The sequence below is a fragment of the Micropterus salmoides genome, unplaced genomic scaffold (assembly GCF_014851395.1).
Source record: "Micropterus salmoides isolate LMB-PRFRI ecotype aquatic unplaced genomic scaffold, ASM1485139v1 Ms_hic_scaffold_2, whole genome shotgun sequence".
NCBI lineage: Eukaryota > Metazoa > Chordata > Actinopteri > Centrarchiformes > Centrarchidae > Micropterus > Micropterus salmoides.
The window spans coordinates 13,850,706-13,922,794 of NW_024041150.1; the positions used below are offsets into that span (position 1 = coordinate 13,850,706).

Genomic DNA, 72,089 nt, shown 5'->3' on the forward strand with positions numbered 1-72,089 from the left:
AATTCTGTATGGTAAATTCAGTTTTAACGGAGCAGAGCGAGCTGACAGGCAGAGTTAGAGACTCTTTCTGTCCGTTTCTCTCTTTACAAAGACGCATGTTGCAGTCAGAGTCTTCTCTGAGATGCGAGCACGACATACAACACAATTTATCAAATAACACATCGGATATACAGTATGAAAATAAGATTGATTGGATTATACTCACAGGAAGTATAAAACCTGTTACATGCGTCTATTAAAAGTAAAGTAACACAAAAATGTCAGGGAAATTACTTTACTTAGATTTAAGTACTGCAGTTGTACATTTGAAATACCTTCCTACCTTTCTGATAGGAAGCCTTCTTGAGGTGGTATAAAACATTTCTTCTTATATTCTGATTTGAGTTGTGGACAACTATGACCACATGAATTAAAAAAACATTTCACTGCCCAAGTCAGCTATAACACAAGTCTTGTTCATCAGACTACATGCTGTACAGTATTTGTGGACAGATTTTGTCCCAGGATTTATTATGCATTTCTTCTTTTCGTTGCATGATTTAGAATAATAAGGTGAGAAATGGGTCTATTCTGAGTTCATCCTGCACTGCAGCAGCTAATAAAGTCCATTTAATCCCAAAAACGCTTTTCTTTTAGGCAGGCTGGAGCAGAAAACAACTCACCTTTCTCAAGTTGTACAGTAATGTCACATGTGTATGAAGGTGGATCAAACAAGCTAATCTTAAATGTCAAAGTAGAGAGGATCCTAGTAGGCCTATTTATTTTCATTCATTACACAATATGAATAAGCTATGCAGACAGTTGTAAAGAAAGAACATCTTTTTCTTCTGTTCTCTACTTGTTATAGTTACACAGTATTAGGGGTGTGGGCTGTATTAAAAGTATCCACTGTTCTCCCATGCTCTAACACACAGTAACGATGAAATGTGTGCTGTTCTCACATTCTTCCTCTGTATGTACACATAAACAACAAGGCAGGGAAATATAAAAGGAATTTATTTTATTATTTGGGTACATTATTGTTCAGTGTACATGCTCACATCTGAAACAAACTTTACGTGCTTGATAACTCTCCCACCCCACAGACATCTACACGCCAATACCGATTTATATTCATAGCGGCAAGTGCTATGTAGCTCCACATAGGGGACACAGGAAGTGACATATAACACCTTCATGCGGCGTCGGAACCGCGTAGGAAATTCACAGCCGCACCGGCAGAGCTCCAGAAAATGCAACTCGGCCGGCTCACGCGCGGACGCGCTACAAGTGCGAGGGCCCGCCCAACGCTGCTTGCAGCTTTAATTTCATTTGATTCTTATAGTTTTTGTCTCATCATTCTACATTTATAAATGTTGTAGACATTTACATTTGTTAATTAGCTAATTTTATTTAATGTCTGCCATTGGTTGCAAACAGCCTGTACATATAAAACCAATCAGTCCTTTCCCTCTCAAATTCATATTTTGTGTGGGAGAATGTGTCTTCAGTGATTTGCTAGATATGATCATCGACAAGGTTCCTACCACTTCACCTCTTACTAGACAATTTGACAATTGAAACTCATCAACAGTCTGGTGTAAACGGCGAGTAAAGCCACACAGTAACATTTGTTGTGTTGCTATTCATACACCTGAAATGAAATAGTGGCACTATTGCTGTGTTTGTGTACTTTTTTACCTTTATTGGTTAATTTATATATTTATTTATATCTATATTTATGATTGGTGCTGCTCTCTTAGGTTACGTTGTATGTTTGGAGATGTGTTCAACCAGTTTTTTTTATTATGTGTACTCGCATGACTTAAAGCCAACCAGCTGACCCTGAGCAGCAGTTAGACAGTTCTGTCTCAGTGAGGATTTTGGATATTTGAGTCTTTTTATCTTGAGGCTTCATGTGATGTGAGGTAGTTCAATCATGACAATTTCAGTGTGTGTTCTGCAGCCTTTTTAAAGTACTACTGCCATAATGATCAATGGCTGTGATGCTGCTAGGTGGTTTAATAAAGGCTGGACTTGTTAGTACGTGCGTGCATTAGCAGGGTGGCCGTGCTGGAGTATACTGTGTGAACCGTTCTGATGGGCTGGTCTGGTCCAGGTCCAGGGCCATTTTTTACTCCCAGTCCATCTCTGCAGCACATATCAGAACCGCAAAAAAACGAGTGGATACATTACAATTTCAAATTGTGATACGGAAGAAGCTGTTTTCAACACACTGAGAAAAGCACACTGAGCTGCAGCACACAGTGACAAGATGTCTGCCTGCTGCCTCCTCTCTCCCTTCCAAACATTAGAGACAGTACACAGTTAAAACTATATGGATGAAAGATACATTTGTTACAAATTAATAACTCACCACACAGAAAGTCTTGCTCCAGTCCATGTTGCTAAGCTGGTAAGGGGAACAAGTACAGCTGAACTGAAGCCGTTTTTTCCGGCTTTTCAGAGCCCGCTCTACTCTGCTATTGATTGGCTAGTGGTCCTCAACAAGGTACTTGCATGTGCAACTCCCAACACAGATCTTTTAGAAGTAAAATGCATCACTCCATAGCTAAAACAAAGCGTTCAACACACAGGGTGAAAAGAGGTGCCGCAGCAATGTGTAGTGTGATAAAAAAAAATGGTGTTTTTTGAAAATGAAACCATGTGTTCTGGTCCAACCCCTAAATAGGATTTTGAACCTGAAAATGAGCATAATACCATCTCTTTAATAAAAAAATTATGTCCTAATTCATGTGTGATTCAAGTGAATAAATTCAAAAATATATTGCATTTTTATTGAACATTTGTTATATTGTTATTGAAAAAAATTATATTGCAATAAGGACCACTATATAAAGCATTTTTCTTTCAGCATAATTTAATGAAGACAACAGCAGTAGCTATTCACTTTGGCATATCAGACTTGCATGGGCCCATTTCAAGTACTGACTGTGACTCTGATTAAGGATATACACACATTGACACACACACAGACTTTGTTTTTTTGTTAGACCTAAAGATGTACTTTTTTTTCATTAAGTACATTGTTGTAGTATTTATATGCTGTTAAGTTTGTTCTAGTAGACCAACACAGTCTGTTACAGAGAGATTGAAACATTGTTCTTTTATTTCACTACAACTGTTTTTGAAGTATATCATATGCTGTTTTTGCTTCTTTGGTCTTATTGTTACAACTTACCCCATCATGTGTTCGCACATACCCTGGTAGTGGGGTAGGTTGTAACCATAGACTGTATGTAAGAAATGGACGTAGTCATCGGGACATCAGCTGTTGGTTTGTGGACTGCCGTTCTGAAGCCTTGAGTTTGGCCGATAGGGCGCCGCTATGTTGAGTTTTTGCAACCAGCGGCACCGGATGTGACCATATTTGGACGAGACTGTTGAGTTAACGGCCATGTGCGGAGCTAGCTAGCTTGATTAGCTAGCTTGCTTAGCTAGGTGCATCTATAATTCACCTTAAAGTGACTATGTGTAATTTTTTTTCAGTGAAATTAATCCAATTTTCATTGCCTTACTGTCAGTGCGTTCAAAACTCACTTAGAAATGAAGCACTCGACTGTTATCTCCGTGTCTTGCATCAGCCAATATTCTGCTTTTAATGTGAGGACTCCATTTCGGATTCAGCCCTGTGCGCGCTCCCGAGCCTCTCTCATACTACAGCAACAACACGGCAGCTAACGACATGCAGCCCACTAACACCAGAAAAACAACCGGCTCACAGCAAAACACAGGCTCCAATTAAGGATTCAAAACAACAATAAAGGTTTATGTGCTGAAGCCCATCAGACCAAACAGGTTCAGATGATGTCGAGTAAGAACAAAGTGAGCATTAGTAAGGTGGTGGAACACATTAGGTGGAGAAACACAGAGAAAGTGACGTTAGCTCGCCAGCTAACACCGAGCAGTTGCTTATGTTATCCGGTGCAAAGTTATGTAATGTTAGCTTTCCACATTACTTCACCAGCTAATGCAACCCATGTTACTATCCTGTGTACCACTGTTGATTTAGCCTGCAAGAAAGGATGTAATGGTAAAAACAAATGTGGAGTGATTTGTTTACTAACGTTAGCCTACAGTGATGCAGCCAGGAGCAGCCAGCTAACGCTATAGTAGCTCGGACCTGCCGCTGTTTGCTTCGTAACATTCAGTTTATGTTTATTGTGGTTTTTATATACAGTCTATGGGTTTTACCAACAACGTTACTCAGGTAAACAGCTTCTCCACCTCAGCCACTGTAACTAACGTGACCCACATGAGAAAACCGCCACAACAACCCAAAGGAAGAGCCATCCACTATCACTAGTAAAGTTACTTGCGGTCTTACTGTTATAAACTGTGACACAATCACATTATAATATTGAGTCCAGCTTACTAACCATTTCATGACAGATTCAGATTCATAGACAGTAAAGATAGTTACTGAAAACCAGCAGGCGAGCTAACGATGTAGCACGTCGGCTAAATGCAGTAAATGTAACATTATCATGTAACGAGCATGGATTAGTTCTGCATGCAGCTGATAAAACTATTACTGTAACGTTGCAGTGGGAGTTTACCTGAGTTTCCAGCTCCGTCTATTCTCCCTGTCTGTCTATAGCCGCTGTCACTGCCTTTTTTCGGGAGTATTGTGCCAATATGCGGCTCGCTCCACTGAATGAAATGTATGGCACTGGTGTTCATCTGCCTTTGAGACGGGAATGTTGAAGTAACAGAGCCTGAACATGTCTGTGTGAAAAGCCACAGGCTACATGCTGGTGTTCCTGCATTTATTGTGGTATTTCTGTATGAAAGTGGTTGTGTTTCGGATTATGCTCGCTCATGAGTTCAAGCGAGCATGCGTACGAGCACACACCTGGTTGAAATCTTAGAACCACACCGCTAGTGGCCGCTGAAAACTACATAATGCCCCTTTAACTGTCATTTTAACAGGGCTGATAACTTTGTCTAGCGAACAACAAGTGAACAGCCAACTCCTAATAAGCTTTTTCAACCACTCTGGTTAAATTTACACAGTGCCGTGTGTACGAGTCGAGCTTGATTGACAGGTCGCCATGGTAACAACTTGTCAATCATAGATAATCCATCCATCCATCATTTTGTATTGAAGAAGACATGAAACCTGCGACTGAGACCATAAACTCATCAGGAAAGTGTTTACTGAGGTAATTATTCAGCTGGTATATATATATATATATATATATATATATAGGGTCATTTTACCATTATTTCTAATGGAGTCGGACTTCTTTTTGCAACCAGAAGAGTCGCCCCCTGCTGGCCTGCATTCTATTGAACAGTCCTGCTGGCCGTTCAATAGAATGGAGGTTTAAGAGACTTCCGCGTTCGCATCAGATTGCTGCTTCCCGCTTGATTGTAACAAAGGTACACCATGAATTATGTATGATGCACTCACTAAATCTGTGATGTTCTTGTAGAGCATTGCATTGGTGTCATTTATAGTAAATAAATGTGGGTACTTGGTATTAAAGTTTGAGCACTCTAGCTAAAAAAATCAGCAAGTCATAGTTACTAAAGCAAAAAGTGTTACAACCACACCAACCGGTCTTTTGGCTTTTGTCTAATTAGCTGTAAACTCGAGTCAGTGGAAGCCTAGTCTTTTGTTCATCACCACTCACCTCCACACAAGCCAAGAAAAACCCAACAGGGATAGGAGCTGGGAGGGGCTGCTGCCTGCCTGTCAGCATGTCTGTGTGTCTGATGTGCCGACAACCCTGCTGTGCTGAGACACTGAGGGAGAGAGAGAGGGAGAGAGGAAGGGAGGGCTTCGAAACTCAACAAAGTCTCATCTCCCAAACTGATATTTAGATTTTTTATTAAATAAATAGATTTAACAGGGAAGATGTGTGCAAACAAGAATATATATATTAATTTTCTTTAAAAGCACCACAGAAAAAACTTTTGAGAAGAGATGTCTATGTGTCCACGCGCCTGGCCATTAACGTTTCTTTACACTCATACTCTGACATTCTCATTGTGCACTCCTCTGGGGAAGATTTGGAGCAGTCAACGTTTGTCAAACCTGATTTACCTTGATGACACAGAGTTAAATCTGACTAGATTAAATCCCCTTCGTCATACAGGCCTCTGTCAGTCACTGGTGCAATGTAATGCAAACTTATTTGATAAAAAGTCTACAAACATTCAAAAGGATGACCAAATACTGTTTACCTTTTGTCTTTATTAAATGATCATGATGTAAGTGTGATACAAGAGGGAACGGGTTTAATACCACTCAGCTTACCAGTTAGAATCAGGACAATTGATATGATCCATCTGCAACCCAAACAATACAGTGACTTACTCGCAAAAAGAAAGAACGTTGAGATAACCTTTTGCACTACAGTTGCTAGCTACTATAACCAATCAATGTACAAAAAAGACATACAAACTCATGGTTTGATGTAAATAACAACTACAATACAGTATGTGTCCCCCTCATAATTATCCTGACACCATATATATTTTATACATATACTACTATATACTATACTATCAACAATGTTGAGAAAATAAAATTTTACTCCTTTGAAATGCACCTATGTTTTAGGTATATGCAAGAATGACACATCATTTATAAAGAAATAGAAATGCAATAATACAACAATACATGTAAAAAAAAGTTTATAGTTTATAATAAGTATATAATGTACTTGAACCGAAATGAAATATATACATCTACCTGCATCATTTGTTTGTTTGTTTGTTTTTAAACTATGTTAGAGTTTTTCAGTTCTGTCTAGTTCATATGTGATGTTAAGCTGTCACCTCATGTGACAGTCAAAATCTATTAAGGCCTTTACACTGGAATGGAATAAAGGCTAATTACATGACTCATACACTATAAATACTTCAGAAATGAAACATGGCCAAAAATAAAACTAAAAGAAATGGATAGAGAATTTCTAATCTAAAGTCATGACATTTTTTGGCTCGGTATTATGACACACACCCTTCTGTTGTCCTGTGAAAGAAGTTCCTGGTGCATTCCACCTAAGTGGAATGTTGAAAGAAGTTTGTGACAAGTTATGACAATGAAATAAATAGTCAGATAGAGTGAGGACTGGTGCTGAGGTGAAGCTGTCCTTCAGCCTCTGGAAAGCCAGTTCTGCCTGCAGTCTACTGAAACTTGACATGAGGGAGGTTAAGGCATGCAAATGTTTGGCAATAGCACTGAAGTTCCTGATAAAACATCTAAAAAAGCATTTCACCAGTTTACCATATCAAGATACTCGTAATGACCACTTAAATACAGTTTACCACTCATCCCCCTCTCTAATCCACAGATGGTGAAGATACTAGCATCCTTCAGGGGTGTACCCATTCTCCAAATCCACAGTTCATACCTTGTTATTTCTTGTTTTTTGTTTTTTAGGGGGAACATGATTATTATTATTATTATTATTATTATTAGTGGTAGTAGTAGTGGTAGTAGTAGTAGTAGTATTTATCATCCATCTTGGTTTAATTCAACTAGTCTACCTTGCAGGCATGATTATTCACACTGAAAAGAATCATAGACCCATTTAGTCATGTCAACTTACTTCTTCTTTTTAACTGAAATAGCTCTGACAAGTTTTGGATTTTGAACTCAACTGTATGAGTTTTAGAAAGTTAAACTTGCATTAATTCATTGTGTTGACTATTTGACACTTTTGTCGTGTGGATTGAACTTACGTATGTAAGTTATCAGTTGAAAAAAAAGGTAAGAGTACGAGGATAGCCTAGGTGCTGCGTCTTTTCAGTTTGAGAAAAACATATATATAATCAACTAATTATTAGGGTTTAGCAAGTACTCGGTTAAAACGAGTATCCGGTACAGATACTTTCTATCAGTATCATCAGAGTAAAATGTGTCAATATCTGTTTTGTTATAAACTATAAATATATGAATATAAAAAAATAAATTACTATTCTCTGAAGCTCTATTCTGAGGATGTTCTGTAAATGGTTTTCTAATAAATCTAGTAAGTTCTGATAGAAATTTCAGGCTTAAATAACTTCCAGTTAATACCACCCACTTATAGATTAAGCACCGGCCATTCTGAGTACAGATACAGAAAATTTGGTGTTCTTGCTCACCCCTGCTAATTATACACTGCAGATAAGTCATATATTCAAATTCCAACCAAAATATAGATACTTCTGTGGTAAACAAGACTAGTGCCACTGGTGGAAAGGGTTCCCGATAACGGCCTTAAGGCCCTTTCAGAAAGGAGGTGACATCTGCTGCTATTTTGAACTTTGACTGTGGCGTGCACAGGCGCACCAACAAGCTACCCTGCCCCGTCACAAGTCATTGAAGATAATAGCACAGCGGTGCTGTTGTAGCCTGTCTTCAAGGCCCTTTATAGATGTAAACTGAAACAAATTTGGAATTTTAATCCCTTAACTTGAAATGGAAAGTAGTATTAATTTGGTTAAGTTGCTTTAACTTGAAACTATGAGTTTCAACTCAAACTTGTTCATTTAACTAACATTGGGACAACTAGAACACTGTAGTTATATCCACTTTATGAACTTAAATTTATGAGTTGACACAAAGGCAATCTTCAAGTTGAGTTATCTGAACTTTCAGCCAGATGTTTATGAGAAGGCGTTTCTGGACATCTCTATTAGAAACATTAGTCTCAGGTCAACTGATAAAGTCAGATAATTTTGATTATCTTTGTTCAGATAATGTAGGAGGAAGTGAAATTATAAGGAAGTCATTCTACATTTGTACAAAATACCACCTGATATTGATAGACCACGCCTGTGAGTTAGTGACCACAGCAAAAATATATCTCTATCTGAAATATTATCTTTTAAAGTCAGGTTTTTCTGAAAAATGGTACTTTCGCCCCTGCTCTCCCCTACATCACATCTTTTTCAGTACTTTCTAGCCGTTCAGAATAATAAATTTCAGTCCTGTGAGGCCCCTCTGTACATGTCTTTTGGATGATTGGAACTGATGAGTTTCAGAAGAAAGTTCTTTGTTTCTTGCCATTTTGAGCCTGTAATGGAAACCCACAATTGCTGATTCTTCAGATACTTAACTAATCTAAAGAAGGACAGTTTTATTGCTTATTCAATCAGTGTAACAGTTTTTAGCTGTGGTACCATGATTGCAAAAGGTTTTTTAGTGATCAATTAGCCATTTAAAATGATAAACTTGGATTAGCAAATACAACGTGCCATTAGAAAACAGGGCTAATGGTTGCTGATAATGGGCCTCTGTACGCCTATGCAGATATTCCATTACAAATCTGCCGTTTGCAGCAACAAGTCATTTACAACATTAACAATGTCTACACTGTAATGGACCAAAAATGGTAGTGTAGATCTGCGTATCATCAGCACAACAATGGTACTGGATCTTGTGATTGTGTATGAACACCACGGGTTAGAGGGGCCACAGAAGAGCAGGCATTTATCATAGCTACGGAGAAAGATGTGTTTAATAAATAGGATTTTAGCCAATCTAGGGCCATGTCCTTGATGCCAACCCACTTTTCAAGGCGATTCAGTAAAATAGAATGATCAACAGTGTCAAATGTTGAGCTTAAATCAATGATTAAAATTGAGCAATCACCAGCATCTGCAGTAAGTAAGGGGCATTAGTAACTTTTATGAGTGCAGTTTCAGTACTGTGACCTGCACAGAGTGAAATTTAGATGTCATAATTCCTAAAAGAATGGTAGTTAAGAAAGAGGTCTAAAATCTTTAAAATAAGTAGGGTCAAAGTTAGATTTCTATTGCAGCGGATACACTACTGCATGCATCAGGCTGAAGGGAACACATCCAGAGGACAGAGAAGTATTTACAATAGATAAGATTGTGGGATCAACACTGTTAAAAACCTCTTTAAGAAATCTCACAGGGAGACTGAGAGACATCTGTCATATTGAAGCTGGTCTTTCAAAAGCCTCACACTGGTCTCACTGTCGTGCCATAAAAGACCTACAAAAGACTTTCCCCCATCTGTGTGTGAATAACAAATGTGTACAGTGACTGCAACACGTTAAAAACTTCTCAACCTCTGGGCTACTGCCATCTAAGGTGTTAGCACCAGCTAAGTGTAGTGAATGCACTGCGCAGGGCACATACTCTATCAGAGGGTTTATTTGTTTCAGGTGGGCCTGTAGCCCATTGTATTTTTCTAACATGTTGCTTACATTGTCATATGATACCTCTACAGTTTGAGAGGTCCACCATCAAAGTCACACACACTTCTAAACACTAAACTAAGGTGGAGAATGAAGTAGAATTAAAATATTAAATATCGAAATACAAACATGCTGTACACCATTGTCTTGTTAAAGTTAACGATTGCATTTGTGGCTCTCAATTGGCTCAAAGCCCAGGAATTGCTCTACCACAGCGTCAGCTGCTGTTAACAAACCAGAATATGAACATCAGCTGATCCAAATGTGACAGGTCTGCGGTGGAGTCAACAATTATTAAAAAATATTTGGCATCCTGAATCTCATCTGCTACTGTTTGATGAGTTTCTCTGAATCATTAGCTCAGTGAATTCTTCACATATTGTTGATGTCAAATAGGACACTGTGACTGTTCCTTTTCTGCCAAACTTTCTGATATCTTCAGTTAAGAATGGGTGACATTGTGATCGTAATTCTATGATGCCAAGGAAATTCCCATTATGGGTTGACCCAAACCGTTCATCATCTGCCCTAAATGCTCTTTCACCCAAGAACTTGATCCCTGCTACAACTCTTTTCAAAATGTCCCTCCAGTATTTACGTTCCCAATCAAGTTGCTGCATGAGATCTGCATCTATAGCACTGCCCTTTGTCCACTGTTGCAATGCAAGCATTCCTGATCTGTGTTCTGCATTACTTTCATGTTCCTTTAGTCTTTCTGTGCTTCCATTCACTAAACCCCTGACTAAAGCCACCAAGCTTGCTGGAGAACAGTTTGCATGCAAAGCCTGTTGAGGCAGGGCTCTACGTTAACCTTTTTCCCAAGGAGCACATGTGCTCCTAAGTGAAAAAATTTATGAGCACAGCGAAAAATGTAACGGTGTTTAACAAACTATATATATTATACACATTTATACTTAGTGTTTGCTCCTTCTCCTTGTGTTCAACTATGGTGTGAAACCATTGGAGGACTGGAAGTGAAGACCCTTGTATCTGTACACCTCAGCATTGGCCTCAATATTTTGTTAAAGCTTTTTAAAATATTGAAATAGATGTTTTGTAAATTTGAGATATTGAAAACAGCTTTTAAACACTGATCAGTCATCACAAAAAACTTTACTGTACTTACTTTACTTTACTTATTGGTGCTTGTGTAGTTTTTGAACCAGAGACGGATTCACCAGCAGCACCCACACAACCCACACCTAATGTAAACAAGACTACTGAACAGTTATTACAGTAACTTTAGTAAAACAGAACAAGGGGAACGTGTTGTTCTCAGGAGGAGGCTAGAAGGAGCACATACTGGCACACTGGCATCCTCTGCAGCGGAAATATGCATCTTTCCACCGCAGAAGCTCTTTCTACAAACTGGAGGAGAAACTAGTTTAGTGTATTAGTATAATATTATAACATTACATAAAAAGTTCTATTTTAATCTAATAGTATACTGTTAGTATGTTAATATATAAATTATTTAATTTCACTATGTAGGCTATTGTCATTTTATCTAATAGTATAATAGTTATAAAGTCTCAAAAACAAATGAACCTATAATGAAATACATCCATACAGTAGCTCAGTTGTACAGAGGCACTGTACTCCTTGAGAGGCTCTCGTTTGAAGTATGCAATGTATGTACCGAGGGGCCCAGATGCTACACTCGATGTACGCACTAAGGGCCCCAGGTGCCTTGGTCATAAAACCTGTAAAGTTTGGTGCTCATTTAAGCATAAGTTAAGCACAACTTCCTGTTTCATAGTGAGTCATCAATTTTCGACGCCATGCCACAGACACGCCATTTGATGTTACATATGATGTTATTGGACAAATAAGCATTTTTAATAGTATTTTATTAAATAAAAGTTATTAATTACAGCTGTTTAACATATTCAATGTATTTAATATTTATTAATACACTGAACAAAATTACAAACTCAACACTTTTGTTTTTGCCCCCATTCATCATGAGCTGAACTCAAAGATCTAAAACTTTCTCTATGTATCTGTCAAAATCTGTGTTAGTGATCACTTCTTCTTTCCTGAGATAATCCATCTATCTCACAGGTGTGGCATATCAAAATGCTAATCAGACAGCATGGGTATTGCACAGGTGTGCCTTAGGCCACAATAAAAGGCCACTCAAAAATGTGCAGTTCCATCACACAGCACAATGCCACACATGTCGCAAGTTTTGTGGAATCGTGCAATTGACATGCTGACTGCAGAAATGTCCACCAGAGCTGTTGCCCGTGAATTGAATGTTCAATTCTCTACCATAAGCCGTCTCCAAAGGCTTTTCAGAGAATTTGGCAGTACATCCAACTGGCCTCACAACCACAGACCACATGTAACCACACCAGCCCAGGACCTCCACATCCAGCATCTTCACCTCCAAGATTGTCTGAGACCAACCACCAGGAACAGCTGCTGCAACAATCAGTTTGTGTAACCAAAGAATTTCTTCACAAACTGTCAGGAACCGTCTCAGGGAAGCTCATCTGCATGCTCATTGTCCTCATCGGGGTCTTGTAACTGACTTGAGTGGGCAAATGCTCACATTCGATGGTGTCTGGCACTTTGGAGAGGTGTTCTCTTCACGGATGAATCCTGCTTTTCACTGTACAGGGCAGATGGCAGACAGCGACACCAGATACTGACTGGTTTCCGGACCCACCTAATACAGTGAAAGTGCACATTTTCGAGTTGCCTTTTATTGTGGCCAGCCTAAGGCACATCTGTGCAACATCCATCCTGTCTGATCAGCATCTTGATATGCTACACCTGTGAGGTGTATTGATTATCTCGGCAAAGGAAAAGTGCTTTTACTAACACAGATTTTGACAGATTTGTGAACAATATTTTAGGGAAATAGGCCTTTTTTGTACATAGAGAAAGTCTTAGATTTTTGAGTTCAGCTCATGATGAAATTTCACAGCTGCCTTCTAATTCTCTATGCCCTGATGTGTCCATAGAAACATAATTGTACCTTAACTGTATTGTATGATCCATTTACAGATTTATTCTGTTTTTCTTTTCTTGAATTCTTTCTGCTGACATGTCCTGTCATGTCTCCTAAGTTATGTAGTTATAATTATGTCTTCAGTTTCAGACCACATCACTTTCTGTCCTTGTGTTAGTTCGGATTCTCATCCTTCTGCGGTACCGGCTGGCTCTGAGTGTCCGGACCTGTCCAATGTTCCCTCCTGTTATCTGCATCTCAAGGAGGTGTTTAACAAAACCTGGGCCAACTCTCTGCCTCCTCATCAACCATATGATTTTGGAAAAGACTTCCTGCAGTGTGGAAAAGGATTTTGGAGGGTGGTAAATACAACCCATACAAATGATTCAATTTTACTGAAAGTAAATTAGCCTGCAAGGGAAATCTATAATATGGGTAAACAGGGAATGGGTAACAGTTGTCATTGCAACATAAAAACAATAAAATCGACTTAAAGTGATAAGTCCTGACCCTAGGGATAGAATTAGGACTGTTTTTGATGTGGAAAGCGGGCAGTTGTCAAGTTTGAAATTGTCTGACTATTAAGTGACTTTGTGTTTGAAAAGAACAAAGTGTACAGCAAATTGAGAAGAGCAAACATTTTGGTGTTAGTGAAATTTGAGTAAATGTAGAGTTATATCTACTCTGATACTATCAGATCCATTACATTTGACTCTCAGTTGATGAGGAACTTGTGTAAAAAAAAAAGTTTCACTGAGTCAAACCTGTAAGTGTAATTGTATAAATATTAACTCTGAACATCTTACTCTTAACTCTGATCCTGGCTTTTACAATTGTAACAACAAGCAAGTGTTAATGTCACCCGGCCCTGCCACGTAGGCCTACACACCAATTTGTTGAAGACAGGAGAGTCTTCCTGAAAGTACCCCACTGACTGCTGGGAAACTGTGACTGTGCTTTTGACCTGGGTCTAAACTTAAAGATTGTTTGATAAGTAAATGAAGTAGTATCTGTCAATGTAATATTTAGGGTTCATCGTAGCGGTATACACTTTTTGTATCAACAAAATATCAAATTGTATCATTGCAACCAGGCTGGCTGGTGGTGCAGTTACTTATTGATCAGTCTATGGAGCTGCACCTCCTATTCAGATAGTGGGTTCGAATCCTGCAGCTGATACCAGTGTTAACTGGTTTCAACTTTAAACACCTGTAACCTATTGTGTTTGAACTTAATAACAAACTAAATATGGTGACCACAAATTCCTCAGGTCGTAATGTTAGTACATTATAGCTTTAAACTTTGCACAGCTGTTTGTTGTTGGAACTTAATGATGCTAATTTATTCCTTTTATTATCTTTCTCTGTAATTGTGGTGAAGACCCATGCTTTATATTTTCATGCTCAGCTGTAGTGATGGGAAAAGTCACTCTTTAGACAGACTCGAGTCACCAAATCTCGTTCATTAAAATGTACTAATCTTTTTTTGTGTCATTTCGTTCATTTTATCTAGGCTGGTTATTGCGGCACTGCAGCCCTCTAGTGGGCGATTTAAAAAAAAACAGCGCAGTTCTCAAACACCTGCCTGGCTTGCTCTAATTGACGTATAATGCACAAATTCACCTCTTGATCTTTCTCTATCATGGTTCTATAAAGTAAAAAAAAAAAAAATTCTAACCATGGAAAAAACACAAAAATATGTTGTCAATATTCAATTAAGCCACTACTTCGGCTAAATCCGTCCATTTTCACAATCTTTCCTGAGTATACAACAAGACCAGCCATATATATAATTATAATTACCATCACTAGATCTCTAAAGTGTTCATTCATACAGTAGCCTAACGCCTATCCATGAGTAAAATCTATATATTAACATCAGATTTACAGGGAATATATTGAAGTAATAAGCTTGACACACAAGATGAATAAAACACACTTATTAAAATTTAACAAATTTAATAATATCTCAAACACTGCAGGTTGTTCACCAGTCAGCTGTGAAACAAAAAAAGTAAAAGTTACGTTGCATTCTCTGGTGGACCGAGATCAGCTGTTAGCTGTAAACAAACCACAGGGCTAACATTAAGGTTGCTATGTGGCTGTGTTTTAATGAGCCGGTCCGTTTGTTTTGGAGAGGAGACGACCTCTGTGGTAATTCAGCTCCCGGTAGAACCCTGTCAGGGCTCTGAAGTGGACCCAGAACAATTCTCATCAGCTGTTAGCTGTAAACACTAGCAGGTCTTACGTTATAGTGCAGCTGTATTAAAACTATAACACAGCACTGCTAATAGATTTATTAAATGTCACAAAATTATCAATACAGATACTAAAGACATGTCGGTCCAGTGACTGTTACCTGACAACAGACTTGCCTCTCATTCCCCGGTGCTGGCAGTAAGTCAGCCTGCCGAGTGAAGACAGACTCCGAGGAGGACCCATGTGAGCGCTGAACCACAGTTGAGAGTCGTGAACTAATCAATTCTGTTTCCTGCGCTGACGGAGACCATGCAGCTGCAGTGTAACGAGTGAACCTAAGAATCCAAGACTATTCACGCATGCGTGAAAATTAACAAATTACTCACTGAGACAACCCGTTCCTCCTGAGTCACATACAAGATTAGGTCAGATGAATGAAACGTTCTTTGAACGACACAACACTACTCAGCTGCTCAAGCTGTAACTCAAATAGCCCAAATGACTGCTGAAAAGCTTAATTTTTTAAGGCAAACGTATTCTACCAATTAACAATACCTCAAAAAGCCATGTGTAGTGGTAAAGAGACAGTCCTCAGAGTACCACTTCATGCATCAGACATTGATTTGTTTCACAATATTAAAATATTATAGCTTGTGAATTTACACAGCTGTTTCTGTTTGAGCTTGATGCTGACAAAATGTGGAGTCCTTACTGACTTTCAGTTGTTACTTTCAAAATTCTACATTGTTAGTCTTTCTAAATGCAATCAATGTTCACATGACATTAAGTCTTTCAAAGCATAACTCTTTGGCTGTTCATTTTATTCTTTAACAGTGTTCTCATCAAATAAAAGGCACTTCACTCCTGGTTTCAATAGTAAACCACCACAAGAATGACAATTACCAACAAAAACCCACTGTTTTCTAAGCAGATATGTTTAACAAAAACATAATAAATAACATTTGTATTTCAAACAAATTTTAACAAAACTTTATTCAACACCATGCATCATGGGAATTTTGAGGGATGGGGTGATATAGAGCAGCCTACATCCAACCCTCTAAATTCCCATGATGCATGGCGGTGAAGAAAGTTTTTTCAAATTTGCTAATAAGTCTCCTATTTGTTTGAAACACAAAAGTTACTTTGTGATTTATATTTTGCTAAACGTGTTTGCTTAGAATATTGTGTTTTATTTTGTTATTGCTCTGCTGGCACCTGGTCGTTTTGCAATGGCGAGCTACCATAACGTAAACTCATGTCACCACATTGTCAGTACCCACCCTAATAGACTGTTTGGATAAGAAGCAACTTGCACTGCATCATCAGTGTCCCTTTTGTGACCTTTTTTTAAGTAGTTAGTTATATTGTGAAAAAAAAGCTAAATCATGACAATTAAGTATTAGTATTACATATTTCAAGTAAAAGTTGTATAATATATATATCAAATTTTTTTGTATGTCATAGTTATTACATTTAGGTATCCTACACTCAAAATGTGTGGTGTTATCTACCCAAACAATTATGGTGCAAATTGTTACCTCATGTTTATTGAGTAAATTCTATAGGTTGTTTGTTACAGTGCAGTATGTCCTGTCCCAGAGGTTAGCCTTACTCGTTGTCTGCTCCTGAGAAAGACGCCGTGCAAGAAGAACATATACTCACCGGCCACTTTATTAGGTACACCTCGCTAGTTGGACCCTATTTTGCCTTCAGAACTACCTTAATTCTTCGTGGCATACATTAAACAAGGTGTTTGAAACATTGGTCTATATTGACCTGATAGCATCATGCAGTTGCTGCAGATTTGTCGGCAGTGCATCCATAATCTCGTTCCACCACATCCTAAAGATGCTCTATTGGATTGAGATCTGGTGACTGCGGAGGCCAGTGGAGTACAGTGGACTCATTGTCATGTTCAAGAAACCAGATTGAGAGTATTTGAGGATTTGATGGGTACACTGAGGTCATAAAGAGATTTTTCCAATCTTCTATTCTTCTAGCAGTTCTAGCAATAGTAGCCTCAGTTTCCTGTTGTTAGCTGACAGGAGTGGTCTTCTGCTACTGTAGTCCATCTGCTTCAAAGTTCAACATGTTGTGCGTTCAGACTTGGTATTCTGCATACCTTGATTGTAACGACTGGTTATTTGAGTTACTGTTGCCTTTCTGTCATCTTGAACCAGTCTGCCCATTCTCCTCTGACCTCTGACCTCAACAAGGCATTTTGGTCCTAACAACTGCTGCTCACTTTATATTTTCTCTTTTTTGGACCATTTTCTGTAAACCCTACAGATGGTTGTGTGAGAAAATCCCAGTAGATCATCAGTTTCTGAAATACTCAGACCAGCACGTCTGGCACCAACAACCATGCCATGTTCAAAGTCACTCAAATCCCCTTTCTGCCCCATTCTGATGCTCGAGCTGAACTTCAGCAAGTTGTCTTGACCACGTCTACATGCCTTAATGCATAGAGTTGCTGCCATGTGATTGGCTGATTAGCTATTTGTCTTAACATGAAATTGAACAGGTGTACCTTGTAAAGCGGCCAGTGAGCGTAGACCATCAACCCCGCTGGTTCTTCTTTGTGGACAAAAAGGATAAGATTCTCTGCCCCTGTATTAATTACTGTGACTTGAATGACATCACCATGAAGAACACAGATACCCCCTCCCTTTTGTCTCCTCTGCTTAAAAACTTTTGAAGGACTAGTGCAGTACCTGTTTACAGGGGCCGATGTGACGGCTCCTTGCACTTTATGCATCTCACATTGGTGTCACCTACAGCAGTGGTAAATCAATCGTCAATCACCGGGACGCACACACTCAAGCTCATGCTTTATTGTTAGCATGTGAAATGGTCTCTTCATAGTTAATTATTTGAATAGGGAAAAATATGTTCATGCAAGGGGTGACCACACAACTATCCAGTTTAAAGGCCTGTGCACTACTGACTGAGCTAACCGGACATGTAATCTTAGTTGCTGACCCCTAACCTATAGCATTAATAACACAGCATTAATAAAACTGAAGCAACACGACAATTGTGGAGATACTGCTAGATAATCAGCGCTTCCTTAGAACTTCATAAAACTCTTACAATTCTGTTTCACCACATTCGTTTCTAACGCATATCAAACCAGTGAGATGATGATAACTCCATTATCAATTTACTACCAACGCAACACTGCAACAGACCTGCCAGATTTGAAATCGATAGGATGAACGGTTCCTGGCATAATCTAATTACAGACAGACAGACACACACATATTTCCCGTGTTCAGGCTTTACATTCTTCTTGCAATACCATTTTAAACACCCCTAAAAAGGACCGTACCATTTCCTAACCTTGATGTTATTTGAACGTCTTGTCTGCCTGCATCACTCCCAGCTGCTCCAGTCCAGTGCATCACACGCGAATGGAGACACTGTAGTAGTAGTTTAAAGTAGCTTCTTTAAAACACATTCCATTAACTTAAAATGAGCCATCTAATCTTACCTAGCTGATAGCCCACCCTGTCCTATTTTTTATGCAATTGATCCTTTGCTAAGCCACACACCCCTTACACACACACTGTCTGTAACTGCACTCCCTGGAGAAATATTGTCTAAGTTTTGGAAAAATGAAAAAAGCGATCACAGATAGGAGCAAGAAAAGTTTGCATTATGCATTTGAAGGTTGTATTCTGGCTGTCAAACTGACATGAAACAAATAAAGACAGAAGCTAAAGCCTACCAATCACAGAGTAAAAGTGAACCACCGCATCACCTGACGATTGAGACAAAGGACAACGATATTAAGAATACACACTGTTCCTGTAAAGCTTGGTAGGTCTCTATTCATTATTGCAATCATTAAAAAGCAAATTACATCATTGCACTAGGAAAAATCCACAGCCTACTTTTTTCTGGATTTGTTGTAGGTTTTGAAAAGGGAAATCGTACTTCATACGAATCGTACAAGTGCCCCAGGAACAGCGTTTGAACATCTTCATAATATCAAGGAGATATTTGCTAAAAAAAAAAAAGAGTAAATTGAAACTTAGTTCACTGAAGCACACGCCTGCGCTGTACTGGGTTTCCTTATGACCTGGAAAATAAGTTGACTCGTTCACACCATGAGGAAACTCGTGTCCAACTCAAATATGTGAGTTTATTTCTCTAGTGTCTCTTCCCTGGGTTTTGTTTTCTCCGCCGACCACATCCTGATGTACCCTGCTGAAGACAGTGCTGTGGCAGAGTGGTCCACCAGTTGTAAATTGGTTAAATGACTTCTGGGGTTTGAAAACTTTTTAAGACGTTTAATCAGGAACTTCAGTGCTATTGCCACACATTTGCAAGCATTAACCTCCCTCATGTCAAGTTTCGGCAGTCTCTGCAGGCTGAAGGACAGCTTCACCTCAGCACCACTCCTCACTCTATCAAACTATTTATTTCATTGTCAGAGCTTGTCACGCTGGTAAAACTTCTTTCAACATTCCATTTTGGTGGAATACAGCAGTTCCTTCTTTGACAGGACAAAAGAAGGGCGTGTGTAATAATATGGAGCCAAAAACAATAACTTGAGTTTAGATTAGAAATTCTCTATCTTGTGTGTTTGTCACACATCAACATTTCTGAAGTATTTATAGTGTATGAGTCACATGGTTAGCCTCCATTCCAATATAAAGGCCTTAATAGATGTTGACTGTCACATGAGGTGACAGCTTTACAGTATCACCTATGAACTAGACAGAAGTGGAAGACACCAACATAGTTTTAAAACAAACAACTGAGAAACTACAGATAGAGAAAGGGATATTATAACTTTTCATTTTGGGTAAGTACATTTTTAAGAATATACACTTTTTTTCATTTTTACATGTATTCATTGTATATTGTATGTATGCATTTCTATTTCTTTGTAAATTATGTGTAATTCATGTATATTACCACATACCTAAAGTGATAATAAGTGATTGCCACATGAAGTCATTAGTATATTTTCAAAATATTATATATGTAAAAATACTGTATTTTTATATAATGCTTTAACAGTTAGATTTTATGATACTAGAGGTTCTCTGATAATGTAGTTTATTCCCCAATTACAAGTTCTACTTCAGTATTTTCCCATGTCTATTATCATGACACATCCGCCTTTGTTTTTATAGCTTGGTGGAATAAAGCACTGGTTTAGGTACAAACAAACCAAAATTCTATAATTAAATTCAGATGAACAAAAGTATAATAATTTATGAAATATCAATATGTGATGTGAGTGTTTAGGTTTGTTAAAGATCAAAGTTTCCTCACTCAGCCCACCTGCACGTTCAAGTACTCTGCTTTTTGAGGTAGTACATGTTGACATGTGTATTTTATCAGTTCTAGCTAATTTGATGCAGAATTGGAATCTAAAGACTCAAGAAATTGAAGATGAAATATGGGAAGCAAAATATTTGACAGCAAGATAGACACAGGTGGAATTTGTCAGAAAGGTTTCAGTTTAAGCACTAAATTCTGACAACTTTACATCGTTTCTTTTTGTTTTTGTATTGCATTGGCTTTAGGAGACTGAAATTAGGTGTTGTGTTGGGAATTTTTTTCAACAAATACATAATTGCCACTCTACCCATTTACTAGAATTTGAAACATTGCTGGTAATCTTTTGGTCCATAGTACAGCCAAGATTTATCAGTGTGGTTATTTTATTATGGTATTTTTTCAGAACTTGACATTAATGAAAATGTAATGTATACAATGTAATAAAACATAGATGAGTTTCAAAGGAGTAAAAGTAGCATTTTATCAACGCTGTTTAAAAGTGTAAAATATATTTGATGTCAGGGTAATTGTGAAGGAGACACATACTGTATTGTAGTCACTTATTTTGTATTTGTATACTTTTTTAACATTGAGTTGTAAAGGATCAAAATATAATGAATTCAGTCATTTGCACTGAAAGTAAGTTGTATACTGGTAGAAATTGCATTTTCTTTTAAATAATCTACTTCATTTAAAATACAAATGGACAGAGATACAGAGAACAAACAAAATCATATAAATGTTTGCATATTGTAAATATTATCCACTTGACATTTTTTAATACTCTGTATTCTCACAGAAATTCCAGCATTATTATTATAGCGAAAGCAATGGTTATAGTAGCTAGCAACTGTAGTCCAAAAGGTTATCACATGCTCTTTCTTTGTCTGAGTAAGTTGTGTAACTGTATTGTTTGATTTGATAGATACAAGTGAAGACAAGATGGGCACCAGATGGATCATATCAGTTGTCCTGATTCTAATGGGTAAGCTGAGTGATTTTAAACCCTTTCTCTCTTTTTACAAAATATTAGAAAAGGTGTGGGTGTAATGATAGCCAGCTAGGCAGTGAGTAAACCTCACTCCCTGACGCCATAAGAGATGTATTAACATGATGCATGCAGAAGTGGATCCTGTGGGCTGGGGGCAGAGAGCGGACAGATTGATGAAATCAGGGCTCCAAAACTCAGTAAAGGACTGGCAAGCAGCGTCTTCGCAATTGGGCTGAGATCTGAGTACAAGCAAAAAAACACAGGCAGCCAGTACAGTCAAAAAGCTGGATCAAAAAACTCCTACAATCTAGAAAATAGATTGGTACCACTGTGGGTTAAATTGACGATCTGGTGCTGACGGGAAGTTGAGCCGTAGCTTTATTGAAGAGGTTGATAAAAGGGATGAGCTTCAGGTGTTGAACGCTACAGAAGCTCAGCTGGAGCGCCCTGCCTATGACCACACAAACTCTCACACACACATTAGACCGACGATGACTGACAGGAACGATAAGGAAAGGGACAGAGGAAACACAAGGACTGAGGAGGTGCCAGATCACGGCACTGCTACCTGAAAAGAGTGTCCTGCCTTAAACAGTAACTTCATAATTTTGATCGTATGCTCCTCATCTAATAACTATCCATTCTATTAGTTTGTTGTATGCTGATAGATCTTTACATGATACAGACAGCCCTCCCTCAAATGTGAACTGATAATTCTGTAGAAATCTGTAGAGTATGAAACTGCGTGAGTGTAATGTTTTAATATATGTAACGTTTTGTTAAACGTTTTTTAGTAATCAATTGAGAGGACACTTTTTTCACTTGAACCCCTCTCCCACAAAATGTTTGTGCACATCTCTGTCAACGGCCAAATCTTGTTGGTAGCGTATTGACTGCATTTGTAAGTAACTTTAAAGTGTCATTGTTGTATTTCTCTATTTAGTCTATTGGACTCTTCTATTATTTGTAAAAGGATTGAGAGGTAAAGGTGCAACTGCAGATTGGGGCTGGGGAAGAGAGGTAATAATCCAAGACAAAAAATAGTTTTACATTTATGGGGGAAACAAATAACAAATCTCTTCGACACTGTAGTTATAGATTTTATAAAAATTTTAAAATGTGTTTTTTGTCAAGGAAGCACTTCACTTGACTAGGTTAGATGATATGATGTGGTGTGATATAATGTTTATTGTGCACAACAGCAGCAACAACGGCACCTGCTACGGCAGAAATAACTGCACCTGCTTCGACATCAACCACTGTGTCAACACAGAAACCTGCTACTTCAACAAAGACACCTGCTCCAACAAGTGCAAAAGCAACAACACGTGCTGCAACAACAACTTCTCCAAAAACAACTGTAGTAACAACAGTGTCAAAAACAACGACGCATGCTCCGACAACAACTCCAAAAACAACAACCCGTGCTCGGACAACAACTCCAAAACCAACAACCCGTGCTCGGACAACTCCAAAACCAACAACCCGTGCTCGGAAAACTCCAAAACCAACAACCCGTGCTCGGAAAACTCCAAAACCAACAACCCGTGCTCGGAAAACTCCAAAACCAACAACCCGTGCTCCGACAACTCCAAAACCAACAACCCGTGCTCCGACAACTCCAAAACCAACAACCCGTGCTCCGACAACTCCAAAACCAACAACCCGTGTTCCCACAACTCCAAAACCAACAACCCGTGCTCCGACAACTCCAAAACCAACAACCCGTGTTCCGACAACTCCAAAACCAACAACCCGTGTTCCGACAACTCCAAAACCAACAACCCGTGCTCCGACAACTCCAAAACCAACAACCCGTGCTCCGACAACTCCAAAACCAACAACCCGTGTTCCCACAACTCCAAAACCAACAACCCGTGCTCCGACAACTCCAAAACCAACAACCCGTGTTCCGACAACTCCAAAACCAACAACCCGTGCTCCGACAACTCCAAAACCAACAACCCGTGCTCCGACAACTCCAAAACCAACAACCCGTGTTCCGACAACTCCAAAACCAACAACCCGTGCTCCGACAACTCCAAAACCAACAACCCGTGCTCCGACAACTCCAAAACCAACAACAACAACACCTGCTCCAATAAATGAGTCAACAACAACACCTGGCCCGACAACAACAACCGAGGCAACCACGACACCTGGCCCGACAACAACAACCGAGGCAACCACGACACCTGGCCCGACAACAACAACCGAGGAAACCACGACACCTGGCCCGACAACAACTACCGAGGAAACCACGACACCTGGCCCGACAACAACAACCGAGGCAACCACGACACCTGCCCCGACAACAACAACCGAGGAAACCACGACACCTGCCCCGACAACAACTACCGAGGCAACCACGACACCTGCCCCGACAACAACTACCGAGGCAACCACGACACCTGCCCCGACAACAACAACCGAGGAAACCACGACACCTGCCCCGACAACAACTACCGAGGAAACCACGACACCTGCCCCGACAACAACTACCGAGGAAACCACGACACCTGCCCCGACAACAACAACCGAGGAAACCACGACACCTGCCCCGACAACAACTACCGAGGCAACCACGACACCTGCCCCGACAACAACTACCGAGGCAACCACGACACCTGCCCCGACAACAACAACCGAGGCAACCACGACACCTGGCCCGACAACAACTACCGAGGCAACCACGACACCTGGCCCGACAACAACTACCGAGGAAACCACGACACCTGCCCCGACAACAACTACCGAGGCAACCACGACACCTGGCCCGACAACAACTACCGAGGCAACCACGACACCTGCCCCGACAACAACAACCGAGGAAACCACGACACCTGCCCCGACAACAACTACCGAGGCAACCACGACACCTGCCCCGACAACAACAACCGAGGAAACCACGACACCTGGCCCGACAACAACTACCGAGGCAACCACGACACCTGGCCCGACAACAACAACAACCGAGGAAACCACGACACCTGGCCCGACAACAACTACCGAGGAAACCACGACACCTGGCCCGACAACAACAACCGAGGCAACCACGACACCTGCCCCGACAACAACTACCGAGGCAACCACGACACCTGCCCCGACAACAACAACCGAGGAAACCACGACACCTGGCCCGACAACAACTACCGAGGCAACCACGACACCTGCCCCGACAACAACAACCGAGGAAACCACGACACCTGCCCCGACAACAACTACCGAGGAAACCACGACACCTGCCCCGACAACAACTACCGAGGAAACCACGACACCTGCCCCGACAACAACAACCGAGGAAACCACGACACCTGCCCCGACAACAACAACCGAGGAAACCACGACACCTGCCCCGACAACAACTACCGAGGCAACCACGACACCTGCCCCGACAACAACAACCGAGGAAACCACGACACCTGGCCCGACAACAACTACCGAGGCAACCACGACACCTGGCCCGACAACAACAACAACCGAGGAAACCACGACACCTGGCCCGACAACAACTACCGAGGAAACCACGACACCTGGCCCGACAACAACAACCGAGGCAACCACGACACCTGCCCCGACAACAACAACCGAGGAAACCACGACACCTGCCCCGACAACAACTACCGAGGCAACCACGACACCTGCCCCGACAACAACTACCGAGGCAACCACGACACCTGCCCCGACAACAACAACCGAGGCAACCACGACACCTGGCCCGACAACAACTACCGAGGCAACCACGACACCTGGCCCGACAACAACTACCGAGGCAACCACGACACCTGCCCCGACAACAACAACCGAGGAAACCACGACACCTGGCCCGACAACAACTACCGAGGCAACCACGTCACCTGCCCCGACAACAACTACCGAGGAAACAACGACTCCTGCTCCAAAACTGAACCAACAATAACACCTGCTCCAACAACTGAAGGAACAACCACCACAGTGACGTTCAGATCTGTTCAAAGCACATTCACAAGTGACTTGAACAATCAATCATCTGCAGCATTTAGAGATCGAGTTTCAATGATAAAGTCACAGGTAAGTCAAACCCTTAGAATAAAATCTTCTGGTACAAATACTGAACTTTTTCAACAGAGAGCTCAAGCCCCATTCAGAGAACTGAAAGGTTATGGTAACACTTTAAAACACAGTTAATACTCGTTTTACTTTATTTTTGTATCTTTCTAGGTTTGTATATTTCTAGGTGTTAATTTTTTCCAAATGTTTGTTTTCCAGTAAGTAACCAGTATTTACAAAAATAGTATAATTTACTCCATTGTTCCCTACAGTCTTGTTTCTAAGTAAATTGTTTATTGAAACTTGATTCATACAGCAGAATTAGATTAGGGCTTTATTTTAAGTGTTACCACTATCATCACTAAAACCAAGTTTCAGAAAGTATCAATAACCTTCATAAATAAGCATTAAGGCATGCTTAACTTCAATACTTGTACAGTATACAATAAAACATACAGTACGAAGAATTGAAACACAGCTAGTGAATGGTCAATTCCCCAAGTAGAAATTCCCCACATAGAAAGGAATCGCATACCAGTTGAAAAAATGTGCACACTGCCCAGAAATACACGTGAAGACACTTAATGTTACTGCAAAAACTGAATAGGTCATCTATTATTTTTTTAATCCTGTGGTGGTTCTCATCATTATTTTTCCTCCTGTCTGTCGGTCTCCTGGACACAGTTAGATTTCTGCACTACAGAAAGTACAGAAAACAAAATAAAAATAAAAAACTGTAAAATAAGGAAATATAATGACAAACTGGAATATTTGCATTTCCTGATCAAAATACAGGTACAGAAGTGCTGCTGCAGAATAATAATAGTAATTGCTACATGAAATAAAGAGCCAAGATAACTAAACTACACCTCCAGCTCACTGTACAACTTAGGCAAACATAGGTGAAACGTGTTTAAGTACCATTTGTTTTCTGTTTCTGCAGCTTGAACCTGTGTTCCACATGGCTTTCCCTTCCTCCTTCATGTCCCTGGACGTGTTGTCATTCAGGTAATTTGTTAAGACTTTTAAGAAATTTTAAGAGTAGTGACCAAAATGTGATATTTCAAAATTATTTTGTGTTTCTCCATCTGCAGAAATGGATCAGTCATCAATAACGTGAACCTTCTCTTTGCAAGCACATCTGTTCCTAATAATGTTGAGATTGGGAGGGTTTTGATCAATGATAGTTTAAACGTCACTGGCTTCGACATTGAAAGGAACTCAATCAAAGTGAATGACACCCTATATTCTGATCTACCTGCCCCGACAACAACTACCGAGGCAACCACGACACCTGCCCCGACAACAACTACCGAGGCAACCACGACACCTGCCCCGACAACAACCGAGGAAACCACGACACCTGCCCCGACAACAACTACCGAGGCAACCACGACACCTGCCCCGACAACAACTACCGAGGCAACCACGACACCTGCCCCGACAACAACAACCGAGGCAACCACGACACCTGCCCCGACAACAACTACCGAGGCAACCACGACACCTGCCCCGACAACAACTACCGAGGCAACCACGACACCTGCCCCGACAACAACTACCGAGGAAACCACGACACCTGCCACGACACCTGCCCTGACAACAACAACCGAGGAAACCACGACACCTGCCCCGACAACAACAACCGAGGAAACCACGACACCTGCCCCGACAACAACTACCGAGGCAACCACGACACCTGCCCCGACAACAACTACCGAGGAAACCACGACACCTGGCCCGACAACAACTACCGAGGAAACCACGACACCTGGCCCGACAACAACAACCGAGGCAACCACGACACCTGCCCCGACAACAACTACCGAGGAAACCACGGCACCTGCCCCGACAACAACAACCGAGGAAACCACGACACCTGCCCCGACAACAACTACCGAGGAAACCACGACACCTGCCCCGACAACAACTACCGAGGCAACCACGACACCTGCCCCGACAACAACAACCGAGGAAACCACGACACCTGCCCCGACAACAACTACCGAGGCAACCACGACACCTGCCCCGACAACAACTACCGAGGAAACCACGACACCTGCCCCGACAACAACTACCGAGGCAACCACGACACCTGCCCCGACAACAACAACCGAGGAAACCACGACACCTGGCCCGACAACAACTACCGAGGCAACCACGACACCTGCCCCGACAACAACAACCGAGGAAACCACGACACCTGCCCCGACAACAACTACCGAGGAAACCACGACACCTGCCCCGACAACAACTACCGAGGCAACCACGACACCTGCCCCGACAACAACAACCGAGGAAACCACGACACCTGGCCCGACAACAACTACCGAGGCAACCACGACACCTGCCCCGACAACAACAACCGAGGAAACCACGACACCTGCCCCGACAACAACAACCGAGGAAACCACGACACCTGGCCCGACAACAACAACCGAGGAAACCACGACACCTGCCCCGACAACAACTACCGAGGCAACCACGACACCTGCCCCGACAACAACAACCGAGGAAACCACGACACCTGCCCCGACAACAACTACCGAGGCAACCACGACACCTGCCCCGACAACAACAACCGAGGAAACCACGACACCTGCCCCGACAACAACTACCGAGGCAACCACGACACCTGCCCCGACAACAACTACCGAGGCAACCACGACACCTGCCCCGACAACAACAACCGAGGAAACCACGACACCTGCCCCGACAACAACAACCGAGGCAACCACGACACCTGCCCCGACAACAACCACCGAGGCAACCACGACACCTGCCCCGACAACAACTACCGAGGAAACCACGACACCTGCCCCGACAACAACTACCGAGGCAACCACGACACCTGGCCCGACAACAACAACCGAGGCAACCACGACACCTGGCCCGACAACAACAACCGAGGAAACCACGACACCTGCCCCGACAACAACTACCGAGGCAACCACGACACCTGCCCCGACAACAACTACCGAAGAAACCACGACACCTGCCCCGACAACAACTACCGAGGCAACCACGACACCTGGCCCGACAACAACAACCGAGGAAACCACGACACCTGCCCCGACAACAACTACCGAGGAAACCACGACACCTGCCCCGACAACAACTACCGAGGAAACCACGACACCTGGCCCGACAACAACAACCGAGGAAACCACGACACCTGCCCCGACAACAACTACCGAGGCAACCACGACACCTGGCCCGACAACAACTACCGAGGCAACCACGACACCTGCCCCGACAACAACCGAGGAAACCACGACACCTGGCCCGACAACAACTACCGAGGAAACCACGACACCTGCCCCGACAACAACTACCGAGGCAACCACGACACCTGCCCCGACAACAACTACCGAGGCAACCACGACACCTGCCCCGACAACAACAACAACCGAGGAAACCACGACACCTGGCCCGACAACAACTACTGAGGAAACCACGACACCTGCCCCGACAACAACTACCGAGGCAACCACAACACCTGCCCCGACAACAACAACTGAGGAAACCACGACACCTGGCCCGACAACAACTACCGAGGCAACCACGACACCTGCCCCGACAACAACTACCGAGGAAACCACGACACCTGCCCCGACAACAACAACCGAGGAAACCACGACACCTGCCCCGACAACAACTACCGAGGAAACCACGACACCTGCCCCGACAACAACAACCGAGGAAACCACGACACCTGCCCCGACAACAACAACCGAGGAAACCACGACACCTGCCCCGACAACAACTACCGAGGCAACCACGACACCTGCCCCGACAACAACTACCGAGGAAACAACGACTCCTGCTCCAAAAACTGAACCAACAATAACACCTGCTCCAACAACTGAAGGAACAACCACCATGGTGACGTTCAGATCTGTTCAAAGCACATTCACAAGTGACTTGAACAATCAATCATCTGCAGCATTTAGACATCGAGTTTCAATGATAAAGTCACAGGTAAGTCAAACCCTTAGAATAAAATCTTCTGGTACAAATACTGAACTTTTTCAACAGAGAGCTCAAGCCCCCATTCAGAGAACTGAAAGGTTATGGTAACACTTTAAAACACAGTTAATACTCGTTTTACTTTATTTTTGTATCTTTCTAGGTTTGTATATTTCTAGGTGTTAATTTTTTCCAAATGTTTGTTTTCCAGTAAGTAACCAGTATTTACAAAAATAGTATAATTTACTCCATTGTTCCCTACAGTCTTGTTTCTAAGTAAATTGTTTATTGAAACTTGATTCATACAGCAGAATTAGATTAGGGCTTTATTTTAAGTGTTACCACTGTCATCACTAAAACCAAGTTTCAGAAAGTATCAATAACCTTCATAAATAAGCATTAAGGCATGCTTAACTTCAATACTTGTACAGTATACAATAAAACATACAGTACGAAGAATTGAAACACAGCTAGTGAATGGTCAATTCCCCAAGTAGAAATTCCCCACATAGAAAGGAATCGCATACCAGTTGAAAAAATGTGCACACTGCCCAGAAATACACGTGAAGACACTTAATGTTACTGCAAAAAATGAATAGGTCATCTATTATTTTTTTAATCCTGTGGTGGTTCTCATCATTATTTTTCCTCCTGTCTGTCGGTCTCCTGGACACAGTTAGATTTCTGCACTACAGAAAGTACAGAAAACAAAATAAAAATAAAAAACTGTAAAATAAGGAAATATAATGACAAACTGGAATATTTGCATTTCCTGATCAAAATACAGGTACAGAAGTGCTGCTGCAGAATAATAATAGTAATTGCTACATGAAATAAAGAGCCAAGATAACTAAACTACACCTCCAGCTCACTGTACAACTTAGGCAAACATAGGTGAAACGTGTTTAAGTACCATTTGTTTTCTGTTTCTGCAGCTTGAACCTGTGTTCCACATGGCTTTCCCTTCCTCCTTCATGTCCCTGGACGTGTTGTCATTCAGGTAATTTGTTAAGACTTTTAAGAAATTTTAAGAGTAGTGACCAAAATGTGATATTTCAAAATTATTTTGTGTTTCTCCATCTGCAGAAATGGATCAGTCATCAATAACGTGAACCTTCTCTTTGCAAGCACATCTGTTCCTAATAATGTTGAGATTGGGAGGGTTTTGATCAATGATAGTTTAAACGTCACTGGCTTCGACATTGAAAGGAACTCAATCAAAGTGAATGACACCCTATATTCTGATCTACCTGCCCCGACAACAACTACCGAGGCAACCACGACACCTGCCCCGACAACAACAACCGAGGCAACCACGACACCTGCCCCGACAACAACTACCGAGGCAACCACGACACCTGCCCCGACAACAACTACCGAGGCAACCACGACACCTGCCCCGACAACAACTACCGAGGCAACCACGACACCTGCCCCGACAACAACAACCGAGGCAACCACGACACCTGCCCCGACAACAACTACCGAGGCAACCACGACACCTGCCCCGACAACAACAACAGAGGAAACCACGACACCTGCCCCGACAACAACTACCGAGGCAACCACGACACCTGCCCCGACAACAACTACCGAGGCAACCACGACACCTGCCCCGACAACAACTACCGAGGAAACCACGACACCTGGCCCGACAACAACTACCGAGGAAACCACGGCACCTGCCCCGACAACAACTACCGAGGCAACCACGACACCTGCCCCGACAACAACAACCGAGGCAACCACGACACCTGCCCCGACAACAACTACCGAGGCAACCACGACACCTGCCCCGACAACAACAACCGAGGAAACCACGACACCTGCCCCGACAACAACAACCGAGGAAACCACGACACCTGCCCCGACAACAACTACCGAGGCAACCACGACACCTGCCCCGACAACAACTACCGAGGCAACCACGACACCTGCCCCGACAACAACTACCGAGGCAACCACGACACCTGCCCCGACAACAACAACCGAGGAAACCACGACACCTGCCCCGACAACAACTACCGAGGCAACCACGACACCTGCCCCGACAACAACTACCGAGGAAACCACGACACCTGCCCCGACAACAACTACCGAGGAAACCACGACACCTGCCCCGACAACAACAACCGAGGAAACCACGACACCTGGCCCGACAACAACTACCGAGGCAACCACGACACCTGCCCCGACAACAACAACCGAGGAAACCACGACACCTGCCCCGACAACAACTACCGAGGCAACCACGACACCTGCCCGACAACAACTACCGAGGCAACCACGACACCTGCCCCGACAACAACAACCGAGGCAACCACGACACCTGCCCCGACAACAACAACCGAGGAAACCACGACACCTGGCCCGACAACAACTACCGAGGAAACCACGACACCTGCCCCGACAACAACTACCGAGGAAACCACGACACCTGCCCCGACAACAACTACCGAGGCAACCACGACACCTGCCCCGACAACAACAACCGAGGAAACCACGACACCTGCCCCGACAACAACTACCGAGGCAACCACGACACCTGCCCCGACAACAACTACCGAGGCAACCACGACACCTGCCCCGACAACAACAACCGAGGCAACCACGACACCTGCCCCGACAACAACAACCGAGGCAACCACGACACCTGCCCCGACAACAACCACCGAGGCAACCACGACACCTGCCCCGACAACAACTACCGAGGAAACCACGACACCTGCCCCGACAACAACTACCGAGGCAACCACGACACCTGGCCCGACAACAACAACCGAGGAAACCACGACACCTGGCCCGACAACAACAACCGAGGAAACCACGACACCTGGCCCGACAACAACAACCGAGGAAACCACGACACCTGCCCCGACAACAACTACCGAGGCAACCACGACACCTGCCCCGACAACAACAACCGAGGAAACCACGACACCTGCCCCGACAACAACTACCGAGGCAACCACGACACCTGCCCCGACAACAACAACCGAGGAAACCACGACACCTGCCCCGACAACAACTACCGAGGCAACCACGACACCTGCCCCGACAACAACTACCGAGGCAACCACGACACCTGCCCCGACAACAACAACCGAGGCAACCACGACACCTGCCCCGACAACAACTACCGAGGCAACCACGACACCTGCCCCGACAACAACTACCGAGGAAACCACGACACCTGCCCCGACAACAACTACCGAGGCAACCACGACACCTGGCCCGACAACAACAACCGAGGAAACCACGACACCTGGCCCGACAACAACAACCGAGGAAACCACGACACCTGCCCCGACAACAACTACCGAGGAAACCACGACACGTGGCCCGACAACAACAACCGAGGAAACCACGACACCTGCCCCGACAACAACTACCGAGGCAACCACGACACCTGGCCCGACAACAACTACCGAGGAAACCACGACACCTGCCCCGACAACAACCGAGGAAACCACGACACCTGGCCCGACAACAACCGAGGAAACCACGACACCTGGCCCGACAACAACTACCGAGGAAACCACGACACCTGCCCCGACAACAACTACCGAGGCAACCACGACACCTGCCCCGACAACAACAACCGAGGAAACCACGACACCTGCCCCGACAACAACAACAACCGAGGAAACCACGACACCTGGCCCGACAACAACTACCGAGGAAACCACGACACCTGGCCCGACAACAACAACCGAAGAAACCACGACACCTGCCCCGACAACAACTACCGAGGCAACCACGACACCTGCCCCGACAACAACAACCGAGGAAACCACGACACCTGCCCCGACAACAACTACCGAGGAAACCACGACACCTGCCCCGACAACAACTACCGAGGAAACCACGACACCTGGCCCGACAACAACAACCGAGGAAACCACGACACCTGCCCCGACAACAACTACCGAGGCAACCACAACACCTGCCCCGACAACAACAACCGAGGAAACCACGACACCTGCCCCGACAACAACAACCGAGGAAACCACGACACCTGCCCCGACAACAACTACCGAGGAAACCACGACACCTGCCCCGACAACAACAACCGAGGAAACCACGACACCTGCCCCGACAACAACAACCGAGGAAACCACGACACCTGCCCCGACAACAACTACCGAGGCAACCACGACACCTGCCCCGACAACAACTACCGAGGAAACAACGACTCCTGCTCCAAAAACTGAACCAACAATAACACCTGCTCCAACAACTGAAGGAACAACCACCATGGTGACGTTCAGATCTGTTCAAAGCACATTCACAAGTGACTTGAACAATCAATCATCTGCAGCATTTAGACATCGAGTTTCAATGATAAAGTCACAGGTAAGTCAAACCCTTAGAATAAAATCTTCTGGTACAAATACTGAACTTTTTTAACAGAGAGCTCAAGCCCCCATTCAGAGAACTGAAAGGTTATGGTAACACTTTAAAACACAGTTAATACTCGTTTTACTTTATTTTGTATCTTTCTAGGTTTGTATATTTCTAGGTGTTAATTTTTTCCAAATGTTTGTTTTCCAGTAAGTAACCAGTATTTACAAAAATAGTATAATTTACTCCATTGTTCCCTACAGTCTTGTTTCTAAGTAAATTGTTTATTGAAACTTGATTCATACAGCAGAATTAGATTAGGGCTTTATTTTAAGTGTTACCACTGTCATCACTAAAACCAAGTTTCAGAAAGTATCAATAACCTTCATAAATAAGCATTAAGGCATGCTTAACTTCAATACTTGTACAGTATACAATAAAACATACAGTACGAAGAATTGAAACACAGCTAGTGAATGGTCAATTCCCCAAGTAGAAATTCCCCACATAGAAAGGAATCGCATACCAGTTGAAAAAATGTGCACACTGCCCAGAAATACACGTGAAGACACTTAATGTTACTGCAAAAATGAATAGGTCATCTATTATTTTTTTAATCCTGTGGTGGTTCTCATCATTATTTTTCCTCCTGTCTGTCGGTCTCCTGGACACAGTTAGATTTCTGCACTACAGAAAGTACAGAAAACAAAATAAAAATAAAAAACTGTAAAATAAGGAAATATAATGACAAACTGGAATATTTGCATTTCCTGATCAAAATACAGGTACAGAAGTGCTGCTGCAGAATAATAATAGTAATTGCTACATGAAATAAAGAGCCAAGATAACTAAACTACACCTCCAGCTCACTGTACAACTTAGGCAAACATAGGTGAAACGTGTTTAAGTACCATTTGTTTTCTGTTTCTGCAGCTTGAACCTGTGTTCCACATGGCTTTCCCTTCCTCCTTCATGTCCCTGGACGTGTTGTCATTCAGGTAATTTGTTAAGACTTTTAAGAAATTTTAAGAGTAGTGACCAAAATGTGATATTTCAAAATTATTTTGTGTTTCTCCATCTGCAGAAATGGATCAGTCATCAATAACGTGAACCTTCTCTTTGCAAGCACATCTGTTCCTAATAATGTTGAGATTGGGAGGGTTTTGATCAATGATAGTTTAAACGTCACTGGCTTCGACATTGAAAGGAACTCAATCAAAGTGAATGACACCCTATATTCTGATCTACCTGCCCCGACAACAACTACCGAGGCAACCACGACACCTGCCCCGACAACAACAACCGAGGCAACCACGACACCTGCCCCGACAACAACTACCGAGGCAACCACGACACCTGCCCCGACAACAACTACCGAGGCAACCACGACACCTGCCCCGACAACAACTACCGAGGAAACCACGACACCTGCCCCGACAACAACAACCGAGGAAACCACGACACCTGCCCCGACAACAACAACAGAGGAAACCACGACACCTGCCCCGACAACAACTACCGAGGCAACCACGACACCTGCCCGACAACAACTACCGAGGCAACCACGACACCTGGCCCGACAACAACTACCGAGGAAACCACGACACCTGGCCCGACAACAACTACCGAGGCAACCACGACACCTGCCCCGACAACAACAACCGAGGAAACCACGACACCTGCCCCGACAACAACTACCGAGGCAACCACGACACCTGCCCCGACAACAACAACCGAGGAAACCACGACACCTGCCCCGACAACAACTACCGAGGCAACCACGACACCTGCCCCGACAACAACTAACGAGGCAACCGCGACACCTGCCCCGACAACAACTACCGAGGCAACCGCGACACCTGCCCCGACAACAACAACCGAGGAAACCACGACACCTGCCCCGACAACAACTACCGAGGCAACCACGACACCTGCCCCGACAACAACTACCGAGGAAACCACGACACCTGCCCCGACAACAACTACCGAGGCAACCACGACACCTGCCCCGACAACAACAACCGAGGAAACCACGACACCTGCCCCGACAACAACTACCGAGGCAACCACGACACCTGCCCCGACAACAACAACCGAGGAAACCACGACACCTGGCCCGACAACAACAACCGAGGAAACCACGACACCTGGCCCGACAACAACTACCGAGGCAACCACGACACCTGCCCCGACAACAACTACCGAGGCAACCACGACACCTGCCCCGACAACAACAACCGAGGCAACCACGACACCTGCCCCGACAACAACTACCGAGGCAACCACGACACCTGCCCCGACAACAACAACCGAGGAAACCACGACACCTGCCCCGACAACAACTACCGAGGCAACCACGACACCTGCCCCGACAACAACTACCGAGGCAACCACGACACCTGCCCCGACAACAACTACCGAGGCAACCACGACACCTGCCCCGACAACAACAACCGAGGCAACCACGACACCTGCCCCGACAACAACAACCGAGGAAACCACGACACCTGCCCCGACAACAACTACCGAGGCAACCACGACACCTGCCCCGACAACAACTAACGAGGCAACCACGACACCTGCCCCGACAACAACTACCGAGGCAACCACGACACCTGCCCCGACAACAACAACCGAGGAAACCACGACACCTGCCCCGACAACAACTACCGAGGCAACCACGACACCTGCCCCGACAACAACTACCGAGGAAACCACGACACCTGCCCCGACAACAACTACCGAGGCAACCACGACACCTGCCCCGACAACAACAACCGAGGCAACCACGACACCTGCCCCGACAACAACAACAACGAGGAAACCACGACACCTGGCCCGACAACAACTACCGAGGAAACCACGACACCTGCCCCGACAACAACTACCGAGGCAACCACAACACCTGCCCCGACAACAACAACCGAGGAAACCACGACACCTGGCCCGACAACAACTACCGAGGCAACCACGACACCTGCCCCGACAACAACTACCGAGGCAACCACGACACCTGCCCCGACAACAACAACCGAGGAAACCACGACACCTGCCCCGACAACAACTACCGAGGAAACCACGACACCTGCCCGACAACAACAACCGAGGAAACCACGACACCTGCCCCGACACAACAACCGAGGAAACCACGACACCTGCCCCGACAACAACTACCGAGGCAACCACGACACCTGCCCCGACAACAACAACCGAGGCAACCACGACACCTGCCCCGACAACAACTACCGAGGCAACCACGACACCTGCCCCGACAACAACCGAGGAAACCACGACACCTGGCCCGACAACAACTACCGAGGAAACCACGACACCTGCCCCGACAACAACTACCGAGGCAACCACGACACCTGCCCCGACAACAACAACCGAGGCAACCACGACACCTGCCCCGACAACAACAACAACCGAGGAAACCACGACACCTGGCCCGACAACAACTACCGAGGAAACCACGACACCTGCCCCGACAACAACTACCGAGGCAACCACAACACCTGCCCCGACAACAACAACCGAGGAAACCACGACACCTGGCCCGACAACAACTACCGAGGCAACCACGACACCTGCCCCGACAACAACTACCGAGGCAACCACGACACCTGCCCCGACAACAACAACCGAGGAAACCACGACACCTGCCCCGACAACAACTACCGAGGAAACCACGACACCTGCCCCGACAACAACAACCGAGGAAACCATGACACCTGCCCCGACAACAACAACCGAGGAAACCACGACACCTGCCCCGACAACAACTACCGAGGCAACCACGACACCTGCCCCGACAACAACTACCGAGGAAACAACGACTCCTGCTCCAAAAACTGAACCAACAATAACACCTGCTCCAACAACTGAAGGAACAACCACCATGGTGACGTTCAGATCTGTTCAAAGCACATTCACAAGTGACTTGAACAATCAATCATCTGCAGCATTTAGACATCGAGTTTCAATGATAAAGTCACAGGTAAGTCAAACCCTTAGAATAAAATCTTCTGGTACAAATACTGAACTTTTTCAACAGAGAGCTCAAGCCCCCATTCAGAGAACTGAAAGGTTATGGTAACACTTTAAAACACAGTTAATACTCGTTTTACTTTATTTTTGTATCTTTCTAGGTTTGTATATTTCTAGGTGTTAATTTTTTCCAAATGTTTGTTTTCCAGTAAGTAACCAGTATTTACAAAAATAGTATAATTTACTCCATTGTTCCCTACAGTCTTGTTTCTAAGTAAATTGTTTATTGAAACTTGATTCATACAGCAGAATTAGATTAGGGCTTTATTTTAAGTGTTACCACTGTCATCACTAAAACCAAGTTTCAGAAAGTATCAATAACCTTCATAAATAAGCATTAAGGCATGCTTAACTTCAATACTTGTACAGTATACAATAAAACACACAGTACGAAGAATTGAAACACAGCTAGTGAATGGTCAATTCCCCAAGTAGAAATTCCCCACATAGAAAGGAATCGCATACCAGTTGAAAAAATGTGCACACTGCCCAGAAATACACGTGAAGACACTTAATGTTACTGCAAAAAATGAATAGGTCATCTATTATTTTTTTAATCCTGTGGTGGTTCTCATCATTATTTTTCCTCCTGTCTGTCGGTCTCCTGGACACAGTTAGATTTCTGCACTACAGAAAGTACAGAAAACAAAATAAAAATAAAAAACTGTAAAATAAGGAAATATAATGACAAACTGGAATATTTGCATTTCCTGATCAAAATACAGGTACAGAAGTGCTGCTGCAGAATAATAATAGTAATTGCTACATGAAATAAAGAGCCAAGATAACTAAACTACACCTCCAGCTCACTGTACAACTTAGGCAAACATAGGTGAAACGTGTTTAAGTACCATTTGTTTTCTGTTTCTGCAGCTTGAACCTGTGTTCCACATGGCTTTCCCTTCCTCCTTCATGTCCCTGGACGTGTTGTCATTCAGGTAATTTGTTAAGACTTTTAAGAAATTTTAAGAGTAGTGACCAAAATGTGATATTTCAAAATTATTTTGTGTTTCTCCATCTGCAGAAATGGATCAGTCATCAATAACGTGAACCTTCTCTTTGCAAGCACATCTGTTCCTAATAATGTTGAGATTGGGAGGGTTTTGATCAATGATAGTTTAAACGTCACTGGCTTCGACATTGAAAGGAACTCAATCAAAGTGAATGACACCCTATATTCTGATCTACCTGCCCCGACAACAACTACCGAGGCAACCACGACACCTGCCCCGACAACAACAACCGAGGCAACCACGACACCTGCCCCGACAACAACTACCGAGGCAACCACGACACCTGCCCCGACAACAACAACCGAGGCAACCACGACACCTGCCCCGACAACAACTACCGAGGCAACCACGACACCTGCCCCGACAACAACAACCGAGGAAACCACGACACCTGCCCCGACAACAACTACCGAGGCAACCACGACACCTGCCCCGACAACAACTACCGAGGCAACCACGACACCTGGCCCGACAACAACTACCGAGGAAACCACGACACCTGCCCCGACAACAACTACCGAGGCAACCACGACACCTGGCCCGACAACAACAACCGAGGAAACCACGACACCTGCCCCGACAACAACTACCGAGGAAACCACGACACCTGCCCCGACAACAACTACCGAGGCAACCACGACACCTGCCCCGACAACAACAACCGAGGAAACCACGACACCTGCCCCGACAACAACAACCGAGGAAACCACGACACCTGCCCCGACAACAACTACCGAGGCAACCACGACACCTGCCCCGACAACAACAACCGAGGAAACCACGACACCTGCCCCGACAACAACAACCGAGGCAACCACGACACCTTCCCCGACAACAACAACCGAGGAAACCACGACACCTGGCCCGACAACAACTACCGAGGAAACCACGACACCTGGCCCGACAACAACAACCGAGGCAACCACGACACCTGCCCCGACAACAACAACCGAGGAAACCACGACACCTGCCCCGACAACAACAACCGAGGAAACCACGACACCTGCCCCGACAACAACTACCGAGGCAACCACGACACCTGCCCCGACAACAACTACCGAGGCAACCACGACACCTGCCCCGACAACAACTACCGAGGAAACCACGACACCTGCCCCGACAACAACTACCGAGGAAACCACGACACCTGGCCCGACAACAACAACCGAGGAAACCACGACACCTGCCCCGACAACAACAACCGAGGAAACCACGACACCTGCCCCGACAACAACAACCGAGGAAACCACGACACCTGCCCCGACAACAACTACCGAGGCAACCACGACACCTGCCCCGACAACAACTACCGAGGCAACCACGACACCTGCCCCGACAACAACAACCGAGGCAACCACGACACCTGGCCCGACGACAACTACCGAGGAAACCACGACACCTGCCCCGACAACAACTACCGAGGAAACCACGACACCTGCCCCGACAACAACTACCGAGGCAACCACGACACCTGCCCCGACAACAACAACCGAGGCAACCACGACACCTGCCCCGACAACAACAACCGAGGAAACCACGACACCTGGCCCGACAACAACAACCGAGGAAACCACGACACCTGCCCCGACAACAACTACCGAGGCAACCACGACACCTGCCCCGACAACAACAACCGAGGCAACCACGACACCTGCCCCGACAACAACTACCGAGGCAACCACGACACCTGCCCCGACAACAACAACCGAGGAAACCACGACACCTGCCCCGACAACAACTACCGAGGCAACCACGACACCTGCCCCGACAACAACTACCGAGGCAACCACGACACCTGCCCCGACAACAACAACCGAGGCAACCACGACACCTGCCCCGACAACAACAACCGAGGCAACCACGACACCTGCCCCGACAACAACCACCGAGGCAACCACGACACCTGCCCCGACAACAACTACCGAGGAAACCACGACACCTGCCCCGACAACAACTACCGAGGCAACCACGACACCTGGCCCGACAACAACAACCGAGGAAACCACGACACCTGGCCCGACAACAACAACCGAGGAAACCACGACACCTGGCCCGACAACAACAACCGAGGAAACCACGACACCTGCCCCGACAACAACTACCGAGGAAACCACGACACCTGCCCCGACAACAACAACCGAGGCAACCACGACACCTGCCCCGACAACAACTACCGAGGAAACCACGACACCTGCCCCGACAACAACTACAGAGGCAACCACGACACCTGCCCCGACAACAACTACCGAGGAAACCACGACACCTGCCCCGACAACAACTACCGAGGCAACCACGACACCTGGCCCGACAACAACAACCGAGGCAACCACGACACCTGGCCCGACAACAACAACCGAGGAAACCACGACACCTGGCCCGACAACAACTACCGAGGAAACCACGACACGTGGCCCGACAACAACAACCGAGGAAACCACGACACCTGCCCCGACAACAACTACCGAGGCAACCACGACACCTGGCCCGACAACAACTACCGAGGCAACCACGACACCTGCCCCGACAACAACCGAGGAAACCACGACACCTGGCCCGACAACAACTACCGAGGAAACCACGACACCTGCCCCGACAACAACTACCGAGGCAACCACGACACCTGCCCCGACAACAACAACCGAGGAAACCACAACACCTGCCCCGACAACAACAACAACCGAGGAAACCACGACACCTGGCCCGACAACTACTACCGAGGAAACCACGACACCTGCCCCGACAACAACTACCGAGGCAACCACAACACCTGCCCCGACAACAACAACCGAGGAAACCACGACACCTGGCCCGACAACAACTACCGAGGAAACCACGACACCTGCCCCGACAACAACTACCGAGGCAACCACAACACCTGCCCCGACAACAACAACCGAGGAAACCACGACACCTGGCCCGACAACAACTACCGAGGCAACCACGACACCTGCCCCGACAACAACTACCGAGGCAACCACGACACCTGCCCCGACAACAACAACCGAGGAAACCACGACACCTGCCCCGACAACAACTACCGAGGAAACCACGACACCTGCCCCGACAACAACAACCGAGGAAACCACGACACCTGCCCCGACAACAACAACCGAGGAAACCACGACACCTGCCCCGACAACAACTACCGAGGCAACCACGACACCTGCCCCGACAACAACTACCGAGGAAACAACGACTCCTGCTCCAAAAACTGAACCAACAATAACACCTGCTCCAACAACTGAAGGAACAACCACCATGGTGACGTTCAGATCTGTTCAAAGCACATTCACAAGTGACTTGAACAATCAATCATCTGCAGCATTTAGAGATCGAGTTTCAATGATAAAGTCACAGGTAAGTCAAACCCTTAGAATAAAATCTTCTGGTACAAATACTGAACTTTTTCAACAGAGAGCTCAAGCCCCCATTCAGAGAACTGAAAGGTTATGGTAACACTTTAAAACACAGTTAATACTCGTTTTACTTTATTTTTGTATCTTTCTAGGTTTGTATATTTCTAGGTGTTAATTTTTTCCAAATGTTTGTTTTCCAGTAAGTAACCAGTATTTACAAAAATAGTATAATTTACTCCATTGTTCCCTACAGTCTTGTTTCTAAGTAAATTGTTTATTGAAACTTGATTCATACAGCAGAATTAGATTAGGGCTTTATTTTAAGTGTTACCACTGTCATCACTAAAACCAAGTTTCAGAAAGTATCAATAACCTTCATAAATAAGCATTAAGGCATGCTTAACTTCAATACTTGTACAGTATACAATAAAACACACAGTACGAAGAATTGAAACACAGCTAGTGAATGGTCAATTCCCCAAGTAGAAATTCCCCACATAGAAAGGAATCGCATACCAGTTGAAAAAATGTGCACACTGCCCAGAAATACACGTGAAGACACTTAATGTTACTGCAAAAAATGAATAGGTCATCTATTATTTTTTTAATCCTGTGGTGGTTCTCATCATTATTTTTCCTCCTGTCTGTCGGTCTCCTGGACACAGTTAGATTTCTGCACTACAGAAAGTACAGAAAACAAAATAAAAATAAAAAACTGTAAAATAAGGAAATATAATGACAAACTGGAATATTTGCATTTCCTGATCAAAATACAGGTACAGAAGTGCTGCTGCAGAATAATAATAGTAATTGCTACATGAAATAAAGAGCCAAGATAACTAAACTACACCTCCAGCTCACTGTACAACTTAGGCAAACATAGGTGAAACGTGTTTAAGTACCATTTGTTTTCTGTTTCTGCAGCTTGAACCTGTGTTCCACATGGCTTTCCCTTCCTCCTTCATGTCCCTGGACGTGTTGTCATTCAGGTAATTTGTTAAGACTTTTAAGAAATTTTAAGAGTAGTGACCAAAATGTGATATTTCAAAATTATTTTGTGTTTCTCCATCTGCAGAAATGGATCAGTCATCAATAACGTGAACCTTCTCTTTGCAAGCACATCTGTTCCTAATAATGTTGAGATTGGGAGGGTTTTGATCAATGATAGTTTAAACGTCACTGGCTTCGACATTGAAAGGAACTCAATCAAAGTGAATGACACCCTATATTCTGATCTACCTGCCCCGACAACAACTACCGAGGCAACCACGACACCTGCCCCGACAACAACAACCGAGGCAACCACGACACCTGCCCCGACAACAACTACCGAGGCAACCACGACACCTGCCCCGACAACAACTACCGAGGCAACCACGACACCTGCCCCGACAACAACTACCGAGGCAACCACGACACCTGCCCCGACAACAACAACCGAGGAAACCACGACACCTGCCCCGACAACAACTACCGAGGCAACCACGACACCTGCCCCGACAACAACTACCGAGGCAACCACGACACCTGGCCCGACAACAACTACCGAGGAAACCACGACACCTGCCCCGACAACAACTACCGAGGCAACCACGACACCTGGCCCGACAACAACAACCGAGGAAACCACGACACCTGCCCCGACAACAACTACCGAGGAAACCACGGCACCTGCCCCGACAACAACTACCGAGGCAACCACGACACCTGCCCCGACAACAACAACCGAGGAAACCACGACACCTGCCCCGACAACAACAACCGAGGAAACCACGACACCTGCCCCGACAACAACTACCGAGGAAACCACGACACCTGCCCCGACAACAACAACCGAGGAAACCACGACACCTGCCCCGACAACAACAACCGAGGCAACCACGACACCTGCCCCGACAACAACAACCGAGGAAACCACGACACCTGGCCCGACAACAACTACCGAGGAAACCACGACACCTGGCCCGACAACAACAACCGAGGCAACCACGACACCTGCCCCGACAACAACAACCGAGGAAACCACGACACCTGCCCCGACAACAACAACCGAGGAAACCACGACACCTGCCCCGACAACAACTACCGAGGCAACCACGACACCTGCCCCGACAACAACTACCGAGGCAACCACGACACCTGCCCCGACAACAACTACCGAGGAAACCACGACACCTGGCCCGACAACAACAACCGAGGCAACCACGACACCTGCCCCGACAACAACAACCGAGGAAACCACGACACCTGCCCCGACAACAACAACCGAGGCAACCACGACACCTGGCCCGACGACAACTACCGAGGAAACCACGACACCTGCCCCGACAACAACTACCGAGGAAACCACGACACCTGCCCCGACAACAACTACCGAGGCAACCACGACACCTGCCCCGACAACAACAACCGAGGAAACCACGACACCTGGCCCGACAACAACTACCGAGGCAACCACGACACCTGCCCCGACAACAACTACCGAGGCAACCACGACACCTGCCCCGACAACAACTACCGAGGAAACCACGACACCTGGCCCGACAACAACAACCGAGGAAACCACGACACCTGCCCCGACAACAACTACCGAGGCAACCACGACACCTGCCCCGACAACAACAACCGAGGCAACAACGACACCTGCCCCGACAACGACAATTGCTGCACCAAACACGACTTTTACTGTTCAACCTATTTACTACATCTTAATAATTTTGGAAGTTTCTTTTTCAATTGACCTCACTAACTCCAACAGCAGTCTATACAAAGATCTTGAGCAACGAGTTGTAGCTACGGTGAGTAATTTCCCAAATTGAGCAAATTACTGACCGTGAGAATATTACACATGATTACACACAAATGTTTAGCTGAAGGACACATTTGTTAAGCTGGAAATTAATTTCATGTACATTTTCATTTCAGTCCAATTTAATTTGAAAACAATTGTGCTTGAACGCTTCTCAAGGGTTTTCAATGTTGCTTTTTATTGCAGTGTGAGTTCATATACAGACCAAGATTTGTTCAGTTTGACCACTGTACTGTGACACTGTTCAGGTAAATACATTTTCTTATAGTAGTTCACAGGTGTTTTGTATGCAGAAGTATGGTCTTAAAATAGGTATTGTCTAATGGTGATACTGTTATGTTTACATCACCCATAAAAACGGCAACAGTATCATCGAATATTTTCATTTGACATATGGTTTTATGAAACAGGAGTGTCCCAATTCGAGCCGATGGAACTGAAGCAGAGCTGCAGGTTGTGTTCAATCAGAAAACTCGCTCTGCAGAACTCCCACAGAACAGTGTCATTGCTCAAACCTTAGTGGAAGCTGTGAGTAATACCAACAACAGCTTCAATGTGACCATAAATCCCAACAGAGTCAAAATAATAGGTAAGTAAACACAACACAATGTATTGCTCTACAGTATGTAAAACATTTACGTCTTAACCTTCCTGTAAAATTCATGCAAAACACCTATTCAAGGCATATCCAAAGTAAATTGAATGTAGTTGTTAAACCATTTGGAGTATATGAATGGTTCTGGGCTTCTTTGAAAGATAACGCTCTGGAGTGTCTAACCCAAAAGTCATGATTGTAAGTGCTACTGGAATTGATTAATATAAGTTTAAACACACTAGAAAATTCTTGCTAATAAATGCATGTAGACAACTATAGCTGGAACTTATTAGCTGGAAAACATTGTAGGGCCTCGGCATAAAGCCTTACCTAGTCCAAGTTTAAATTTCATACCAATACCATGAAGAAATTACTAATTTACACAGGTTTTTCTAAGTGTGTGTCTTAGTGTATTTTTTCTAAAACGGCATCGCTCCTTGGTGGCAGGCGGCTGCTGCTGCATCGCTCCATATCAGCCGGTAGATTGACGTAGATGTGTTTTTATGCTGGTAGATCATGAACTTCCTGTTTAAAGCTCGATATTGTTATTTTCAAAATTTTATTGGCTGCACAAAGTGCCAGTCATCGGCACAATTGCTTGCAATTGGCTCAGCCTACCCACGAAATAATAGGGGCTGGCCCTTCCTTACAGCGTGGGCTCTTGTTGGCTATTGTAGGCTGTGAAAGGAACATGTGAGCTGTTATTAGGTCTGATTTGGTATCACTCTAAAGGTCAGAGTTCAGCGGATAATTTGAATACAAGCTATCCTAGTTGTTAACATTCAAATCTGAGTTATTACGGTTACAATGACATACGAGCCACGTCTGCCGGCAAATATAAAACGATCCGGCCGCAGTCCCTGGGGATTTATTGATGGAATAATGTATTATTATATAAATATTTTTACTGGATTGGATTGTCTGGACCTTTGACAACGTAACAACCGTTTTTGTTGGAATATAATCGACCGGTGGATTACTATGAGGCATATATGAGGTATACACGAGATTCATCAAAAAAACTGTGTTCAGTGTTGGACAGTTTAATCCATCTTTCTGTTCAACACTGTGGCATGACAAGCTTTTTTTAAGCTACCTTGTATTCAGCCAGAATATGTGTAATGTAAATTGTTATTAACTGTAAGATGTTTGACATTAGCAACTTCGAACTAGACAAGAAGCTAAAACGTCTACCGAGCCAACTCTTTCTATGGCCTTTATGATCAGTGAAACTGGCACCAAAGTCATTTTTACAAATATAAACAAATCATTTTTGGTTTGAATTCTTATTAATTTATTCTTTTAAAATATTTTACAGCAGGTCCAGTTCCATCTACGACTACCACATCTACAAATGCTGCACCAATCAACGTGAATGGCACCCGTAAGCTATATTGTGTTCCACTTCTTCAAAAATGTCACAACGTTGCACAGCTGTTTTTTAAAGTAATGTTTTGTTTACTTTTTACCGAATTTACAGAATCAAGTGGAGTGAGCCACAAGATCAGTCTCGTTACTGCATCCTGCCTGGTATTGTTGTCATGGATACTATCAAGCCAGCAATAGCATCAGTGCTGATTACCATTTGAATTGCCAGCAGACTATGACTGCCATTACTGGTATGAACAAGGACTTTGTTGTCGGTAAAAATCCAAGATTCATGATGGTCTTTGCTCTTGTATGTAGAATGACACAGCCAACTTTAAGCACCTGGCCCATTGAATCATCACTACAATAACAACCTAAACAAAATTACAATACTGTCTGTTAAGCCCTGGGATGTCAGAAATGGTTGCACTCTGACTTTTTATATAAAATGTAATGTATAAATGCATCTTGCTTCTCTGAGCACTGTGCTATAGCAATTTTTAACTTTCAGTACTAATTCTTTCCTTAAGTCATGTTAAACAAGTAAAATCAGCCACACTGGAAAGTAAAAATCACCTTCACCATTGTCTGAATGAATTTTATTTTGAAACGTGCAGATTGAGAAATTCAAATGTGAGATGTCTGTGAAGTTAGTTGTCATCAACACAGGTCATTTTACAAGCAAAGATGATTCAAAATGGTGTTGTTTTACTCTGACCTTCAAACTATCTAAACCTTTCTGTAACTTTCAAAAGCATGTGAAATTTATGTTTAGGTTTCATTTAGTGTACACATTGAAATTATGTAATCACGTATAGCTATATTCTGTGAGACTGTTGTGGTTTGTATAATTTAAATCAGAAACTAAACAATGATCAGAATGCAAATTTAAATTTTGTGAATTTAAATTGTCTCTAGTGTGATGTTTTGCAATTTTTGATGAGTAAACAGAAAATGTATCAGGGCATGTTTAACCTTGCACAACTCTTATAAAATTGAAACACCTATCATTTTGTGTCTGAAACTTAATTTTGATGAAAGGCTGCGGTTGCTTCTTACTCACTAGATTGGTAGGAGCAGAAGCAGCAAGTGATTGATGGCCTGATGGCAAAACACGACGGAAAAAGTCACAAAACACACTAGAGACTTCACGATAGAGAAGTTTGAGAGTAATTTTACCACTGAGTAGACGGAGAAATCTAGCGATGAGGGGCAGGAGAGTCTTTGAGCGAGCAGTTGATAAGTAGATTGCAATCAGGGTGGAGATTCAGTTTTTGCACCCTTCCTCTGAACGCCCTCCCTAGCCACATCAAACAAGCTAACTTTATGCCATCTTTGAAACAAGCACTCAAAACCCACCTTTTCAAGTCTACATTCCCCAGCTAACTTCGTTCCCTTTTCTCCCGTCCATGTTCTTTTCAACTAATTATTTTTATCTTCCCACTATGAAGTGTCTTTATGTATTTAGAAAAGTGCTATATAAATGTAATTTATTATTATTATTATTAACTGTCACAAGCCAGCCGGGACAAAAAGGAGGTGAGACACAACAGGCACAAGCATGCTAAAGATATGGTTTATTGTAAAAGTTAAAGAAAGGTCAAATCTGATATGGTTTATTGTAAAAGTTAAAGAAAGGTCAAATCACCAAAAATATGCAGTGTGGCAAAGTATGACTATCAGTTGTGTCAGCAGTGAATGGATGAGTGAGATGCGTGTGTACGTGTGTGTGTTGTCAGGATAAACCAAAAGAAAGACGCAGTATAGACCTGGTAAGACGCCGGCCCAGGAGGAGAGAGAACAAAAGAATGATCAATAAATAAATAAGCTCTGAAGGTAGAGCTGCACAGCTCAATCAGCCTACTGCAGGAGAAGGAAGCAGGAAGGGGAGGGGCCTAAACATAACACAAACACATAATTTTAAACAAGGGAGGAGGGAAAAGTGAAAACGCAGGAGAATCAAAGAAAACAGCTGGAATCATGATCAGAGCCGTGACATCAAGGTCTAAATCTACACACAAGGTCTCCCCAGCACAGATCCATCCCACTGTGTTGTGTGTACACCTTTAGGGAAACTTTTGAGTCTCTCACCCCAAGATCCCTGCCTGACTAAAAGATCTCCAAACCCAAAAGAGTTGTCGGGTTTGAACAAGGTCTGTCAGATCAAAGGCTTTGTCATACTGAATCCCTGTGGATCTAAAGTGACTTGTTTTACCCTAAAATCTACTGATTCCGGCTATGGTGAGTAACGGCTACGCCGCGGTTGCCGGAGCTAATCGCGGCCATTCCAGTCAATGCTCGTGAGTCCAATAGCTACAGTCACAGCATGTCCCAGAAGCTGCTCTCCACTCTGCTCTGCAGAGAATAGGTAGCAGGTCTATTTTTACTGATAGCCGCGTCAAGCAACACAGAGCAGATTGAACCAGACAGGAAGTCAGACACATAACGGCAGAGAGATCTTTCAAAATAAAACACCCTTTGGAGACTCCTGATCGTAAAACGACAATAAACACGTTTAAAACAGACACAAAACGAAATCATTTAACTGTGTAGCCTACTTAATCATAGTAGAAGCACAAAAAGCAAACACCGATTACCAAATCAACAAAATCTAAACATGTCAGCAAAATCAGGCAGGAAAAATGTTCAGATTCTGAAATGCTCCTTGTGGGAAATGCAGCCTGAAATTGACGGAACAAAACGGGGTCACATAGAGCTGTGGAGAAGTTAGTAGAAGCACAAAAAGAACAAATTACTAACAACTAAATAACGTGGGGCAGGCTGCATGCTGAAACACTTCTGACATGCTTCCAGTGGACTTTGACGGCGGGCTATGGAGGGATCAAAACCGTGACGCAGCCGTAGCGTGCCATAGTCAATGGATTCCTGGAGTAAGACTATCCAAAGTGCCAGTTAAACACTGTCCAGGCAACTTAACCTCACATGAACTAAGAGTTTATCAAGACCTCTCGGTTGACAGAGCAACCATGAACTGATGTCTCCAAATGGGTCTCTACACACACGCAAATCAAAGAAAGGGCCCCTTTGTTCTCTAGTCACACCAGAGTGTCAAACAGATAAGGCTGGCAGACGTAAACCTCTACAAGCATTTTTGGCTTTTAAGGAACCTGCCCAGGTTCTTTCATTCAGTCACACTGTCATAATATATATACGTATGTGTTGATGGCTCGGATCTTGGATCCCCATTCAGCTGACTTTTCAGGACCTGCCTTACTCTCTGTACCCTGCGACCACACTTTTTCTAGTCTGAACAACATTCCAATGTCGTTGCTGTAGATCCTGGTAGTGTGGATCAGTGAGTTGATGTCTCACTCATTTCTGGCATATAGCTTGATGTCATCCATGTAGAGGAGGTGACTGATGGTTGTTCCACTTTGGAACCGGTATCCGTAGCTAGTCTTTGTGATGATCTGGCTGAGGGGGTTCAGACCTATGCAGGAAAGCTGTGGTATGGCTCTGTTCTGGGATCTCCCTTGTAGTAGACCTAAATTTATTAGTTATGCATTTTAATAAATTTCTAAGAATTGATACCCAATTATGAATTTTTAAGATTCATAAAATCATTTTATTTAATTCCTCGTTAAGGGCACCACCGGAGTTGTTATAATCCTAGAGTCTCCGGACCTCTAGGTAGTTTTGAATAATTATACAATTATTACTAGTGATCAGTTAGTTAATAGTCGCTCAATTATCTTAAATCAGTCAGTCAGTCTCATATCTAAAGGGTCAATTCTCTTGGCAGGAACTATAAATAGGCAACACACACAGCTCTTGATTATATTACAGTGAATTTATTCTCTAACTAAGGTGATAAAAAGGTGGTTGGATACAGGGAACATAAACATTTGCTGAACAATGAGCCTGGAGGTTCGGTTGTGGGAAGCATTTGACTCATACGGCATAGAAGAGCTAATGAAAGTAAACTAATGCTATAGTTTAGGAGTTAAAATGGACATCTGATCACAGAACGTGTGTTAAGTCTTACTGCTTGTCGACAGCCTGCTTTTGGCCTGTTGCACGGGTCCCACTCTAGCTGCCCGATCCTGGCTTTTTGCTAGGGATTCTCCAGGGTTCTCCGTGTCTGATTGAAAACGCCTCCTCCGTCTGGCAATTCGACTGTTTTCAGGTTTCCTTCGTTGTAGCTGGTGAGACCACGTGGCTTGGTCTGACCTCGGTGAAGTTGGCTCGACGAAAAAGGCTTAAAATGGAACTTGGTCGTTCCTGAATTAGTCCAGTGTAACTTAACGAACAAACAAAAGAAATAAAGAAAATAAAACAAACTGAAGGCAGATCGATGTCGCGGCACTTCAGGTGTGTAGCTTCAGGCGAAGAAAGGGCCTGTTTGTTTCGCTGGCCGAGTCTGGGCGTTGCCTGGCGAGGCACGCTGCTCGTGCCGAAACGTCCAGAGGGGCCGAGCAGAGTGTAAGAGCCAACAGCGAAGAGAAGAGAGAGAGAGCGAGCAGGTCGCGTGTCGCTCTTTTGTTGCCTGGGCCGTGGTTCCCAAGGGGGCGTCTCAGGTTTCCCAAGGGACTGCCTTTCTAAACTTAATGTCTAAAGAAAAGAAATCTATTTGCACGTATTATAATCAAATATTTTCCACAATCGAACCTCAATGGTTGAACGGTTGTACTGTTCTAAGCATTTGGTAACAGGAAACAATTGTCACATTATTGGTCAGGATATTTATACATTTAACGGCATTTCCGATGAGGGCATGTAATACTTATTTCGCCCACTTGGAGGAGCTCAAAGTTACATGAGGAAAGCTTGGATTACATTAGATGAAGGAGTGTCTTGCTGAAAATAAAAACACTGCACAAGTAACTTCTTTTCAGCACTAATATCAACAGCAGATAGCAACAACAGTTAACATAAATGCTCAAATAGAGGCAAACATATTCAGGTAACTAAAGATTTAATTAAATTTAATTAGATGCTTTGAGTCTTTTGGAGATTGCAGTCCAGTTCAGTGTCTGGACAATGTCACACTTAGGTGAGACAAGGAGTATCCCTTTGATGTGGTAATAAAACAAAGAATAAGGTCAGTTGCCACGGAAACGTGTGTGGGGGGGCCAGTTTTGATAGGCTGTTCAGGGAGATGCCAATGGCTGGCTCGTGTCCCTTTGTCAGTTTAACAGTCAGGCCCCGTGTTATCAGCTTCGGAATCAAAAAGGTGCCAGTTTTATGGTCGGGATAGCACTTAAAGAAAGCAACTTTGACCCCTCCCCATCTTCTCTGGGGAGGAGAAAGGAATTTAGGGTAGCTCCAAATTTATTCAATGTAAAATGCACAAATCCACACCGTTGTTCACTACAACACACACAGCACACACAGCACACACACACACACACACACACACACATCTATTGGCGATTTGCACTATTCACTGCTAGCTGTGTATTGTTACTGTTTACTGTGTATGGTATTGGGGGTGAATGGTCTGAGTGTTACTATTATAGTATGTTGTGATTTGTTGTTGTCTATTCTTACTTTGTTTATGAGCCATACTTGTATGTGATGAATATGAATAAAGTTTGACTTTATTTAACTTAACGTGTTCTACCTTTTTGTATATAGTGATTTATGCAATGAACTCATACCTAGATGTTTTGGGGGCTAAGATTATTCAACAGAGACTGGTATAATACATTGTGATCAGCATGATCAGCTGATAATGTAGGAAACAGCAGACAATTGTACATATTCATTGATATCAATGAGTCGAAGCATTTGCAATTTGTTCAAAATAATGACAAATTGCTTTTATGATGTGCACAAGTGGAAAGATGATGTGGAGGTTGAACAATTAGTTTTGAGATTTTCCATTCTGATCTGAGACATGCACCAAAGCAACTGAGAAGAACTGTAAGAACTGATAGGTTATGAGTTTTACATGTCAGCTAAATTGAACAGCAGTTGCGTTTGGTTACTCTAAATTGTGAGGAAATTGAATTGTTCCCCATCTAGCATAAGTCTATCCATCTGACAACCTTTACAACAATACCACTGAACTATTATGTATCTTATGTATATGTGACAGGTTATTGTGATTGTTGGTCGCTCTTTTTAGTATGTAGAGATTTACGCAATAAATGTGTATAATTGCATCTGAGAGAAATATGATTTAATAGCAAACAAATGTAAAGTATTTTGATTTGCAAGGTTTACTCTGTGCATTTTGTGATCATAAATCATAAATGACTATAGTCACGTGAACAACTGACCTGTTCATATAGTTTGACAAAGTTTAATAGTCATTTGACAATGAGCCAAAGCATTGTGCCTAAGCGATTGAGAAAAACTGTAATTTTAGTTCTTCCTTCCATTTCTATCCTGACCTTTATGTTACATTTTATCTGTATCATGGTTGCAGAAATTGTATTTCCTTTAACCTTATGTAATTTTATGCTCCTTGATTCAATTTGCCTCTGCTCTGAAATTTTTTAAATGTGTATTTAAAAATTTAAAGCACTTTGTAACTCTGTTTTGCTGTATAAATAAAATGTATTATTATTTATTTATTTAAGTGTATGTACAGCATACATGTAGTTATTGTCTGTCATATCGGACATATCTGTTGTTATTGCATGTTTACAAATACAAATCCAAACAACTCTGCTACGAATAACTTTGTAATTGACAGGTTTATATAAAAGCTGCGAGGTAGAAAATAAATCAGTCAACCAGCTAATGAAACGTGTTTAAAAAGTCTTAAAAATGCAATTAATTCATTTCTATCATGTGTCAAAAGGTCTTAAATTTTGTTGTAGGCAGTTCTGAGAGTTACAAAATGTTTTTGTATCCAATTGTGAGCTGTCACACACCTATAAACTTAAAATGGCAGGCTGTTAAAATTTTTTTCTGGAGTTTCAGTCAGCACCATCAGACCTGTACAAACAGCATTGCTACTGTCCCACTAAAATCCAATCTTTGATTCATGCCAACTTCTATACTCAACTGTGAAATTCAATTATCATCTGACCCAAATCACTCACCAAAACACTCACAACTTCCCCCCACACAACCTCAGAGTGTAGTGTCTTTGAGTACAATGAAAAGTGCATGTATGTATTATGTATTATTAGGGCCCGAACTGTAGGAATTATTTTTCTTTCTTTCTTCTGAAAATCATTTTCAATTTAAAGGCATCAACGGTGTAAAGTTGTGCTATCTGGCAGGTTACATAAAAGTGTGTGCCAGTAGCGTGGCGTCAAAAGTTAATGATTCACCATGTGAACATGTCAGGTTTGATGACATTCCCGCTCCAATTACCTCAATATGCAAACAGGTGCGTTTGAGATGAAAGCAGCTGCTGCCGCCAAACTCTGTGATTGCAGCCACCTTGCTCCGCAAAGATTTAATGTCATGTGACATGTTGACGTTTTGCAGCCCTGGCGAAAATCAGACACAATTTCTAACCCAAGACATTTTTTTGGCCCACGTATCATCCCAGGACACATACAAAACCCTTATGGAGCTATACACTAAACCCAACTGGAAGTCGGCCATTTTGAATTTAATGGTCATTTTTGCCGATTCAAGGCTTGTGCAGACTAAGGTCACAATTTGTAAAAATACAAAACTACAGATCAGAAACCTCCAGAGTCCATTACGGAGTACCGCAGGGTTCAGTGCTAGGATCACTATCATTTATCATCTACCTCCTCCCTCTTGGCAACATCTTCCGTCGCTACAACATCCATTTTCACTGTTATGCTGACGATACACAACTTTATCTGTCCACTAACCCCTGCTCAACACTCCCCTCCAGAACACTCACTGCCTGTCTACATGACATACAGACATGGATGACAACTAATTACCTACAACTCAACAATAGTAAGACTTAGCTACTACTTATTGGTTCAAAATTTACTCTGTCAAAAACCAACATCATCTCACTCCCCATTAACGGAACCGTAATACCTGTCTCCACGCAGACAGAGCCTTGCTGTAATGTTGTAATGTAAACAGTACCCTCTCTTACTCCAGCCATATCAATAACGTATCCCGGACTGCCTTTTTCCACATACGAAACATCTCCAGACTACGCCCTGCTCTAACTCAACACTTAATGGAAGTCCTAGTAAATGCCTTTGTCACATCACGCATTGATGACTGCAATGCAATTTTATGAGTACTGCCGACTACCGACTGCAACTCATCCATAATGCTGCAGAAAGGATCATAACACGCTCGAAGTCCACAGAACTTACCACTCCTCTGCTGATTCAACTACACTGGCTCCAAACTCTGGAACCCCCCCCACATCCGTACACTGGACTCTAGCGATGTGCGGATCAATCCTAAAGTATCAATATTTCTAATACCATCGTTTCCTGCTCCAGGATCGATACTCATATAAAAGGATTGGTATCTAAACTCAGTCATTTGGAGTGAGTGTGTGTTTTATTATAAGTATCTTACTGTCACCAGGATGGTCTAATTATACTCTGTTGATAGGAACTACTTTTTCTTCCCCCTGTCAAAGTCATGATTGCGCTACAGCTCTGTGACGGAGCTTCTTTGAAGTGATTGAATACTGACTCTGGCTGACTGTAAAAACTGCCAGGTCTGGCTGTATTTTAGCTGTGAAGGTAATAATGTTGCTCTGTGTGATGTGTGTGCAAAGACTGGCTACACCGCAAACTTCGCTAAACATCTGAGATTAACCTTGAGTGTTATGAAAGGCGCCATCAAATAAAATGGATTATTATTTATTACACAACTTTCTGCGTTGGCAGATCGCTGCGATGTTCAGACTACACAACTTGCTGTCTTGAAGTCGTTGGTGGTGTTCACTCTACATGACTGATGGGCGACACGAGCTGACAATAGCCATGTTTCCATCAAATTGTCATGCGAATTATAAGCGGACTTTTGAAATGTCGCAAAAAAAAGAAAAAGTGAAATAGGTGCATTTCCATCAGCTGGTTAGCGGCAAGTGTAGTTACGTTAGTAGTTGACGTTACACATGGCTGTAATTTAACAAGATATATGGGTTCCAAACCAGAAAAAAAAACAGTCACATGGATTTGAGGGCCATTGATCTAAGAAAAATGGAGAGAGGTCATCAGGAATGTGTTTCAAGCGGCCAAGTTGTAACCAGCCATATCTCCGCGCGTTATAGGAATAGACGCCGTTAGTGTAAACACCTGATCATTCGTGATTTTTCGTGAAGTTCGCTATGTTAGAACTTATTCTGCAAAAATGTTTCCATCTCCCATTTAACACATTTACTCTTTTCAGCAAAGGTGAAAACTACCTCAAGTAAGTGTCAAAACTGTTTTGCGAAATTTAGGATTTTTTATTTTTTTATTTTGCCGTTTCCATCAACCTTTTCAGGCATGTGATTGGCAAAGGGTAAAAAAGCTGGAAAATATACTGAGACTCCCCCACCAATCAAACTGGCGGTGGCTCTATTATAGCATGTGGATGATAAAGCAGGACCCATGACAATAACTTATTCGGTGGATGTGTGGGAATCAAAGACAAGTGTCTAATACAGTTGCCCCATCGCAACCTCTCCATAATAATTATTTTGTATTCATTTTTACTGAACTTCAACAGCTAAATGTGCAACATGCAACATGAAATAACTGAGTCTATAACTAAATAATATACTACTATAACTACTTTCAAATTACTTCAGTTAAAGTTAATAGATTATTTTTAATGAATTACAGACAGCAGCAAAGGTTGTCGCCTGTTTAAGACTTGGTGGCCTAACTGTTAAAGAAACAATTAATATTATTCAGGAAACTCAGATCAAACAGCCAGATCAGTCTCTGTCTATTGATAAACTGTAGGAAAAAGTTTAACATTTCAACTCTGGCAGCGGGCAGTCGTGTGCGTGAGACAAGAACGACCGCGACAGTTTCACGGGATCGTGCCAGTAACACCGAAGCCGTTGCCATGGTTACCTCGCAGAGAGCTTGTTTGCCTGTCTGTTGATGAGGAGCGCAGAGCGACCCCGCAGATCAAAGCCGTCTAAAAAGGCCTTATATAAAACCCATCACAACCATTCACAAGAAATTAATTTATAACATACCAAAACCTTTAAAATCAGGACGACTTAAAAAGCAACCATTCACACAGCAAAGTGTATATAGGCTATATGAGTGATCAATCGACAGACAAAGTCAAAGTAAACATTAGACATAACCTATAACAAGCAATAATCAAAACATACCCAATTTATCCAATCCTTATCGTCAACTCAGAGTTGGGCAAGTTCCTCAGAAATAATACTACCTGTTGTGGTGGCAGCCCAACTCACGGTGAGTGTCCTGTTTTTTTCTCCTTTTCATCAGTTATTCTGTTTTTTGCCTGGTTTTCTCTGTTCTCTGCCTGCCTCCCTGTGTCTCCTCCCCTGTGTGTGCTCACTCCCTCTCCCTCCGCTCCTGAGCCCTGTCAACTACCCGCACCTGCACCTCGTCAGCCACCTCCTCTGCCTGCCACACCTGCCAGCGATCAGCCTCATCTCCAGCAGTTCTTCTACCCTGGTTCTCCAGTCAACCCCTGCTTAATCGTTGTTGCTCCAAACCCGGTGCATCTTGATCACTCAGGCTCCCACATGTATTTAGCATCTTGTTTACTTCCCTGTGTTTGTCTCCGCTGTCACTAACCCTGTCTTTCTGTCTGTTTCCCTCCCAGGTTCACTCACCCTCGTCCTCCGTTCAGTCGGCTGGGCTCATCCTCCGGTCCTCTCCTCTTTCGTGGGCTTTCCCCACGGCGTCAACCCCTTTTTCCCTCAATAAACTTCCTTCCCTCTGAGTGCTGCATTTGGGTCCTCTCTGTCCCCACACCACACCACACCACACCACAACAATTACCTACTAGTTACTTAGCCTACACTCTTTAAAAAAGTATTAACTTAGCTACATATTACTGGGTGATAAAACGCCACTTTCTCCCCATGAGTCCAAGCATCACTGGCAGTAGCGGCGGAAGTCTCTGAGTTTCACGTTATTGTGTTGCTTTAGCTGATGCTTCAATTAGCCTAATTATAGATGCAGAATTGTTCGCGGTTTAAGGTTTTTCGCTGGTCGCACAAAGTTTAAAACAACACAATAATGGCAATAACAGTACTTACAGCTGTCAAAAATAGGCTACCTCTCTCTCCCTGTTCCCCAGTCTTCCTTTAGGTTTTTGGCTAACCGCTGACTTGAACAACATCCTGTGCCATTGAGCTGCAGCGTGGTCGCGCATTCACGTCAGGGATGATGCGTTCAGTAGCGCAGCGTTACTTGGATTAGTAATTGTAATAATAACTGTAACTAATTCGTTACATTACTCTTTACTGGGGAAAGTAATATTACAGTATTACTGCCCAACATGCTACCACTGATGTGACTGTGGTACACACTGCGCAGGTGTGGAATCGCAGTTGAACGCAAACAAACATCCTTGTTGATACTTGGGAAGAAAGAAAACTTTACACACGTCAGCTTGTAAATGTCCTCAAATCCTCTCCCTTTCACTCGGCCAACTCCTGTAAGATAAGATTATTTAAAGTAACATTAAACAGCTGCAATTAAAAACTTTTATTTAAAACATTAATTGTTACTTATTTGTCCAATAACACCATATGTTTGCTGGCTGTATACAACCAGACCAGCCATATATATGTATAGATAATTATAATTACTATCATTATATCTCTTAGGTGCTCATTCATACGGTACCCTAACATCCCTATCCATGAGTAAAATCTATATTAACATCAGATTTGCTGGGAATATATTGAAGTAATAAGCTTGACGCACTAGATGAATAAAACACACTTATTAAAATTTAACAAATTTAATAGCAGTTTGCAGGTCTAAATGCAGAATGGGCCACATCAGTCTGGATTCCGCTGACAGAGAGAAACAAACATGAGCACATAGCTCTCAAACACTGCAGGTTATTCAACATTCAAGAGCTGTGAAACAACAGCACGGCTCTGTTGATAAATAAAAAGGAAAAGTTACGTTGCATTCTCTGGCGAACCCGGATCAGCTGTTAGCTGTAAACACACCACAGGGCTGTGTTTTAATGTTTCAATAAACGGGTCTGTTTGTTTTGGAGGAGACTACCTTGGAGGTAGAACCCTGTCAGGGTACTGAAGTGGAGCAGACCCAGAATAACCGTCATCAGCTGTTAGCTGTAAACACTAGCAGGACTAAAGTTATGGTACGGTTGTGTTAAAACTATAGCACAACATCACTGCACTGTTATAATGTTATGCTTTATTAAATGTCACATAATTAACAAAATAGATATATAATGTCAGGCCACTAACTGTTACCTTACCCATGTGAGCGGTGAACGATTAGTTCATTCCTGCTCCACAGTGGCTGAGCTGTCACTTGACAAATGAATGACTCTAACATAGAGACCCACAGTTGAGAGTCGTGATCTAATCAGTTCTGTTCCCTGTGCTGCCTGCTTACCACAGCACTGATCTATCGCTGATTTACCCCCAATCACATCCTGTCGGTTGGCAAGCTTGGCAACTGGCAAATCGGGGTTAAAATCGAATAGTAGGCTTTACATGTTCTTTGCTTTAACAAACTCCTCCTAGAGAGATAATCCGATTGAATCCGAGGATGAAATGTTGTGCCATCTGTGAGTTTTCATCAAATGGCGTGTCTGTGGCATGGCGTCACCATGAAACAGGAAGTTGTTATAAGTTATGCTCAAATGGGCCCCTTAGTGCGTACATCGAGGGTAACATCTGGGCCTCTTGGTACATACATTGCATGCTTTAAACAAGAACGGTGCCTCTGGTTGGCATGAGACAGATCAACTACAGTTATTAAGATCAGTGACTCTTTCACATGTATCAAAGTGGAACTGACACACTTTGGGACAATCCAAGTCATCAGACACAGTTACAGATTATCATGATGGGCCACTCACATTCACGTCTGACACCGCCTCTGTAAATGTGTGTATCCCTTCAAAAAGTCAAAATATCTGCTACAAGTGACTCCTCAATATTCTACGAGACCTTAAGACCTTAACCTCATTTTGCTGGTAGGTCATCACGTTTTAAAACCGACATTACCGACATGCTTCTCACCTCCATGTAGCGCCTTGCCGAAAAACCCTCCTCCTGAAATTTTGATCATAGGTGAATATTGAAACTTAATTAATTACTCCTAAACGACTGGCTTTGGAAAGTAGACATTGGTAAGAGTCGAAAGAAGTAAAAAACAAGGATGACGCATATATATATTGCCCATGACCTGGAAGTATTTCTTTATAGAATATGTGGGAAAATGTCAAGTGTCCGGTACAGTCCAACACAGTAAAACTACGTTAGCCTTAGGAGTATAGGCCTTGTCAGTAATACTGCTGCATAAACTTTACTCAACCAAAGTATCACGTGCCGCATAAAGTGTGTCACTCAAGCGCGTTGGTAAAGCGTGCTGACCACTGACTGCTATTTTTACCAGCTAGCTGCCTATACAACCAAATTTGCTGAACTAAAAAGCATGGCCATAACTAGCTAAGAGGTCACCGACGTCCGGACCTCCGTAAATTATATGTAGGCTATAGTCTATCAATAAAAAAATCTATCAAAAACCATTAATAACACAAGCAACTTAAATGAAGGCTTTAGGACCATGCAGATGCAGCAGATTACACTGTTGAAACTCATTTTAACTTGAAAAACTGTTCCCCAATCAGTGTCCTGACTTAGAGAAACACATGAAACACATTAAAATGTTGTGCACGCAATAACTACAAGCTGTTTCCGGGCAGAGTTTTGGGCGATAAATACGTTTTATGAATTTCCAGGGAGGTGAAATAGGATGAATTGTCTTCCCATCAAGAGAAACGCTGTGCGTATTTACGTACGAGGCAGAGCAGCATAACTTCATACGTAAATCTCCCGACATGCAGACAGGATCGGTCAGGATCTAATCTGTGTTGTTCCACACATCCAAGAGGTCTCACACACAGTCCAGGTTCATATAGTGAAAGTGTTTGGAGTAAAGCAGCAGTCCTCCGGCTCAATTCTGAGCTCCATCAGAGGGTCTAAATATGGATTTCAGGATTCTGGTTTCTGGTTCCTCAGTCCTGTCGTCTTTAACTTTAGTTTTTTTTGTTTTGCTGCTTAAATGTCCCATGATATTTGAAGTGACATTACTGTGCACATGGAAATGTCTCTGAAAAGTCTCTCAAACGCCGGGTAGGTGGATGATTAATGCATACATGAGTATTCAGATATTGTCTGAGCTGATCCGCGCATCACACCTATTCAGCTGCTATATTCGTGACAAAACAGTGCAAACAGCTGCTAGATAGTGCATGAGGGTGGCTAAGCAACATACATCAAAGGCTAGAATTATTAGAGGTATTTATTTGCACATTGCCATTTATTGTGCAGCCACTAAAAAACTGGCCAGCTTCAGTAGATTGAGTTGAATGGTAACTTGGACTTGGCTTGCATTTTTTACAAGGTGGAGATGTGTGTGTTGCAGCGTGGATATTACTCCACTGTCTGGACTTGATGTTATTCAAGTCAGCAGTTAGTATAATGTTACTATATTACTTAGATAATGTTAGCATATTCAGTTTTCATATACTGGATAGATTACCACTAGTTTAGGCCTCTTATGAATATTATATTCCAGTTACCAGTGCTGGGAAGTAGTTACATTTAAAAGTAACTAATATGTTACAGTTACTGTGGAAAATGTGTATTTAAATCACTTACTTATGAAAATGTTTATGAGGACATCGGGGGTTACATCTGAATATTTTCTGTAAAAAGCTCGGCAATATGTTAAATAATATTAATTTTACTGCTTTGTATTTTTTTCATGTGCACAATGTCTTGCTTTGCCAGTTCCAGCCACAGCTGTTTAGTGTGATGCTGTTCTGATGCTTTTGATTGGTTCTCATGTCTGAATTTGTAGCACCACCATCTGCCAGTTAAACTGCCTCCCAAGCTGTCTTTTGAAAATGGTTAACTGTTGAAAAAGTTTAATTAATAAAATAGTGTTTGCTCGACTGATGCATTGAAAACGGCATCAATTTAAATGTAATTTGTCCTCCTGTCCTCCTTAATTATGAGAATAAATTGCACTGCATGCAAGTAGCCTAATTAATGTGATTCCTGATTAAACTGTCAAACATATTTGAGGCCTTCTTTTGTAGAAACAGAATCTCCGTTTGTGTTTATTATCCTAAATCTGGTTCTTTTTGTGTGCTGAAAATTATCTTAAATTGTGTTTTGTTTTTTGCTCACTTCGGGGAAAGTCAGTCAAAGTGAAAGTGTTTTTTATTTAGAAAGGCTTTAATACTGTAATATTTGGATTCATTTTACACAATGGTAGGCCTATTCATTTCAAACAGTTTCATCCTTCTGTTTCCAGCCCTGTTTTGTTCATAAATGAGACCCCTGGCCTCTAGCCCATTTTCAACCGGATCTGCGACCAACCACGTGGTCAGATCCACCCCTCTCTTAGTCTCTCACTGACACACACACTCTCACACACACACACACACACACACACACACGCTTGCTAGTTTGTTGTATGTTTTTGTATGATTTGATGTGTTGAATAGTTAATAGTGATTTACTTGCTGAAGTTGTTGATCACTGATCTATGCTTGAGTTGAATAAATCCTATTATAATTTTAAGAAGTCGTTGCCTGTGATTATTTGTGTATAATGTTGTAGTAAGAGTTGGTCACCACAGCCAGGGTATCTATAGGTGGACAAAACTTCCTTTAGACTGATCATACTTGGCTCATATTTGGTTATTGGTCCCTGATTCCAGGGTGGTGTTTATTAATTATAATTAATCATTTTAAATATTAATAATTTTATTGATATTTCTAGAATATCTTTGATATTCAGCTAATAACCAAACCTGAACCATATATTGAAAACCCCAACACCGCTTCCCATGTATTTACTTTTTGGGGTATGCGAGTGAAATACTCTGTAGAGCCCTGCATCATCCATTCTGGCAACTGGTCCCCTCGCGCTGCTGTTCTGCTTGTTTTATTGGCAGGTGCCGTTGACTTCCCATCTCTGTTCCACTCTGTTACTAACATTACATACTGCAACTGGCTTCAGAAAACATTTCAATGCAAACATTTCAAATATGTCCAGCGTAAGTTACAGTATACTACTACTAACATATTATGTGTACAGCCCATCAGAGTGCTAAAATAGTTAAATATATTCAAAAACTACAACACAGTGCCATAAAACAGAGCTGTGTGTGTTTGCATAAAAATCCAATCCCTCATCTTCAGCTCTGAGTAGGCCCCTCCCTGGCTCAGCTTCCCCTTTTGCTGGACTCTGCCTCTGCTGATTGTACAGCTACATATGCATGAGAAGACCGTCGGTAATAAATATGACTAACAATAACACATTCTCTAATTCTCTAATTCTCTCTCTACATATGATTGCCTACTCAGCCCTGCACACTGTTTTTTATGGTTCCATTGTCCTCCTCCTCCTCCTGCGGCTCCTGCAGCTCTTCCTCTTTCTTCTCTACCTCCTCATGAACATGACTGGGGTCATCATCACCCTGCACGTCTGCATCACCTCCACTGTCCTTAACAGCTAATATACATACAGACACACAAAGATTCCTCGCTTATAGAAGGATGTGTTCTTGGAGTGATAACACATGGCAAACTGTTGTGTGTGTATTTTATAGATCATTCAGTAAAACAGTAGAAACTGAAAAATGTCAGCATTTAGGGACATTGAATCCATTTAATATAAGAAAAGCCAAATGAAACTGTAGGCTAAATGGTTGTCCCTTCTCTTTCTTCTCCAAAATCTAACGTTAGAGGACAAAAATCTTTTTTCAGAAAATAATAATAAATTATTATATTATTTTTTAGGGGTGCTTAGATGAAATTTAGGGGTGCTTGGTAGCTAGGCTACTTACAGCTCATTCTCAACTGAAGGTCCGGTGCCGCTGAGCTGCTACACAGTTGCGCATTCAAGATGGTGCGTTTAGTAATGAGTAATGCAGCATTACTTGGATTAGTAACTGTAATAATATTACTGTTTTAGAAAAGTAATTAGTTACACTACTAGTTACTGGGAAAAGTGATATTACAGTAACTGCCCAACACTGTACCTATCTATCTATATTTGGACCTCACTAATTTCTAAACCCTGGCTATGGCCCTGTTAAAAAGCCAGTTAACTAGCTAACGACCTAAACTTCAACTTCTAACAAATCAAAACTACTAGCTACCTAACTATTAGTGCAATGAATAAAATTGCCAAGATGCTGCATCTTTTGAGTTTGAGAGAAACATACACATAATCAACTAATTATTAGAGGTTGAGTTCATACGAGTACATGGTATCATCAGAGTAAAATGTGTCAATATCGGTTTTGTTATAAACTATAAATATAGGAACATCAATATAAGAAAAATCAATTACTATTGTGATCAAAAACATTGCTCTGAAGCTCAATTCTGAGGCTGTTTTGTAAATAGTTTTCTAATAAATATAACAAATGGAAAGTAGTATTAATTTGGTTATCTTGTTAAGTTATAATAAATCAAAGTATGAAGATGAATTTATAAAAGTTAATTTAACTAAAGAAACAATGTTGAGAGAACTAGAATTCTGTCAACTTTATGAACTTGAATTTATGATTTGAAACAAAGGCAATCTTCAAGTTGAATTCATTTGCATTTTCAAGGCAGAAGGTGAACTTGCATTTCCACGTTAAACTAACTTGAAATGTCTTTTATTTAGTTATCCTAACCTAAAAATGTGAGTTTAAAGGGTGTATAATTGTATGTTTGTTTGACAAGAGAAACCAAGTCTCATTGAATGGACAATGCAATATATATAGTTGTTTTAATTCACAGTCTTAAGTTAAAAAATTAGTGATAATTAATTAAACCAACTGTATAATGTAACATCATGAGTTGAAACAAAGCTTTTCTTAAAGCTGAGTTTCCTCACATTTTTAGGCAGCAATTGAACTTAAGTTTTTAAGTTGAGCCACCTTGATAATTTTTACAGTGCATCCTTTTGAATGTTTGTAGACTTTTTATCAAGTAAGTTTGCATTACGTTGGACCTACGATGAGGTTAGTTGCACCAGTGACTGACAGAGGCCTGTATGAAGGTAGAAGGTGATTTAATCTAGTCAGATTTAACTCGGTGTCATCAAGGTAAATCAGGGTAGACAAACATTGACGATGTTGAATAAGATGTCGGTTTGTTGTTTCTGTGTCAACTTAATTGGAGTTTGTGCGTGTTGGCATAAAAGGTGTGTGTTAGGCAACACAGGCAGAGTTTTTCATGATGGCGCATGCTCCCAATCTTCCCCAGAGGAGTACACAATGACAATGTCAGAGTATGAGTGTAAAGAAACGTTAATGACCAGGCGCGTGGACACATAGACATCTTTTCTCAGAAGTGCCCTTTTTTCTGTGGTGCTTTTAAAGAAAATTAATATATGTATATTCCTCTTTGCACACATCTTCCCTGTTAAATCTATTTATGTAATAAAAAAATTAGTTTGGGAGATGAGACTTTGTTGAGTTTCGAAGCCCTCCCTTCCTCTCTCCCTCTCTCTCTCTCCCTCAGTGTCTCAGCAGGGTTGTCGGCACATCAGACACACAGACATGCTGACAGGCAGGCAGCAGCCCCTCCCAGCTCCTATTCCTGTTGGGTTTTTCTTGGCTTTTGTGGAGGTGAGTGGTGATGAACAAAAGACTAGGCTTCCGCTGACCCGAGTTTAAAGCTAATTAGACAAAAGCCAAAAGACCGGTTGGTGTGGTTGTAACACTTTTTGCTTCAGCAACTATAACTTGCAGATTTTTTTTAGCTAGAGTGCTCAAACTTTAATACCAAGTACCCACATTTGTTTACTACAAACAGCACCAATGCAATGCTCTACAAGAATATCACAAACCTAGTGAGTGCATCGTACATAATACACGGTGTACCTTTGTTACAACCTACCCCACTACCGGGGTAGGTAAGCTGAGGTAAGTTGTAACAATTAGACAAAAGAAGCAAAAACAGCATATATGATATGCTTCAAAAGCAGTTACAGTGAAATAAAAGAATGCTGTTTCTATTTCTCTGTAACAGACTGTTTGTCTACTAGAACAAACTTACTTAACAGTATATAAACACCTCAACAATGTACCTAATAAAAACAAATCCTTGTACATCTGTAGGTCTAACAAAAAAACAATGTGTGTGTGTGTGTGCCAATGTGTATATTGTTAATCAGAGTCACAGTCAGTACTATAAGTATTCTAGTAGGGGAGATTTAAACGCGGGACAAATAAAAGAACAATTTTCTCCGAGCCCATACAAGTCTGATATGCTAAACTACCTCAGCACCAGTGCTTTAAGTGGAAACAAATAGTTGCCAGTGCTCTCCATTCAATTGTTGCCCCCCCTCCAGTATAATTTAGTATATTATTAAATAATTTTACTAAAATACAAAGTATAAAGTAAGTAAAATATTCATATATTTACAGGTCACACAATAGAGTTTTTGTAACATTTAAACCCAAAAACCCAAAATAAACAGCCCTGTGGTTAAGGTTAGGGCGAATGTTAGTGTATCCATTATCATTTCAGAAAATACTGTAGAATACTAATATAGCAGGGGGCGTGGCTTGGCGGCAATGGAGTAAGCTGTGTTCGACATGTGCTCCCATTAAGCCTCTATTTCAACCGAAAAGCGTAAAGTGTAATACTTCCCATACAACAGTAAACTATTACTAAACTTCATCGGATTGTGGAACAAGAGGTTGAGGGGGGGCTATCAGCATGGTCAGATGAAGTGGCTACTTTACAAAAAACTGTGAGTGAGGCAGAAACGGCAGAACTTAAAACGAAGAGTGAGGATATGGAAGGGCGGATGAGGAGAAGTAACATAAGAACCATTGGAGTACCCGAGACTCCCAACGCCAGCACTACAACCTCTGTATCAAAGTTGCTAACTGAGGTGCTAGGGTTGGATAAAGAGCCGTTGATCGACCGCTCGCACCGGAGCCTAGGACCAAAGAAGCCAGGCGGAAAACCTCGCGCCATCGTTGCTAAGCTTCATTATTACCAAGATTGTGTCCAGATACTGCGACGCACCCGCACTCGTGGTCCGCTCCGTTTCAACGGGGAACCATTTACCATCTTCCCGAACTACACGGCAACTGTGGCTAAAGCTCGGGCTGCATTCACAGAGGTGAGGAAGCTGCTTCGCGACCGACAGGGAGTCCGGTACGGGATTCTGTTTCCAGCGCGTTTTCGGGTCACGTACAGAGGGGAGGACAGGGAGTTCACTGACCCGGACAAAGCTATGACCTATGTGAAGAACAATATTCTCACATCCACGGAGGCCGCAGGATGTACATGAGACTGATCATCCCAACTGAACATAATACCTCTGTCGACCTACGGGTATGGTGAACATGTGTATATCATTGTGCCAGTTGACATCAGGTACAAATTCATAGCACAATGTTTACATTTTCTATATACTATTGTAGGAGCCATTTCAATGTTTATGTCCAGGTTTGGCCATTAGGTGGCACTAGGGTTATGGCATAGTGATTGGGGCTTATCTACTTAGGCTAGCTGTAATCAAGGACAGGTGTTGCTAGAGGGAAAAGGGCAAACTAGTTTTTGACCGCCACGCCACGCCACGCCACGCCAGGCGACGGAGGCTGTGGTTGAATGCATGTTAAGTGACTGTTGGTGAAGATGGAAGATTGTTCTGTTATGGAAAAGGAAATCCTTGTGTAAATCCAATAAACATCTCTCACAACAGAGAAGAAAAGATAACTTTAAGCTTTGTTGTATCATTGCTCAATCAAGCCAAAGCGACCACGGTAAGCGCGTCAACTATAGCCCACTTTAACCCTCTGCATAACCCTCGGCTGTTTTAAGCTTAGCGGTTACATAAAGTCAAAAACTACCTTTTATGAAGCGGGAAGATCGTCGCGTGTGGAGTTAGATGTTCACCGTTAAAGACATGCGGAGTGGCCACTGGAAAGGGTACATCTGAAAGCTACTCATCGAGTCATCGTGTATCTGCCCGGCTGTGTTACACATCGGAACCCGGCGAGAGGACAGGCTGAAACGGAGTCAGCGGGGAGATTACCCGCTTAGCCCAGCATCGGTGATATGACGCGGCGGTGCTCAGCCAGCCCGGAACCAATCTACTCAACTGTTTGAGGACAACGATAAACTTCTTTCATCATTCACCAATGTGAGGACATCGTGAGACGGTTCTTCATCTACAAGGCGCCCCACGTGAGGTATGTTGTAGCGCTACAAAGTAATTGAATGGCCATTCATAAGTTGTGTGCACACTAACATACTTACCCGGGCGTAAAAATTCCAATGCATTGGTGAAGAAAGAACTGAACAGTAACTTTGTAGTTGAAAACAAATTACATTGACTATTGATTATTGTTGTGACGTTCAAGTGTGTTATGAGTTTACTTGAAAAAGACGCGTCAGCTGCTGAGGCTGTTGCGCAATCAGCTGAATGTAACAGTAAAGCAGATGGTTCGGGTGTGTTAAAAGAGAAAGAAAAACGTGTTGTAACATTAACTGCAAAAGCAGTTGAACAAAAGCTGGAAAGACTGCAAAATGATAGGAAGGCTAAATTAAATAAGGCTTCTAAGCTAAGGGAAAAAATCAAAGAGCTTATGCAAATAGGTGATAAAGAAGGTGTACAATGTACAATGGGTGCTCTTGTTGAATTGTGCGATGATGTAAAATGTGTTCATGATTCCTTGCTGGTGATATTACCTGAGGGTGAAAGGGAAAAACATGATATTTGGTTTAAAGCAAAAATGATCTGCAATGATGAAATTCTGTCTGAGGTAAACCGCTGGTTAAATGCTATTCAATTAAAAAAAGGTAACAAAGGTGATGAATGTGGGGATGAAAAAGGTTCTCAAAAAGGTAAAAGGGATGAGCAGGATAATGATGATATCAGGCCAGAGGACAGTGTCTCAAATGTTCCTAGCAAGCAAGTAAGCAGGAGGAGTTCTCGTAGTGGAAAATCTACTAACTCTGCAAGAATAAAGGAAGAGGCAGAAAGAGCTGCACTGCTTGCTCAGGCTGCATCTTTAAAGGAACGGCATGCATTGGAGGAACAGGAGCAACAACTAAAAAGGAGAAGAGAGCAGCTTGAGCTGGAAGCTATGCTAGCTGCCTCCAATGCCAAATTGGAAGTGCTGGCCTCTGCCCCTGACATCAGCACCACATCTAATGGAATGAGTTCTTACATGAGTAAAAGCAAAAGAACAGCAAATGTTACTGAGCTCAATCCTATGGCAAAGGAATACAGGCCTGTAAACCACCACCAAGCACAGCAGGGCCAGGATTGGGCATTGCCAATTGGCAATTCACAACCTACAGCTAGGCTAACTCAGCAGGCTAGTCAACAAAGCCAGGCTGGGCTAAACCAAAGGACCGGTTCTCAAATGGACGATCATCATATTTTACCACCACAACCTGTAGGACCCCACTCATTCAATGCTCAGCCAGTAGAGGAACAGCAGCGGGGGAACATCTGTTCCATAATGGAAAGGCAAACCGAAATAACTACTGCATTGGCCCAACAGCAACGCTTCATGTTATTGCCGGCAAGAGAGATTCCCTTATTTGATGGCAATCCTCTTCAATATATTTCATTTATGCGAGCATTTGAGCAGGTAGTGGAGGATAAGGTCAGTCAAAGTGATTGTTTATATTACCTGGAACAATTCACGAGAGGACAGCCACGGGAGCTGGTACGAAGCTGTCAGCACATGGCAGCTGATCTAGGTTATGTTAAAGCAAAGGAGCTGCTTAAACAACACTTTGGCAACGAGTATAAGGTCGCCTCGGCATATATGGAAAAGGTTTTTGCATGGCCGCCTATAAGGGCAGAAGATGTCAATGCACTGCAGGCCTACTCTCTTTTTCTGCGCTCATGCTGTAATGTCATGGAGAACATACAATATATGCAGGAGTTAGACATGACAAGCAACATGAGAATAGTCATGTCTAAGCTCCCGTTCAAGCTGAGGGAGCTATGGAGGTCAGTGGCACATAACCTAATGCATACATCTGACCGTAGAGCTCTGTTCAAAGATTTGGTGGAATTCATTGAGAAACATGTCCGTATTCTGTCAGACCCTTTGTTTGGTGATATTCGGGACTCAGCACCAGGAACAGGTGGTGCTAAGGTCGACAGGCTGAAGTCGCAGCCAGGCTCAAGATTTAAAGGAAATAGTTTTGCCACCACCATTGCCCCTGTACATTCAGCAAGAGACTTAGGAGAGAGAAAGGCTGTCTTGCCAGAAAATGGTTCTACTATTAGATCAATTTGTGTGTGTTGTTCGCAAAGTCACTCTTTGGAGGAATGTCTACACTTCAAAAGGAAGAAGCACCAGGATAAAATAATCTTTCTAAAGGAGAAAGAGCTTTGCTTTGGCTGTTTATGTGCTGGGCACATGAGTCGCAATTGTGGAAAGCGTGCGACCTGTGGGATTTGCGGTCAAGCACATCCTAGTGTGCTTCATGTTGACAGGAGAGACAAAGCCAAAGCATACACAGAGCGATCTAAGGATCTTGTGAGACCTAACACCACAGCATCTAAAGAAGCCTGTGGTCGTGTAGGGGTCGGAAGTGATCGCTGCCTCCTTTCCATCTTGCCAGTCCAAGTCAAATCCATCCAAGGAGGCAGAGTAATACAAACCTATGCATTTCTGGACCCCGGCAGTTCAGCCACTTTCTGTTCGGAACATCTCATGCAAAGGCTTGGGTTGTCTGGTAAACAAACACATTTTCTGTTACAAACCATGGGACAGGAAAGGGTCGTGCCGGCAAATTTATTGTTTGACTTGGAGGTGTCTAGTATGGATAGTAATGTCTTCTATAAGCTACCAGAAGTCCTCACGCAGAAGAAAATGCCTGTAAGTGCAGACAGTATTGTCTCTGAAGGAGAGTTGGCAAAATGGTCATATCTGGCAAAAGTACAGATTCCCAGCTTAGAGGCTAATGTTGACCTATTAATTGGAAGCAATGCTCCGAGGATATTGGAACCTTGGGAGGTCATAAATAGCCAAGGGGGAGGACCATACGCAATCAAGACGGTATTGGGGTGGGTCCTTAATGGCCCTTTGCAGTCTAATGACAGCAGTTTGGAGACAGAGGCTCCTTCAGTAGTCGTTAACAGGATTTCCGTGAGACGATTGGAAGAAATGCTACATAGCCAGTACAATCATGATTTTAACGAAAGAGCTACAGAGGACAAAGGCCCTTCAGTAGAAGACATCAAGTTCATGGAAATTATGGAAAATTCTGCAACACTGGACGATGGTCATTACAGTTTGAAGCTGCCCTTTAAAAAGAACAATGTATCTCTGCCCAACAACTTCTCTGTAGTAAAGCAAAGGTTGCTCGGGCTGAAAAGGAGGTTCCTTAATAACAAACAGTTTTATGAGGAATACAAAATGAACCTCAACAGGGTGATCAGTCTGGGCTACGCAGAGCAAGTTTGAGAACAGCAGTTGGATCACAAATGGCGATACATCAGCTCCAAGGAAAATCCAGCGGATGAGGCATCCAGAGGAGTGTGGTTTGGAGACTTTATTCATGGCCGGAGGTGGATAGAGGGTCCAAGTTTTTTGAGTGAACCAGAAGCTAACTGTACAACAAATGTTGTAGAAACTATCATAGAACCCGATGATCAGGAGGTCAAGAAGGAAGTCACAGTGAATGTTGTGTCTGTGGATGGCTCACATGATGCCACAAACCGGTTGCTGACTTACTTCTCAAGTTGGAGTAAGCTCAAGGTGGCAGTAGCCTGGTTACTTAAATGGAAAGCCATTCTGTTGGAAAAATGTCGCAGGAGGAGGGAGGAGAAAACTGATGGTAAGCAGAGCATGGACAATAATATGCCA

The 72,089-nt window shown here is 43.1% G+C and overlaps 4 protein-coding genes across 4 annotated transcripts; all 4 read left to right on the forward strand.

Moving 5' to 3' along the window:
* The first annotated feature begins 20,026 nt into the window (after positions 1 to 20,026).
* Positions 20,027 to 23,810, forward strand: LOC119913187 (uncharacterized protein DDB_G0287625-like). The gene is made up of 3 exons (XM_038732540.1): positions 20,027 to 20,142; positions 21,553 to 21,612; positions 22,821 to 23,810. Exons 2-3 carry the CDS (start codon positions 21,581 to 21,583, stop codon positions 23,725 to 23,727), a joined length of 939 nt encoding a protein of 312 aa, XP_038588468.1. The 5' UTR covers positions 20,027 to 20,142; positions 21,553 to 21,580; the 3' UTR covers positions 23,728 to 23,810.
* A 3,694-nt stretch (positions 23,811 to 27,504) lies between these two features.
* LOC119912440 (flocculation protein FLO11-like) lies at positions 27,505 to 28,659 on the forward strand (the record flags this gene model as incomplete). Its single annotated transcript, XM_038731634.1, has 1 exon — positions 27,505 to 28,659. A coding segment is annotated over one exon (1,155 nt), but the record flags the coding sequence as incomplete, so codon positions are not given.
* A 2,977-nt stretch (positions 28,660 to 31,636) lies between these two features.
* On the forward strand, positions 31,637 to 32,835 carry LOC119912394 (mucin-2-like; the record flags this gene model as incomplete). The annotated part of the gene is made up of 2 exons (XM_038731568.1): positions 31,637 to 31,840; positions 31,897 to 32,835. Coding segments are annotated over 2 exons (1,143 nt in total), but the record flags the coding sequence as incomplete, so codon positions are not given.
* A 6,518-nt stretch (positions 32,836 to 39,353) lies between these two features.
* On the forward strand, positions 39,354 to 40,517 carry LOC119912397 (mucin-2-like; the record flags this gene model as incomplete). The annotated part of the gene is made up of 1 exon (XM_038731572.1): positions 39,354 to 40,517. A coding segment is annotated over one exon (1,164 nt), but the record flags the coding sequence as incomplete, so codon positions are not given.
* Between the last annotated feature and the right edge of the window lie 31,572 nt (positions 40,518 to 72,089).

Coding starts and splice junctions, on each gene's coding strand:
- LOC119913187 (XM_038732540.1), top strand. CDS start 21,581: ATGGATCATATCAGTTGTCCTGATTCTAATGG. Junction 21,613..22,820: donor AGTTGTCCTGATTCTAATGG/GTAAGCTGAGTG, acceptor TGTGCACAACAG/CAGCAACAACGGCACCTGCT.